General features: G+C 38.0%; 11 protein-coding genes across 14 annotated transcripts in view; 4 read left to right on the top strand and 7 right to left on the bottom strand.

The window, feature by feature from the left end:
* The window catches only part of LOC126791272 (uncharacterized), a 3971-nt gene extending 2798 nt beyond the window's left edge, over positions 1-1173 (top strand). For all 3 annotated transcript variants that reach the window (XM_050517702.1, XM_050517703.1, XM_050517704.1), the window contains exons 2-3: positions 1-146; positions 742-1173. The exon at positions 1-146 is cut by the window's left edge. In XM_050517702.1, coding sequence (XP_050373659.1) covers positions 1-146; positions 742-924 — 329 coding nt within the window. In that variant the 3' untranslated portion in view covers positions 925-1173. The remainder of the gene's footprint in view (positions 147-741) is intronic.
* Positions 1174-9908: 8735 nt separating this feature from the next.
* On the bottom strand, positions 9909-10790 carry LOC126791034 (uncharacterized). The gene has a single exon (XM_050517427.1). It carries the CDS (start codon positions 10788-10790, stop codon positions 9909-9911), a length of 882 nt encoding a protein of 293 aa, XP_050373384.1.
* An 8160-nt stretch (positions 10791-18950) lies between these two features.
* On the bottom strand, positions 18951-20733 carry LOC126791537 (60S acidic ribosomal protein P0-like). Its single transcript, XM_050517996.1, has 5 exons — positions 20479-20733; positions 20327-20395; positions 19700-19798; positions 19206-19598; positions 18951-19097 (listed from the first exon to the last, which is right to left on the bottom strand). The coding sequence occupies exons 1-5, from the start codon at positions 20731-20733 to the stop codon at positions 18951-18953; spliced, it is 963 nt and encodes a 320-aa protein (XP_050373953.1).
* A 9340-nt stretch (positions 20734-30073) lies between these two features.
* LOC126791251 (pentatricopeptide repeat-containing protein At1g80550, mitochondrial) lies at positions 30074-32288 on the top strand. Its single transcript, XM_050517672.1, has one exon. It carries the CDS (start codon positions 30171-30173, stop codon positions 31515-31517), a length of 1347 nt encoding a protein of 448 aa, XP_050373629.1. The 5' UTR covers positions 30074-30170; the 3' UTR covers positions 31518-32288.
* Positions 32289-33322: 1034 nt separating this feature from the next.
* Positions 33323-34230, top strand: LOC126791681 (protein PROTON GRADIENT REGULATION 5, chloroplastic). Its single transcript, XM_050518148.1, has 2 exons — positions 33323-33670; positions 33997-34230. The coding sequence occupies exons 1-2, from the start codon at positions 33392-33394 to the stop codon at positions 34099-34101; spliced, it is 384 nt and encodes a 127-aa protein (XP_050374105.1). The 5' UTR covers positions 33323-33391; the 3' UTR covers positions 34102-34230.
* A 343-nt stretch (positions 34231-34573) lies between these two features.
* On the bottom strand, positions 34574-37491 carry LOC126790856 (eukaryotic translation initiation factor). Its single transcript, XM_050517210.1, has 5 exons — positions 37244-37491; positions 36486-36654; positions 36040-36165; positions 35036-35101; positions 34574-34960 (listed from the first exon to the last, which is right to left on the bottom strand). Exons 1-5 carry the CDS (start codon positions 37462-37464, stop codon positions 34913-34915), a joined length of 630 nt encoding a protein of 209 aa, XP_050373167.1. The 5' UTR covers positions 37465-37491; the 3' UTR covers positions 34574-34912.
* Positions 37492-44554: 7063 nt separating this feature from the next.
* Positions 44555-47577, top strand: LOC126790256 (peroxygenase 2-like). The gene is made up of 6 exons (XM_050516428.1): positions 44555-44803; positions 45394-45543; positions 45660-45745; positions 46044-46138; positions 47125-47250; positions 47374-47577. The coding sequence occupies exons 1-6, from the start codon at positions 44689-44691 to the stop codon at positions 47531-47533; spliced, it is 732 nt and encodes a 243-aa protein (XP_050372385.1). The 5' UTR covers positions 44555-44688; the 3' UTR covers positions 47534-47577.
* Positions 47578-47756: 179 nt separating this feature from the next.
* Positions 47757-49326, bottom strand: LOC126790255 (acid phosphatase 1-like). 2 transcript variants are annotated; one of them, XM_050516427.1, is made up of 3 exons: positions 48409-49326; positions 48020-48229; positions 47757-47944 (listed from the first exon to the last, which is right to left on the bottom strand). In XM_050516427.1, the coding sequence occupies exons 1-3, from the start codon at positions 48792-48794 to the stop codon at positions 47767-47769; spliced, it is 774 nt and encodes a 257-aa protein (XP_050372384.1). In that variant the 5' UTR covers positions 48795-49326; the 3' UTR covers positions 47757-47766. The 2 variants fall into 2 exon arrangements, with proteins under 2 accessions (XP_050372384.1, XP_050372383.1); XM_050516426.1 differs by having other exon boundaries at positions 47757-48229.
* Positions 49111-49956, bottom strand: LOC126791033 (pentatricopeptide repeat-containing protein At1g56690, mitochondrial-like). Its single transcript, XM_050517426.1, has 3 exons — positions 49739-49956; positions 49369-49627; positions 49111-49275 (listed from the first exon to the last, which is right to left on the bottom strand). The coding sequence occupies exons 1-3, from the start codon at positions 49954-49956 to the stop codon at positions 49111-49113; spliced, it is 642 nt and encodes a 213-aa protein (XP_050373383.1).
* A 345-nt stretch (positions 49957-50301) lies between these two features.
* LOC126790315 (60S ribosomal protein L23) lies at positions 50302-52707 on the bottom strand. Its single transcript, XM_050516506.1, has 4 exons — positions 52598-52707; positions 52220-52504; positions 50690-50731; positions 50302-50582 (listed from the first exon to the last, which is right to left on the bottom strand). The coding sequence occupies exons 1-4, from the start codon at positions 52608-52610 to the stop codon at positions 50500-50502; spliced, it is 423 nt and encodes a 140-aa protein (XP_050372463.1). The 5' UTR covers positions 52611-52707; the 3' UTR covers positions 50302-50499.
* Positions 52708-53801: 1094 nt separating this feature from the next.
* Positions 53802-57830, bottom strand: LOC126791032 (uncharacterized). The gene is made up of 9 exons (XM_050517425.1): positions 57651-57830; positions 57344-57388; positions 56971-57189; positions 56519-56797; positions 54686-56350; positions 54329-54591; positions 54134-54200; positions 53997-54047; positions 53802-53906 (listed from the first exon to the last, which is right to left on the bottom strand). Exons 1-9 carry the CDS (start codon positions 57828-57830, stop codon positions 53802-53804), a joined length of 2874 nt encoding a protein of 957 aa, XP_050373382.1.
* Positions 57831-69517: the final 11687 nt, after the last annotated feature.

Here is a 69517-nt window from a genome sequence, read left to right as displayed (position 1 = left end):
GATGGAGATCTGGTGGATACTGTGACTGTGGTGGCTGGGACATGGGGTGCCCTCTCACAGTACTTAAAAGCAATTCAAGCAAAGAGGACATTTTGCCTCGATCAGATACTCAAGGGGAGTGCAAGCCGTTTGATTTAAATTTGCAGGTATACTAAACTCCCATGAATGCATCCGCTTTATTAAGTATAGAAAATGTTTAGGAGAAAATATTATGATTGGCTTAATTGATGTCTAAATTTTTGCATCCAATGTCTCTCCTGATGAGTTTTTGTCCTAATCCTTCTACTTTCTTGTGACTGCACAATCTGAAAACATAATTGTTACCGTACTTGGATGTGAGATAAATATTATAATATCGAGAAGGTTATAACTTATACATAATCTGCAGACTGATATTGTTTTGGACTTGTGTGATTAAGGTTATGCATTATTTGAAAAATGAATGTTTTGGACACACAATTGATCTTAACATCTGGAAAAGGTTTTAACTGTAAAAGTAATATTGTTGTTCTCTTTTAGGAGTTTAAGAAAATGTGGTGACTTGGAAAAGACAAGTGAAATGAGCTTTAGACTTTCTAGATGAATCGAAAATTGGTATTTAATATTTCTGTCACTACTGTGAAGCTGCTGTGTTTTAGTTGGTCCTGAAAATATTTCATAACTAATTTGTCACAAATATGTAAGTGTTTAGGTCTTTGCTCAGATGCTTATTTCTCTCTCTATCTCCTTTAAACTCTTCAGGGCTTCGAGCATGCCACTCCCACATTAAGGATGATGAATGTCCATGATGGTCTGTATTTTGTTCATTTTCAACCTACTCTATCAATTCTGCAATCTTTTTCAATTGCAGTAGCAATTATCCATACACAGACCCCTTCTCTCCAACCCAAATGTACAGAAGTTTCAACCAAAGTCCAGGGTTGATTTTTATGTACTCTATAACTCTACTGTATAGAGCAGTGAGTAATCCATACAATATCTGTATTTATACTTGGAATCAAGATGATTTCGCTTATGCTTTATGTTTTTGATATAGTGATATCAGATAGTTTTTTTTTATCGTAGGTTAGTTAGTACTGGTTGGGATTTTATAATCCTTTGATTCTTAGACCAGAAACCCTTGTAATTCGTTCCCTATCATGAATTTACAACAGTTTGATATAGTTAAATTGATACACTTGAGGTCAACAACACCTAATTGCTGATTTTACAATTTGGTGTATATCAATATGAACTGAAATTTTATACTTAGACCAAAGCTGCTATTATAATTTCAAGAGTGTCTTCTTTTCTCAACCTTTACTCCACTTGAGAAGTAGATTTTCAGCTTCTCAACCTGCTTGCTGCGATCACAGCATTCTGGTGCTTAGAGAGTAAATTCTGCTGCAATATCAACAGAAGTAAGTTTCCCCAGATCTTCTTTATGCCTTATTTTCATCAGGACATGTTTTGCTGATAATGTTTATATTTGACTTATTATATTTTGGATAGTTAGATGTATCATCAAATCAAACATAGTTGTTTAGTTGCAAATGATTGCAACAAGAGTATATCTGTGGTCTTTTACATAATCTCATAGGTGAGAAACATAGCTGTGTCATAAATATGGGGTGATAATCGTAAAATTGATCTGGCATGTGAGTGCGTACATGTTTAAGAATCTATACTGAATAAAAAATAATTGATTGATTAAAAAAATATGCATAGCTTATCTGAAATAATGAACACATACGATAGCTGATTGTATTTCTACATATAAGCAGGTAAACAATCCTTTAAAAAGAAGAAGAAGAAACTGGTAAACTATCTGGATTGCTTTATTATGTGACAATTACTAATCTTCTTTTAGGTTAGCTTTGCAATTCTGCATATCAATCGTGCGATGGATCTGTGTCTGTCCATCCACCATGTCTGTTTTTAGTTTGTCCTTCTATGCTCCAGATGCTAACACAAGTTTTTGCTATACAATGGTACTATAAGCTGGCACGATAAGCTGTAAGTGAGCATCCAACAGTATTGTTCTGTTAAATGATTTTTTTTCTTACAGAACCTTGTACTTCTGCGGCTATGGCCTTCCTCATGCTACCACTGGAGTACCATCTCCAGAAATTATATTATCCTGGAACTTCATCTTGTCTTGTAAATCCTTTCCTGGATCTTGAAATTCTTACCAACACTAATAATCAAGCTAGGATGGCAAGTTAGAAAGTATCATCCTTGTTTGTTGCAACCAGTCACGGCAAGTTTTATTGTGATCTCTCAGATTATCTTGCATTGAGTCCTTAAGTTCTTTAAGCCATACTTTAGATCTGTTTTGAATCGCTGTATGGGTCTATCATCTGGTCTACTGTTATAGGTTTGTATATTTCCATGTGTATAGGACTTGGGATGCGTTAGTCTCTCAGTGTTTCATACACTCGGCTATTTGTAGATTCTTTAGGGGATTGATTGTTCCGTCTTTCAGTTATTCGGCCATAGCTGATCTAAAATATAAATTCTTTCATCTTTTATTCAATGTTTTTAGCCTCACTGCCTATTCTCCTGCTTAACTATCTTGTCGAGAGCAATGGAATCACATGTGGCTCTACCAACTTTGAGGCACATCACCATCACCGAGCCTTCTATTCAAAAGAGGCCAATTTCACAGCACGCTTTTGGGGAAGAGAGTGATGTTATCCAGCCTGCCTGTACAAGAAGTATAGGGCCAACAGTTTCACATGGAGCAATTACAATCACATTGGTGTCTCCTTAGGCTTTAGCAACCCTAGTAATAACCAGCATTCAGATCCTTGACTACCTCACCAAGCGGCTCCTTGAGCATCTAAAAGATGATCTCTAGCAGCATCATCTGTTCTATGACAAGGGATCTAATTTATGTCGTTTGTTTGAATCACTAGATCACCCCCTCATATTTTGAGCTGTTAAAGCCAAAGGGATAAGAACAGAATGAGAGAAGGCAGAAAGATGGATCATGTGTACTTTTGAATAAAATGCAGCACAGAAGATTTAAAAAACTTGAAAAATAAGAAAGGATGATTTTCACTCCCCTAAAATAATTTATCCACTCAATTCTAAACTTTCTTTCGAGTTACATTGCTTGCTCAAAGAAAATTTCTGACAGGTCCATTGTGATTGGGTTCTTGGATCTATTTTCCTCCAATAGAATAGTTTACTTGCGTCAGAGTCATTTCGTCGAAAGCTTCTAAAGATGCATGAATTTGGAAGTTGAGGGCTACGACCACTGTGAACTCTTTACGTCTAGTTTGTCTCAACTTGCACTGTCAATCTGTTTTCATAAATCTGGTAATTTATGCAACACAATAGGCGACTCTGAGAACAATAATCCATACCATAGTTAAACCTTTCTTAGGAATATCCCAAATAGGCATATATATACCTCAAAACAAGTTGTGTTCCAGAATTTTGGACGGAAAAGCCTGTTTTCCTCCTTTTCTTTTACCCTTGCTTCCTAAAACAAGTTCTTCCTTCTCAGAGAATAAAACAAGCTCTTCCTTTACGTTTTGCATGTCTGTAATAGATAGTACTGTTTGAAATTTCCAGTCAAGATCACGAGCACTGCCGTGAACCAACCAAAAGGTTTATATTACTCGATCGACCAAGTATTTCAGTAGTGTTTGTTATTGATTAGAGTTGAGAAATCAAAGAATAAACCAATGCTAATATGGATATAGCTTCACTATTTCCCAGCCCCTCCCGCATGTTGTCCATGTCGAAATGGAACATTTTCTGAAGGAAAGATGTTGCAACATGGACCCTGGCCAGGGACTGTAACCATCCAAATGAGGGGTAGATGACTGTTCTTCATCAATCTGATTATTCATTCAAGATAAAATGTGAGTCTGAAATCAAAAATCCATATAGGAACCTTTCTTAAGAATCCCAAATTTAATCTCAGAACAATAGTCCAATTTTGCTGTCCTGAAGGCAGCTGAAGTAGTCTATCTGACGGGTATTAGAAACGGTTTGACTGTACATAGTTCAATACTGGTCCTTTCAGATAAGATAATGTGTTCAATCTTGGATTTTCAGAATCAAAAGTATGAGGACCTATTGAAAATGTGTTCAATTTGAAGTTGGATTTTCAGAAAGGAATACCAGTATGAAATTGAACAGAAAGTTTGAAGACCATTTTCAACTGAATCGGGGCTTATGAACACTGGTTCTGTCTAGCTTTTTCTCAGTACATCATAACATCGGTTGATGTTCAGTTCAGTAGCGTTGATTGTAAATTAAATTTAGGTATCAATGAATAGATATGCAGTTCTTTTGGAAGTGACTATTATTTTTTCCAGTTTTCCTTGAAATCGATCATTTGAGAAAGATATGTATCCTTCTAAATATGGTGTGCTAGTTTAGTTTTTGGAGTTAAACATCATGATACTGAGAGTTTGAGACATCTATTCTGTATATGGACTCGAGGCTTATGAAACACCAAACCAAAATATGATCTCATTCCCTCTTGCCTTTTTCTTATAAACACTGCCAACTACCATTTACCAAGCTCTAATCATGTATTGATTAAGCAACAGAAACTAGAAGGAAGATTGAATCGTCAATTTTACTCAATTGATTTGGTTGAGATTGACTGGTTATGAAAAACAGATCGAGGACTACCAATTTCACTCAATTACAGCTTCAAAAAATAGAGGATTGCATGATGTAGTAGAATCTCTAATACAGTAATACCCTTAAATGTCACAGCTCATTGGCCAACAGGCTTTGGAGGGTTTCAGTCGCATAGCACGTGGCTGCTTTCTAGTGACGTACATTGCACAGAACACCTGTTTAATTCTAAGTTTTGGTAAAACCCTAGATCACTACTTGGATTAGGAGTTGGGGTCTCATACACCAATTCGTATATAAAATCATAACGGCATATCCCTATCTATGGATCTCAACTGTACCAGAAAGCGAAAATCACCACCGGATTGTGTCGGTGTGAATCCAGCCGGGAATCACAGCCCGTGATTCCCTCCGTAAATCACGGAGTGATTAGTGGAGTAATTAGTGATTAGTGTGAATTAGTCTATATATACCATTGTAATCTGTATATGAAATCAATTATTTTAAGAGCAATAATCAATATCTTACCACTTGGTATCAGAGCCTCATGCTCTGTTCTTTTCCTTTTTTCTGTTTTTTCCGGCAGGTCGACCTCCGGCGCCTCTCCGCTGCTTCTGCTTGGCCGCTCCGCACTCGGACTCGCCGCTCGACATCGCCGTCGATCTTCCCTGGAGCTAATCGACCCGCTGTCCCTCCGAAGTTGCTCCGTTCTTCCGGCTCTGCCGCTGCTCCTCATCGACCCGCAGTCGCCCCTCCACCGCTGTCCCTCCGAGACGCCCTCCTCCGGTGGTCTCTCTCTGCCCGGATCTGACTCTCCTCGGTGCTCTCTCTGCTCCACCACCGTGACGTTGGTCCACTCCATCGACGAGACGATCCGCCGCTGTCCCTCCGCTCTCTCCTCTGTTTCACGAAGTTTCGGCGAAACACCCTAAGCATTTATCTACTCTCGATCCAACCCGGCCCGCTCTCGAACCGACCCGACCCGGTCCACCCGACCCGACCCGGTTCGGCCAGATTCTGTCAGTGCATATTCACCGTCAGTGCAAGTGCACCGGCGACAAATTGTTCTCATTTTTTGTGTTTTTTGCTGTCTAACTACATTGTTTCTTTTTCGATGGGTTCTGGACACGAAACTGAGGGTTCTCAGCTCCCTAAAGTTCCGACCTTCAAAGTATCTGTCAAAAGTTCTGACAGTGGTTCATTTGGGGGCACCAAACTCAACGGAACCAATTTTCGTAAATGGAAACGACTCATGGCTGCTCATCTTCGAGACATGCACAAGATAGGACATGTCACCGGCATCACTAAGGCTTCTAGTCCTGAGGATATTGTTGCCTACAACAAATGGGACGACGACGATGGTCTTGTCATGTCCATCTTGTGGAAACCTATGAATGATGAGATAGTTGATCTGGTGGAGGCATGTGCTACTGCGCAAGAAATACGGGAGACACTGACTGGCTTATATACTAATGACTCTGATTTCATACAGGTTCATGAGTTAATGTGCACAGCTTTGGCCATACATCAGGATGGGCAACTGGTGGCGCATTATTTCACCAAGCTAAAGAATATTTGGGCTGAGATTGATGTGAAACGTCCTTGCATGATAAAAAATCAAGAGGATATTGTTTGGCACCACAAGGAGAAGGAGCTTGAACGAGTTCACCATTTCCTGAAAGGTCTTGATGCCAAGCATACCAGTGCGAAAGGCGAATTGCTCCGAATAACCGAACCACCTAGCCTACTCGCCGCTTTCACCTATATCCGAAAGGATGAGTCTAAGCAGGAGAGTATTCTTCCGGCACCGGCTGTCATTTCCAGCCTTACTATTCATGCTCGATTTCCGGCACCACCCCTTCCGCAAGTAACTTCCGCTCCCCTTCATCGACAAGGACCACCACCAGGTTTCGGGAATCAACCTCGCCCTCCTTGCTCTTATTGCCATGATACTAACCATGCTCGTGCGACCTGTTGGAAATTATATCCGCATCTTAGGCCAAAGAGGCCTAATCATCGTCCCCAGGCAAGAGCAGCTCTTCACTTAGTTCTGGAACCCGATATCTATGGTGTGGTTGGGCATGATCATCATACTGCTGGCGGAGCACCTAGAACATCCATCGTTGGCCGTGGTCAAATTGGTATGGCCTTCAATATTTCTCACTCTGTTAGTTTTGATACTTGGATTATTGATTATGGTGCATCTGATCATATGACTTATGATAAATCTTACTTTACCGTATTGTCCCCTCCACCCGCACCCTCTGTTACTAATTCTAATGGTGAGACATTCCCCGTGTTAGGGTCAGGATCTGTTCGTATTACTCCCACCATAGAGCTTCACAACATACTCTATGTACCTGCTTTATCTCATCATTTGATATCTGTTCCCCAATTGAATGCTGACGCTCAGTGCTCTGTAACATTTTTTCCTATGTATGTGATATTTCAGGATCTTCTCACCGGACGGGTAATTGGTCAGGGGTATCTGAGGGGCCGGTTGTTTCATCTGGATCTGACATACGCAGGGGGAAAACCAGGGGGACAGTCTCAGACCGCTTTACTCTCTACTTCTGACAAGCTAAGTGAAGTTTGGTTATGACATCGTCGCTTAGGGCATCCATCTTTTAGTGTTATGAAAAAATCTATGCCTACTTTTTTTATTAGTGTGGACGAGTCTTCTTTATGTTGTGAGACCTGTGTTTTGGGTAAGAGTCATCGATCTACTTATTCCCCTAGTACTTCTACTAAAAGTTTTCTTCCTTTTGAACTAATTCATTCTGATGTTTGGGGACCCTCTAAAGAGTCTACTGTGTCAGGCATGAGATATTTTGTGTCATTTATTGATGATTGCACACGTCTTTCATGGATTGTTCTTCTTAAAACTAAAGATGAGGTTTTTCCAGCTTTTTGTGCCTTTCATACCTCTGTCCAAACACAATATAATGCCACCATTCGAGTTCTTTGTTCTGATAATGGAGGGGGGGGGAATATGTGAATCATCACTTTCAGGAGTTTTTTAACACACACGAGATTGTTCATCAAACAACGTGTCCTTACACACCTGAGTAAAATGGGGTTTCTGAAAGAAAAAATCATCATTTACTTGACATGGCGTTTACTATATCCTATACATGTCATATTTCACAAACACATGCTCAATACACAATTTCTCGTCATTGAAATGACATTTTCTAATGAATTAATAACAGTACATAACATAATGAACTATATATATATACTTATTACCATTTATACAGTATATATGTAGTCCACTATATTGTATACATGTTCGTAATTCATTATTAAATACCCTTGCAAAATATTGAATCACCGCGTGGGTAGATTCGTAAATACGTGAGATTTTACTCACCTTATTGACTTGAGCGTAATCTCACAATTCCCGAAGATAATTCCTCTCCTTGATTTAACGATCACCTTGAAAGGATAAGAAAAGAATTTAGAATCGTTTCGTAAACCTTTAAATGCCGAAACAGTAATAATCGGTTACTGTTCAGCAATTTTCGGTTTTACGAAGTACTGTTCACTATTACTATTCACGGTTACTGTACAAATATACAATTAATACGTATTTCTGTACGTATAAATACTATATACGTATTTCTGTACGTATAAATATTGTATACGTATTTCTGTACGTATAAATATTATATACGTATTTTTGTACGTATATATATTATATACGTATTTTTGTACGTATAAATATTATATACGTATTTTGTACGTATACGTACTATTTAAATGTAAATACAATCTCAGTAAATAAAATTTACTAATTACCTTTTACAAATTACTTTTTACATTTACTGAAAAGTAATTTATATTTACATTTACCGTTCGTAAATAAAATTTACATTTACATTTACCGTACACAGTAAATTACCAAAATGCCCTTCCGAAATCACTGTTCACGCCGCCGCACGTGGCGGCGCGTGGGGTACACGCGCCACCCGCCGGCAGGCCGCGCGTGACGCTCACTGTGGCAGCGCGTGAGGCACACGCGCCGAGCCCAGGGACGGCGCGTAGCACGCCACCGCCGCCCCATTTCTCTCCCTCATCCTTCTCTCCGTCCTTGCACGGCCTAAGGCCACCTCCTGACCACCTCACGTACTCCCACGCGCCGCCTAAGGCGGCGGTGCTCAACCTTCCTCCAACACCTCCGATCCTCCCCCAAAAACTTCTCAATCCATTCAAAATCATCACACAATCATCACAACCATGAATTGAGTGCAGCCTTACCTAGATCGGAGCTCAAAACGTATTGGAGACGGTCGATTCGTCGACGGGCTTCTCACAGGATCCTCAATTGTCGATCCGACTCCTTGGCGATGAAACGACGCACGGGGTGCTCAAGGGTGGTAGCTGAGGGTCTTGCGGTGTCCCAGGGAGCGACGGTGAGGTGCACGACGGCTCGGAGGCGGAGATCGCGGCGCGATGTCGAGGAAGGCTCGGGGCGAGAGGGAGGACTCTTGGCGGCGGAACAGAGCGGCGCGAGCTCAGGGTTTGGTGCGGAGGGCCGCTCGGTCCTTTTGGGCTAGGCGGTGTGGCCTATGGAGGGTCGGTCGGCGAGATCGCCGGTGAGGCTTGAGGGAGAGGGAGGGAATCGGGGAGAGGCGAGAGAGAAGAGAGAGAACGAGGGAAAAGAGAGAATGAGGCGCGGGGTAAGGGTTTCCAGAAATGGAAACCCTAACTCCAAAAATTTTCTATTTATACCCGTTTCTTAAATCGGAAACCAACTTCATTTGTTAATAACTTTTACGTTCGACATCCGATTCGTACGCGTCACATATCCACGAACTCGTATCGACGAGTTCTACAACTTTCGTGAAGAAAGTTTTCACAAAAAATCGACGGAATAAAAGTCGATAATTTCGTTCGGAAACGTAACGTTTTTCTTATTAAACGTTCCGAGAACGTTTCCGCTTCCGTTCCGTAAAGTTGCAAACTAACAAAATCAATTTAAATGAACTTCATAACTTTATAGAATTTACTTCAAATCAAATATTGTTTTGAAAAATTTGGGTTATTACATATATTTACTAAATAGCTAATTCCAGTCAGTACGTAGTTCCATGAAAGATCGATATACATATTCAAGAAAGTAAATAATTACCCTGAGACTGCAGCTATATAATAAACAGCAAGGCATCTATTTGCTATATCTGCTTTCAAAGAAACAATGCTCGAAATCAAATCAAAACAATGTAATCTATAAGGAAGGAGGTAAAGACTACCGACCTGAATAACCTGATCGAATCAGAATGAACTAACAAAAACAAATGCTAGTTAGATGATCACACATTTCATTCAAGCTCAATCTCTTGACTCGAACCACGCATCAACATAAATCGGTGCTCCGATTCCATCTCTTCCAACAATGGTCCACTCGCCTCGCCGCATTGCCAGTTCCAGTTCCTTGCCAACCACCCAAAGATCACAAAACTCAACACCATCACCCCAACGGCATGTCCTATAAACCCTAACCTCATCACAGCCAAACCCCTCAACCCATCCTCCTCAAGATCACACTTAAACTCAGCATTCTCAGACTCCTTGGGCCACGCCGACATCTTCTTACACCCTTTCAGTCCAAACGTGTCAGTGTACAACGACAACCCTAGCTGCAACATCCACGTTCCCTTAAAAACCAAACCAGACGACAAGATAAACTCTGCGAAAAACGACCGCGGCCGGAACGACAAGTACAAGCAGGAAAAGGCACATGTAAGAGTGAGTGCACCAAGCATGTCGTACATGGTGCCACCCAAGCCGGAGATACCTTTACCGATGACGGAATATTCAACGAAGAACGTGACTGCAGCCAGGACGAAGACGAAGGCCTGGTCTATGTGCATGGGGTAGTCTAGGTTTTCGCGGCAGATGATGAGGAGGAGGAGGAGCCAGAAGAGGAAGAGGGTGGCGGATTGCTGGAAGAAGGCGAAGCGGTAGGTGGGGTGGCCGGAGAAGGCGAGGAAGATGAAGATTTCGGAGAAGGAGGCGATGGGGAGGGCGATGATGAGGGAGTAGAGATCGAAGTTTTTCCATTTAGGGTCGCAAAAATACCAAGTTTTGGCGCGGAAAAGAGAAGGGTTTCTTAGGTAAAGGGAGGAGGAGCACAGCAGGCGGCGGAGGCCCACCGGAGAGAGAAGCACGAAAGCTGAGAAATGGGTTGCTAGTGATGCCATTGATCTTTTTTTTTTGGTCAACGGTGATGCCATTGATCGATCTACGTTTTGTTTACGTTATTTGCTCCTCCAAAGCTGGGAGATCGGGAAACATTATTATTTTTTTAAATCGGGAAACATTTGTTGTTTGAGTTTTGATTTTTTTAGAATTTCTATTCATACATCTAAAAATAGTAATTGGAAATTCTATTTTTTTTGTTAGTTTTGATTTTGAAAATAATTATTAATTTACATATTCTAACATACAAATATAAATAATTATTATTTATATTTATTGTTAGATAATTCCGATTTGGGATGATTTAATTAATTACTTTCTTTTTCATTAACATCAATAGTCTTAATGTGTCATGAAAACTGCATAAATTGTGTTATAAACTTCGATTTGAGCTAAAGAATAAAATCGTTCATTAGAGACTAGAATGTCATAAGATGTTACTTTTACTCCTTGGTAAGGCATATATATATATATATATATATATATATATATATATATATATAGTCCATATCCAGAGTGAAGGTTCACTCTGAAGTTTCAGAGTGAAGTTCCAATTTTGGCACATTTTTCGGTCAAAATTTTTCAGTATAAACGATTCAATATTTAGGTATGTTATTCAAGATCATCTCTACAAAATTTCATCTAATTCGGGCATCGTTAAGGTATTGAAATTAGATTAAATCAATGAATGAATTAAAACTGATCAACGTGAACCGTTCGTGTAAATCTCAATTTTGAAAGCTCAAATCATTGTCAAATTGGATGAAACTTTATAGAGATGATCTTGAATAGCATATCTAAATATTGAATCACTTATGGTGAAAAAATTTGACCGAAAAGTGTGCCAAAATTGGAACTTCACTCTGAAACTTTAGAGTGAACCTTCACTCTGGATAGGGACTGTATATATATATATATATATATATCAACAAAACTAAAATAATATTATCTGTTTGAGGATGAACAAAATGAGAATAATAACGACGTAATAGAACATAATGTAACAGTTATTGATTGATAATGTGGTCTATATATAGACATTATATAACCACAATCTCGTAGGATTCGGAGTTTTAATCTATTACATGTTGTAAAAATCAATGATATCTTGCATATATAATTTAATAAGCTGAATTATAAATAAATATAAATCAGAAATGAAGAACACGAAAATAAATTCAACAAAAATACCGAACGATTTGTGATGGAAGAACAAGTCGAGACGTGTGTGATACCACACTGTCCTTAAGACGTTTACGCCTCCTCTACCGGTGCAAGGATGCTTGGCGCTTGTCTCCCAGGATATAACGACTAAACAATTCTAGAAAGTTGCACTACTAACTAGAACCCTCAACGAACTCGAAAGGTACATTTATCTATCACCAGAGAAGAACTAAGAACTTTGAGAGTGGGAGAGAAATGTGTTTCGAATGGGATGATTTTACAGTGAAATGATGGTGGCTATTTATACTGTGAGGATTTGCAATCAGCAATAAATAAGATGGCGGTTATAGAAATCAAAAGATCATAACATATATGAGTTACATATGTTACAAACATTGATTTCAATTCTGTTATAATTCTCCATAACACACAATAACTCAGTTGTTACAAAAGAAGAATTTGAACAGTCAAGAGAATTTGAAAAGTCAAAACCGAATTTTCGGAAATGCAAAAAGAATCTGCGTTCCGACCCTCAATTCGATGTTGCATTCGTGTCCGCAGGTCGCACGGGCATACACGAGTTTCCCTTGCGACCTAGGATTTGCACCCCCCCTGCGCGTGCGCGAGAAGGTATAAGGGGGCTTACACACTTTACAATCCATACACAATGGATTCTATATAAAGTCTTTTCAACACTTCTCTTTTCCAATGTGGGACAACTACCTTTCCCTCATTCTAAGTAGCCATCTTTGAGTGACAATTTCTTATTCACCCACAAACCAAATTACACAAACAAACATATGATCTTGTAGCCCTCATTATGGAGAACTCAAATCTATGTTCACCTTTGATTAATTATAAGTTTAACTTAATTTAATTAATCAATTAAAATTTGGTTTTAAATGGTTTTCCCAACCATTTTTTCCAACATTACAGAGATGCGAATCTATCTCTAACAGGAAACCTAATAAGGCTACGACACACACGAGGATATAATATTAATTTTCCTGTAACATTCCCCCTTGTGTCGCATATCTAGGTTGCATGATGCACACATCGTTACCTCGGTAAAAACTTTGTTAAGCAAAATAAAAACATCTTGGGTAAAAACAAAAACTTGATCGAAAGGAAAAAGAGCACAACACACTGTCTACGCTACCAGTGTCGACTGCTACACTAAGGCGTACGTTGATGTTGCTGGAGCTGCTGAGGCGTTGGTGTGGATAGGATTTGCGTTGGTTCACTAAGTGTAGAACTAAACCTATGTCAATGGAACAATTCAAATCCAATGGCTATGCATAGGCGCATAGTTAATCACATCATAATAAAAGCGATAGTGTCTCAACAACACTTACATATATGAATCTATAGCTCATTGAGTCTCTTCATCATCTTTATTTAGACGGAATAGAGAATCAATAATTAACTTTCATATGAACACATATGGGTATGAGTTCTTGTAACCGATTGTACTACGTTCTCTCGAACGTCGCAATCTGATTACCTAAGTCTCCGTGATCTGGAGGCAATTCAAGTCCCTCAGGCACTCTCATATCTGCGTCAAGATCCCTTTACAGATATGCTATGACCACAATCATATGCTGCAAATCAGTTTTCATGGACACTACTATTGATCAAGTAGGGGAAAGCAATTATGTCCATAACGAGAGAATATGACTCATCGTAGTCAATACTAGGATAATGAGACAATCTTTGTGCCATAAGTCCTGCAAATATTGCATGACTTCATTTTTCTCATTACACTTATGAACAATGACTAACATAACAAGTCTAGTTCAGCATGTATTGATTCTTTCCACTTCAGTCAAGTTGCTCATCATTGATATTTTACAACGGAATAAGAGCATAAGCGAATATATCATCATTCATGGGAGATCAATCCATTAAACACACGCACGCACTTATATGATCAATTGAGAGATTTATTTTCTTCTCTAACATCAACAAAAAGAGTTTGTAGCGTCCCACATAAACTTAGTTGATAGACATGTTCAGATGATATCTCTTGATGATGGGCGAAATACTTGTGCCTACGCACCTCGCTTCTTTCTGTTTCGGTTCCAGAGAATAATGGTCGATGGTGCCATCGCCGACTTTCTTCCCACTGTCAGGGATGGTGCCAACGGTGCTAGGACCAGGTCATATGGAATTCTCTCATATTCTAAGAGTTCCAACCTTACCGGCACATCACATCATTTATGTGTGATCTCGTCACCTTCGCAATATCAGTAAAGTCATTGAGCATCGAATCTTTAACTTTCTGGAGGTCGATAATGCTTTGCACTTCTTGCTTACTCAGAGTAGTGCGGGATCTTAATAAGACATAGTGTCGTACCACGTCGATTCCTGGCGTTAAACCGGAATGGGAGCTATCCATATCTCCCCCTAACGACAGGAAGTATGTCTCATCAAAGTGACCGTATGCTAATATCGCATGATAGAGATCCACGGTTGTAAATTGAAAATAGCGGACAAGTGTTGGTGATTCATAAATCATAACCAACCAAAATACTTAATCGTTTCATGTAGACCCATTGGGATTACTACAAGAGAGGCACATAAACAACTTAACCAAATATGCATTACTGAAAAAACGTTGGGATCGTATCTAGTGACCATCTGGTACGCACTAAACGCTTGGTGAGTTGTGGGTCCGAAACGAATAAGTGTCATTGCATGCAACATTATTACATATCGCCATGCAAATATCGGTAGGTTAGTACACATAACCAAGTTCGAGCTTTGTTAGATCGTGTAGTGAATGAGCATGAGGAATAATATTTTCAACAACGATCCCAGTAGACATGCAAAATGAAATTATCAAAAGTTGTGGAGGTGAATTCAACTTTTGAGAGGATGTGAAGGGTGGTGAGCCCTTAGGATGATGATCATAGCTAAAAACTTAGTAAATGCAGCATTCTTTGCGGATAGCAAAGCGACGTGTGACCAATGCGTCGATGATCTTAACCTATACCATAAAAATACCGAGAAAATGTCTGCATTCAGTTGGATATGGTCCAGTAATGTCACCGTAAATACTTTATAAGAATAGAATGTTCTCGGTTGAAGCCTTAGCAAATGAAGGACTTCCCTGAAATGTACCAAGAGAACAAGCTTTGGAAAACGAGCGATGAGCATTAGAGATTGTCATGAAGACATTAGAAAACACGGGAGGTATCATAAGCTCCTGTGAATGAGGAGATGCCGCCACAAACGACATGAACACCGTGGAGCTGCCGAGAGGGGCAGGCTCAGCTGCACCGTGCATGGCGACACATCCGTGAGAAACAAAGGTTGTATAGGTTTCGAATAATCGAAACTATTCAAGATGTAACCGGAATTAGAAAGGTTGTGATGCATATGGTCACAAAATAATCGATGTATATCGGTGATTCTCAAGACCGCACCAAAAACAACGGTGCACTCAGGCAACCACACGAAATTGATTTCTTCCCTTTAAATAATAACGTGACTCCTCCAGGACTGTAACACGAAAAACGTCGACCAAGAGGGGAATCATATCCCTCTTTAGTCTCATCAGCGTTATAAGAAAGGCTGGAAAAGAGACATGAAAAAGGCTAATAGCGTTTGAATTACTTGTTGGTCTGTCAAATAGACCGCATATAATTAAATGGCTCTGCAAATCGATCTTCTTACAGAAAAGTTGCTTGATGAATTACTTTTTCTTGTTGATCTTCGTACTGATGGCATAAAAAGATGTAATCCGTTCCGAATGTATGCGAATGCGGAGCTTGTGTAATCCCAGTACAAAGAGTCGCGCGGTAGAATACATGAAAAAGATAAGAGTATGATTAAATACTTATTACCATGGATAAATCTACTGTAAATCAGTAATAGTAAGTAGGAGTTACTAATGTAAATGAACCATTTTACTCATGATAAAACACTTTTTACCTAGAGAGGTAGATTACCAATTTACCCCTCACAGTCCGTCTTCTCCCTTTTCCGAAATTGGGTCGAGTCATGAGGCCGAGTCGGTCTCTACAAATCCAGTTTGATTGGAGTACGGTAGCGCTGGGTCAGAATTTGATCTACGGCAGAAACGGCAAGAAGGGCGGCGACGATCTACAAGGCTACCGCATCGAGTGAAACGCAACGATGTCAGGTCTAAGAGAGACGTCGAAAAGACAACGTTGTCGGGTCCAGCGCTAGGGTGGCCTTAGATTGACAGAGCATCAGGGATGATCGATGAGGTGAGTATGGAGGCAGGCGAAAGCTGTGTGGCGGTGGCGTCAGGTCTTTAAAGGAAGAACCCAAGATCGTCAGAGGGGCAAAGTTGAGCAGTGGCGACGTTGGGTCGCATCGATGGTGGAGCTTGCAAGACGAATGTCGGAGAAGAAAACCGAGGTCGGAACAACATCGGAGTGTTGAGGCACGCGAAATAATGGCGCTGGTCGATCTTGACCGATGGTCTCTTAGACAACTGCGGGGCAGCACAACGGGGTCGACCTCTGTGGTCGGAGAAGAGGAGGGGTGCCCATAGTAGATTTGATGTCTGATTTTTCTTTTCTTTTTTGACAACTCTTCGTCGGATTTGCTCAAAATTTCCGGCGATACCGAGAAGAAAAGACTGCTGGTGATAAGGATTTTCAGGGCTTGGGTTTAATTTTTCTATTGGCGGCCTCGTCGCGCAGACACTTTAAAACAAAGTGCATGATAACGTGTTTAAGGAGGAACGAAATGAGAATAATAACGATGTATTAGAACATAATGTAATTGTTTGATGTCTGATTTTTCTTTTCTTTTTTGACAACTCTTCGTCGGATTTGCTCAAAATTTCCGGCGATACCGAGAAGAAAAGACTGCTGGTGATAAGGATTTTCAGGGCTTGGGTTTAATTTTTCTATTGGCGGCCTCGTCGCGCAGACACTTTAAAACAAAGTGCATGATAACGTGTTTAAGGAGGAACGAAATGAGAATAATAACGATGTATTAGAACATAATGTAATTGTTTATTAATTGATAATGGGGCCTATATATAAGCATTGCATAACCACAATCTCATAGGATTCAGAGTCCTAATCTATTACAGAGATACGAATCTATCTCTAACATGAAACCTAATAAAGTTAAGACACACACGAGGGTAGAATAATAATTATCTTGGAATATTATCACTTTTATTATGAATTTAGGGAATAGGTGAAAGAATAAATTAATTTAAGAAGATAGTTTGTGTGATTATAATGCATTTTTTTAGTTTTGTATAATAAATAAATTTGAAGTAGAGTAGGAAAGTAATTAATGGATAGTAGCTTCATTTGATATATCAAATCAAATTATGAGCATTTTGGAAAAACTAAGGAGGTCAAAATAATGTTTAAGTTATCTGTAAAAATAAATTAAATGTATATTAAGTAAGGAGGTCCAACTATCATTTTTTGAGGTATGAATATAAGCTTTTTTCTTTCTTATCAAATACAATAACTATTATGTTAGAACAATTTTCTTACGAATTTAACTCATGATCGCTTTATTGGCCAAAAAAAACTCATGATCGCTTTAAAGAGAGAATTATGCCACGAGATTAAATGATAACTTCGAAATTATTTTTACGACGAATTTTATATAGTTGCATCAGAAATTAATATAAATATAAAAAAAGTTTTTCATTTATAAGTTAAATTTTCAAAACAAGGGTTATGAGATTACAAGTTTTACTAAAAATACGCCATTCATCTAAAACTACAGAAATTCGGATCCTCTTTTTCGTTTAACTCCAACAGTGTTTATATATTTTGCTTCTTTTTTCAATCGATGAGAATCGTGCATTCACTTTTGATAAATATTCTCCTCCCTATCCTGTCTTTTTCTTTGAGCAATGAAAACTAAACTACTGACTGTTAGTATCTTCCAACATCTCACTATATGTACGTATAACATCATGAACATTTGTAGTAGTATCGGTGATCAGTTTCTCGATCAATTGATCTAATAGGTCTATCTCATGGCACATTGATATTTCCTGATTTCATACTACAGATATGTAATAATTATGCAATTGTTATTTATCGACCGAACATATCTTCACTGTGCATAAATGTAATCAAACAAAAAACCACAAGGCGGACAAAGCGGTCAATTTGGTTTTCAGATGAAATGGCCGGCCATCACTTTCATCAATTGTTTTGGTTCATTAGAAATGAAAGAGGAAGAATGCGATTTTAATGAATACACTTGCGGGAAAATAATTTGTATGAGTACAACGATCAACAATACTATAACGATCAACAATAATATGACTTGATGATGCGAGAATTCGTCCCTTAATTAAACAACTTAATTGGACTTGACAATTGAGCCTTATATATATTTTCAATCTGATCGAGTTCGATCATTCTCGTTTACCTCTATCCATTGTGAAGATATATGGTTGATCATACATTAGAAAGGTACGTGAACGAAAATGGTTAACAATTGCATCAAAAGTAGAATTCCATAACCTCGAAAGTACGTTGCTAAAAGGGAGTACGTTTTGCTCTTAAACGTCACACACACACACATATACTGTGGCATGTGAATTAATTGGAAGTTATCGTACATCTGTTATGCATTACGGCATGATGTAGTCATCATTGCATCGTGAGTGTGGTCTTAAAAATAATATAAAAAGTCAACTACACGATGTGTGCGTAGCATATACATCATACACAAATCCGGAAGTTGCAACCGTAAAAAACAGACGACGGGTTGCCGTCATGGCTGTTATCACTGTTATGTGAAGGATATTTAGAGGAATCATAAACAGTCGACGTGCATCTGAAAAACACAACGAACAAGAGAAAACCAGTCTGCCTCTGCATGCCATTTATGTGTAGGTTTGAACCCACCACATCAAGTACTAGCAGGGCATTGGACTACCAGAGGGGAACTCAAAGTTCTCAAAGGAACAAAATTTAAACTTTATTCTAAGGTCTTCTTAACCTACGAGGCTACGACTACGTAATGAAAACTACTTAATCGAACAAACCGAGACCCATGTCCTCATCTGTTTCCTCAGCAGGCTCTTCCTTCTTGGCTTCCTCCTTAGCAGCCGCAGCAGGGGCAGGGGCACCACCAGTAGTAGCTGCCGGGGCAGCCAAAGCAGCAAACTTGGAAGGATCCTGCATTTATGCGACGCGATAAGTAACATGCATGCATGAGAAAGGTACGTAATGAAATAGCAAGAACGCGCGCAATAGCTATTGGTAATGGGAGTAGAAATGTTTTACCTTTAGATACTCCTTGACCTTATCTGCCTGAGGGAAGGAAAACTCGGTAGCCACAGCAACTGCCAAGACGTTCTTGTAGGCATTGAGGAACATATGTGGTGCAGCTACAACTGTTGGGTAGGAAATGGCCAATGCCAATGCAGCGACATTGGAGACACTAGAAGCAAACTTCACAGCGAGATCATCCTCAGTAAGATTAAGCACATCTGGGTTGAAGACGGAACCGTTGTCATACACCATCTGGACGACAAGGCCATAAGAGAATGGCCTAATCGCGAGCTTAGCAAGAAGAGCAGCCTCCGAAGACCCAACCTTGTCACCCTTCTTAATAAGTTCGACAGGTGTTATGATCTCCACAGTTCCCTTGTTAATCTTCGTTGGAATGTTAAGCACCTGAAATGGGTAATGTGCTGGGTCAGAACTCCCAGTTAAGTCGTCTTCGACAACCAGTAAATAAAATTCAGTGATATCCTCAAGGTATCCAACAAATTAACCTGGAAGAAAGAGGTCTGTGATGGGTCGAGTCCCGTGTTGCCAGGAGGAACAACAACATCAACCGGAGCAACCAAACCCACACGAGCAGGGGCACCAACCTATACAATCATAGGAAGAAGCTATACGATTAAATTAATAGTTAAGGTGAAACTAAAACATATGAATTAACGAAGAACAATGTTTACACCTTCCAAACTAAACAGCATGTATCAAGGCATTTTGTAGAACAATGTTCATGAAATTTCATTACATGTACGTACATTATTGCATGAAATACATTGCTCGATCATAAAATCAGAGTGCCGCAAAAAAAGCGGGATGAATCAATCAAATAAAGAATCACGAGTCCACGATAATGAAAATATCATCTACTTATCTTAAACGTAAATTGTAAGTCAAGCACGTAATCAAAGGTTTAATCATCCAGAAACTCAATATTTACAAAACCACAAAGCATAAGTTCCTTTATGTATCCAAAAGCATAAGTTCCTTTATCGATCATCTCATCGATCATCGATCAGCGTAACACAATTCAAGAGCAACACACACTCAACAAATAGATAATTAGATTGTACGTATAAACAAATACTATAAGATATAAAATACAATCAATCGTGTAACCTCACCTTGTACTTAGCAACCTCTTCTTTCACTTCCTTCAAATCACCCTTAGTAAAGATCAAACCCACATTTCCCTAGACAACACAATACGCAAATGAATCAATTTGTTTTAACAATGAGTCCAGTAAAAGTAAAAAGAGAAGGCAAGAAAATTTACCACGAGGAGGGGAACGAGGTTAAGAATAGCATTGTTACCGGTCTTCTCAGCATGGATCTTGATGGACCTCTTCATCATGGTGTTCTTCCCCATAAGAACGATGGAGTGACCACGTAAACCCTGACGGATGTTCTGAAGCTGATTCGATCCGACATTGTCGGCGGCGACGATAAGAACCTGACCGTAGTCGTCGAGGTGCTTGCAGAGCTTGGCATCGTAGTTGATCTTCTTCTCGGCTTTTGAGAGCTTCCCCATTTTTTGTGACGTCTGACTGTGAGGGGTGAGTGAAAAAGATGAGAGTGAATGCTATGGCAGTTAAATTAAATATTCTACCATTTCAAGTTAGGGTTTTTATATTGAATTTACGATATTGCCTTTTGAGGGTTTGTTTGAACTTTGAACACTAATAATATACCCTTTGACCTGGTGCTAAGTTTATACGTGTGATTTAAGGGTTCGGCTGGTTTGAGCCGAGGGTATTATTAACGCTGTTGGCTAAATAAATGGTTTTTTATCATTATTATTATTATTATTATTATATGAGCTATTAATATTAATTAAGGGAATAGAGTTTATTGTACTGACTAACAGCTCTTTCCTTTTTTTGCCCCTTTTATATTAATAATCTTACAAAAATAATCACATAAGATAATAATATCCTCCTTCCTCCACTCTTCCCACAAATTAATTCTCTCGCAAATTCTCACAACGCTCTTAAAGAGAAATCGGAGCACTGGACAATGCAAACAAATAAAATAGCACGGAAAGAAAATAAGGAGAGCAAACGTTTCAAAGATTTCTCAAGGTACAATATTAGGATTATTAGCTTTAGTTTCTCCATAGTACGTACTACGTAGTTTCCTCTGATTGCATTAATTCTCCTTGGTATTTACTATATATAAAATGACAGTATCAATTCGACAATTTTGAAATCACTCAAAATCAGTTCATGGGATTGAAGTACTATTTGACATGTCAAATTTATTCTTTCATTCCAAATAATCAAATCGATCAATGGTTTCATCCTAAGCCTTTTAAGTCTCTAACCGTTATTTCCACACTTAAAATATATATGTTCATATCGGATGTGTCCTGACTCCAGAGAAGTGGTGCATCCCTGTATACAATATGAAAAGGAGAAATCTTTTTGTTCTTTGGAGGGTAGAATTAATGACATTTGTTTTACATGCATAGATTGTAAAAATATGCGTTTGCAGATTTAATCAATAGCATCTTCTAAAATCTTCATTTTACAGTTTTAATAATTTGTTTAAAAATTGCATTAGAGTTCATGAATTTAGGAAATAAGCTGATTCACCAAATACATTTATCATTATTTGAGAATTTAAGCTTATAATCTGAGTCATACTTGGGACCAAACATAGCCATAGTCTCATTAATGTAGTTAGTCATTTACCTTGCCCAATTGCCCTTTTTTTAAATTTGTAGGTTGTAGATGATATAGGGCTGAATTGGATATATTGCATGTTTTTTTTAATTAAATAATTCCCTCTGCCTTAGTTTTATATATTTCTTTGATTTATAACAAAAATTGACAGAGCCATGCGTACCAGGTTCAAAGCTGGAAGTTTCGAAATACATAAATAGCGAACAATAATTGACGATGAAGGCTTTAACTCTATGTGTTAAATGCCCTCTACTATAGGTCAATAACTGGAATTATGGATCATACTCATTAAAGATGGGTGCATTCCGTCTAGAGAAAATATAATCACATGCGCGAGCGCGGTGTTTGTACACGTGTATCAAGCCATGAAGGCTGGTACCCCTTATTCATCTCTCTCTCCGACCACCCAGTACATGCAACCCAGAGACAGGATTACTGTAGGAGGACAGGGAATACAATTCAGATTCATTCATTAGTCACATGACTACTCACTACATGTTTAACATGAGTATTAAGCACATTTACACGTGGTATTTAAGTGAGTTAATTTATTATACATCAATGTATATTATCTATTTTACGGTCTAACGGTTGATAATAAATATTATTTTTCTGACCTCACTCACAAAATAATATCGACCATCGAATATGAAATGTATAATATACATTCATGTATATTATAATTTTTCGCTTAAATATGGGTGTTGGTGATGTGACCAACCCCAAAATCTCACAAATTTGCAAATGTGACTTTTTAATTATAATAATACACAAATATTTTTGTAGTGACTAACGCTATGATGGTGATAGACACCAGATATCAAGCATCCAACTATTCATCCAATCTAGTATAGTGAACTATGAAATTTGTGTATCAAACGTCTTCAACAACATCCAACTTCTGGAATCAACACGATGTCAAACGTACAAGTATTCGAACGGAATCAACCTCTCGAAATTAAATTCAAAATCTGTGCTCAATAACTTCTGAAACTGTTAAGCTTGTTCAATTAATTATGACCAAACAGTTTAATGATGATGATGATGAACAAGAAGAATGCAAAACTAACCACTAGAATTCTGGCATGCGTCGACCTAGACAAGTATGGTTAGCCAAATCGTGGTTGAACGCAGAATTCACTGTGATTTAAAAAGAAAATTATTAAAAATATTAGGCTTATGGAATGCCATGATCAAATTTTGACAAATTTCGCAAATGTTCCTTTAGAATTATTGCCTAAACTGCCATACACGATGATTGAGGAAATCCATCACAAAATGCATAATAAAATTGTAAACCAAGCCTATTCTTATGCACAATTATTTCGCACAAACATAGCGCGTGGAAGTAGGCTAGAATGTTACAAAAAATATTATCTCTGGTGTAGTGTGTGGTAGTGGTCGGTTAGAAGCTATGTCGCAAATGTTCATTTAGAATTATTGCCTAAAACTGTCATACACGATGATTGAGGAAATCAATCACAAAATGGGGAAATTTATTATTGATACTAGATCACATTTGAATTAACTAAAAATTCACTTTTCATATTTCTTATACAAATTAGAACATAAGCTCAAGTCTAAAGAATAAGTAGAACAAAACTGATTAATTAATTAAGGCAAAAATATTCATAATACCTTTATTTTCGTGAAAATTACCAAATAACACTCATAGATCTAATAAATTTCTCTCTCCTCATTTTTTAGTTTTTTTTTTCGGAAAATTTAAGTTTTCCGGCCAAACCACCAGCAATTTGGAGGTGAGCTTATGTCATGGGCTTTCATTTAAATACCATATTGCATATGTTTTGAGAAATTTTGAAATTTTGAATTTTACTCACCAAAAACCACAGTAGCAGTTAGTTTCTCAGTCGACAGTATTAGCTAGATTTATAGTTGACAGTAGCATGTACATTCTAAGTCGACAGTAGCGGTTAGATTTATAGTTGACAGTAGCAGTTAGATTTATAGTTGACAGTAGCATGTATCTTCCAAAGTGACAGTAGCAGGTGTCTTCCAAGTCGACAGTAGCAGGTGTCTTCCAAGTCGATAGTAGTAGCTGGTTTTTAACTCGACAGTGGCAGTTAGTTTTTATAGTCGACAGTAGCAGTTAGTTTTTATAATCGACAGTAGTAGATAACATATTCATTGATGATAGCAAACACTATGGGTCAAAGAGGGGTAAAAAAGTAAAATATTTTATGACATATGGCGACTTGCCATCATTTGGTCCTTATTTGTAAATTTTGGTCATTATTTGCTCTATCAAATTAAGTAGTGAGATATTTGTAAACTAAATTATTATCTGGTACTTTTGAGTAATTTGTTATAATAAAATTGTAAACCAAGCCTATTCTTAAGCACGATTATTTCGCACAAGCATAGCGCGCGGAAGTAGGCTAGTATGATATAAAAATTATTATCTCCGGTTTACTGTGGAAGTGGTGGGTTAGAACTTAGAAGCTAAAGTCGTCGCTCTATGGAGGAACGTAAGTGAATATCATCATGCATCCACCCAATGATGGATCCAGGATTGGAGTTCGGGTGGGCTTGAGTTTTCTATCAAGTAAAAAAAAATAATGAAATCTTGGCAGTGCAAGAGACTTATATTAATTGGGAAAACATATACACTTGGGGAATCATTACCCATCAAATACAATATAACACTATCACGCTCATTCACATCATATTCTCATATAGGACGACGTAATCCCGAATCACGTTCAAGAGCATTGATCCTATTTGGCAGCTCTAAACGATGAGAATCATTCACTGGACAGATTTGAGGATCAAAATCAACCACTGGAATGACTAGAGACTCTAAAAGATGTGGCGCATCATCAAAGTTTGGAGAAACTATGGAAGAATTATAAATCATATTTGAACTTGAAGATGAAGCATTAGTAATTGAAAACCATGTAGTAATTTGTTTGAATCGCTTTGGTTTCGGCAATAAATCAGACATTTTATTAGAGAACACCTATAGATTGAGAAACAATGCATGTATTAAACAAAATATAGACAAACACAATAGCAATAATCATACCAATGCAGCAATATCAAATTAATTGTGATAGAACCTAAAAGACTAAAATTAGACTACTGTAAATCAATAAGATTATGAACTAAATTTAACAATAATCATCTAACAAAGCTTAGGGTTCATACAAGAAAAAAACATAATCAAATTCTCAATTCAGTATTTGAATGACGACATTCCCGACAAACAAAACATCAATGCACCATTTTTGATTCGTCTCACTCCATACTTGCCTCTATCTAGAAATTCTAGGCAAAAACCCAACAAAATTTGAAACAAACTATAACATAATTATATCAAATCAGAAAACTCAATTAATAGTTCTCCCCCAATTTGATTATACTTACAAACAAAGAAGAAGATGAAGGAATCAGAGTCTCAAAGAAGTAGAATTGATGATGGCATGATGTTGGGAGACTAACTCTAATCATCACAAATTCTAACAATTTAAACCCTAAACCCGAAACCTTTTATATATAATATATTTTATAATTATTGAACTTAAAATAAAAATAAATTAATAATAAATTTCAGAATTTTAGATTTGACTATAGTCTAATCATGGTAAATAAAAATGGCATATGTCATTAGTCTAGGTGGGCATTCATGAGTAGACAAATAATGGGTAGTTGATGAATTTGCTTCCTATTTACTATATACTATTTTTGAGTTGGTCGGTGCCCTGTAGTTAAGCACTGTTCCCAGCTCGCGCGACAATTACGGTTCTATCCTCGGTTTTATGGCAATTGCAGTCATGCCATTTGTGTCTGTATAAAAGTCGGAGATGGTGTACACGTGTCATAACTCTCACCTCCTAGCGAACGTCTCTTGATTCCTGAAGCTTCTAATCCCTTCTCCATCAGTCTCGGTTGGTTCCTCCTCCATCCAATCCATTGGAAATCTTTCTCAGATTTTGGCTTTTTGCTGGGGATCTAGAGACATAGATTGAGGTCACAGGGCGACAGAAGAAGTGATCTTCTTTTGGGTATGTTCAATGTTCACTTCTGCTAAGTTCTTGATTCTGAGTTTGCATTTGGTGGTTGGTTCGTTCCTTTTCTTTTCTCAAAGTTTCTTCTTGCTCTTTGGGTAGGTCTATTATGCAATTAGTGATTTTGGCGCATCATGGATTGATACGGAGCCTAAAAGTTATGCTATAAATGTCATTTCTTAATTTCTTAGTGGAAGGAATTAAGACTTCACCACTGGAGTTCAGGAAAACATTCCCTGATGCTAGAGAAGAATGACCAAGCACCCCAGAGCTTGATCGATACTACCATTAGTTATCTACTTATCTTTTATCAAATGAACCTCGGCTATTCATTTGTTGTTTTGGACTTTTGGTTTGTTTTTTGCTTTCCCACTTTGGCTTGCTAATATTTACCTTTATATGTTTTAGATCTGTTTGTTACAATTTGTTACTCTCATCACTCTAAAGCTTCATTCAATAAAATAGATATGCAATTTTCGTTTGGGTTTCTGGATGGTGATATGGAGTTTGGGTTTATGATATCTACATTTTGGTGATTGGTCTTCTTTCAGTTGGGACTTGGTTTATGGTATCTACATTTTGGTTTATTTCTATAAATTGTTGGAGTAGTCACCAAGTACGTTATACAGATATAATGGTTGAACCTGAATTTCATTCTTTTCAATTTATCTTATCATCGTTTATCTTCTGCAGATCTTATACCAGAATTGTGGGTATTAGTTGTTCTACTGTTCCTCATTTTGTAATTCTGCATTATCTCAGTTTTCTTTTCTTTACACAGGTTTGTTTGTTTTTTTAATTAAGTGATTCATTTTTGACTGGATTGCGTCTTGATTTAATTTAGCAAATTAGAATAGGAATTTGAATATTGATAATAATGTTATTCTGTAACTTCTTCAATTCTTTTGTTTTGCAGATTTGAATAGCAGTATGTTCTTACGCTATATTTGGGTATAGTCGGCTCTTACGTACAACTATTTTAGATTGAGCTATATGAGCAATTTATCGTTGCATTCTTCATTTCATTTATCAGTGTTTTCCATTATTTAGTATATCTATAATAAAAGTGCAACTATGTGATAATTATATTCAATTTTTCATTGAATAACATGTATACGAAATTAATCATTCATCAGGTTTCAGACTTAACTTTCTTTTTAAAGGTGAAATAGGCTGCATTCTTTCTCTAAATTTAAGTATAGCTTGCATTTTGTTTTTGGTTTTTACCCATCCAGGCTAATGAGTTCGCAGTGTGTTCAAAGCTCCCACTGAGAAGTTCAATGAGCTTCAGGACATATATGATGCAGTCACTTGCGGGGAAATTGACAATATGTGTAAATCAGAGGAATAAAGGGATGACATCCGACAAGTATGTTGTGGGGCACTTGATAAGGTTTTGGTCATTTGACCATTGAGAACTTGGAAAATTTATATTGGTCATTTTGCAGGAAGCTATAATGCGGCCAGACTACAACTCTAAAGCAATATTCACCGTGGTGTTTGTAGAAGGAAGCGAGTGTAGCGTCTTCAAGGAAGCGAGTGTGTCAAGATGCTACATGTGGCAAATCATATGGGCCGTAATTCAAGAACAATAAGGAGAACAGAGTAGGAGGTTCATGAAAGTCACTGTTGATGTATTAGATGATGAAGTTCTCCATTTTTCAGAAAGTCAACCCATTGCCAATTTGCCATTGCTGCCCAAAATAACTACATGAACGTCAAAGGAGATAGTTGAAAGACTTGGAATTCAATGGCCAAGAGAATAAGAGGAACTTAATTGCAGGTTAGTCAATCATGTTTTAAATAAATTAACGTATATATCGAGAATTCCAAATGTTGCGTATCAGTTAATTACAATAAAAGCAGAGAGAAATCAAACTAGATAGGTTGTTCCTTTCTCATTTTTATTGTGATTGCCTTACAAAACATAACTAATTTTGGTAGACTGGCATTTCCTACTAGCCTCACCTGATGTTGTAATGGGTTTTGTTCAGTTTTTAAGAATTTTGTAGTTCAGTGGTAGTGTGGCTGATAAAGATAGCTTATCTATGTTACAATGGAAAATAGAAGATATGCATAATAATTGTGCCTACTCAGATGAGCTGAGTTGGAATCCTTTCAAATAGAAACTTTTCAAGGGTCATTATAGATTCTTTTTTTTTTTATAATAAATTTGTTAACAAGTATCTGTCCTGAAGTTTATTAGTTTCAATCAACAAGGAGAGAGTGATTTGTAGTGTAGTTGTGGCTTTTTTGTTATTTGGTGTGCTATCTTTTGCATGTTCGTAAAGTGTTATCACTTCTACCATTAAATTAGTAACTCTATATCGGTATTTATTCATTACTTCTTTTCCACATCTAATCTACGTTATTGAATTCATTACTCCATTTCATTTCCCTAAGCTAATTCGTCTTGAATACTTCTCGGGTTGTTATAAAAAGTATAACAACATAATGAATGAGAAGTATTGAGGATGAGGTGAGAGGACTGAGGATAGAGCATGAGAGTAGAAAGGTAGAAGTGAAATTATTCTTTTAGCTTTTACAATGATGTAAATGATTGACTCTGCTAACAGAATTATGCAGAAGGTGTCATTTAGTTTAGCATAGGTATATGTGAAGCTTTGCTGTTTAATTTAGGACAGGTATATGTGATTTATTCAAGGTGCAAATTCTCTAGGGAAGGTTTCCAGATAGGGGTTAGGGCAAATGGAATGTGAAGAGCCGTGTAACTGTGGTATGTACTTAGAGGAGTATCAGATGAGTTGATCTACACATGAAAATACCTACTTGATTTCGGTATCATTTTTTTAAGCTTAGCAAATGGTTATATTCTACTCGATTGGATATCAACCTGTTTGTTTGTTGAAATCCAATCTTATCTCTCTTTTAGAATGATATATCGTTATTGCAAAATTAGCTTATCATGGATTGTTTATCAATAGATTTGAGTGTACTAATATGTCGGCAACCTTTTAGTGCGCTGAATATGACTGCTTTTTCAGCTTCCTTGATCAATTTTTTTTTCTATCTAGATAGTACGGGACAAGATACCAGCATCTGTATCCGTAGTGAGTGCCCTTCAAAAGTGGTAGTGGAAAGATCAAAAATATTAAAACTACCAAGTGCCCACATCTGTGTAAGTTGAAGGACAATGATTTTCATCAACTAATAATATCATGCAATGCCGCATTTGATTTGTGAAGAAACTTCGAAAGAAATATGAATGAGGTATAGCACAAAGTATAACTCATTTATGTACAAAATTTTATTTGTTATTGGAATCAAGATTTTAGCTTATTTAGAAATTTCATGAAAAAGGTTTTGTTTGTAGCTTTGCAATGAAACATATGTGGTGTGATATTGGGATGATTTGCTATTTACAGAACTTTCGTTGTTGGTAGCTACATAAGTCCTACAATTTTTTTTAAGAGTTAGAAGTTATACAAACATTAATTGAAATTTAAGAAAAAAAAACTACAAAACAGAACCTGATCTGAACAAATATATAAATCACCATTTGAATATTGTTAACAAAAGAAACTAATATTGACACAGTACACATTCGTTATGACTAAATATTTTTTTGCACTACATTTTCTATCGTTAAGGGTTCTATAATATAAAGTAGTTTGTTACAAGATGCGGAATTGCTGATAAAATTACTGTGAATCCCCCGTGCAAGGCACGGGTCAGGTAACTAGTGTTATCATAAGAGTGGAAGCTTTCTTTTAATCGAGATAAACAGTTAGGGTAGTGGTGAGAAGTTCAAGTTTAGTTCTTTTGTGGCGCATGTTCGATACTTGGTGGACGCAGGCGCGGAGCCAAGCCTTTGACTGGCTTTCCCATCTGAAACTCTCGGCCTCTCAGGGAGTCTCAGCCCTCTATGTCTTAGTCTCTCACTCTCTTTGATGCGCCATCTCCATTCTCCAACAAATTCAATTTAGACTTTAAACTCTAAATCTAAAAAAATTGTAAGAAAAATCATTGTTGAAAATTTAATTTAGAACTTATGTCATTAATCTAGTGAGATGAACATAAAGATAGTTAATTAAAGGTGATGGATAAATTTGTTTTCTGATAACCTAATAAAATTCTCTTTCTCATTTTCTCTTAAATTCTCTTTGAAGCTGCTCTTCTTCATCCTTCCGCAATTTCTTCCACTTTATATTTTTGAATAAAAAATCGTTGTATGGGCTTCGTCGTTTTAGCCGCTGTTCTTGCTCCCCGCCGCCATTGATCTATACGGTCGGATAATGCTTTCTTCCCGGACCTCTCAACGCCTCAGACCCTTTCTTCTCCCCCACCTATTCTCCTCACTCCCTCACTTTGCTCGCACCAAACCCACTTCACTTCCCAATCCCACAGACCCAAACCCAAAACCATCTTCACCAATTTACGACCACACCACTGTCCGTGACACCCTCTCTTCTTACGGCAATGATTGGAAGAAAGCCCTCGACTTTTTCAACTGGGTCTCAACTCAACCCCACTTCCAACACACCACCGAAACCTACAACAAACTTCTCGACATCCTCGGTAAGTACTTCGAGTTTGAGCTTTGTTGGGACTTAGTGCACAAAATGAAACACGACCCAGTTTGTGTTCCCGACCACACCACATTTCGTATAATGTTTAAGAGATTTGTGTCTGCACATCTTGTAAAAGAAGCTATAGATACTTATAATAAGTTGGATGAGTTTGGTTTGAAGGATGAGACTGGGTATTGTAATCTCATTGATGCTCTTTGTGAGAATAAGCATGTGATTGAGGCCCAAGAGTTGTGTTCTTGGAAGAGCAAAGAGTTGGGTTTCGACAGGAGTACTAAGTTGCATAATATGATTCTTCGGGGGTGGTTTAAAATGGGGTGGTGGGGAAAGTGTAGGGATTTTTGGGAAGAGATGGATAGGAGAGGTGTTTGTAAAGATGTGCATTCGTATTCGATATATATGGATATAATGTGCAAGAGTGGGAAGGCGTGGAAGGCGGTGAAGTTGTATAAGGAGATGAAGAGGAAAAGGATCAAGCTGGATGTGGTGGCGTATAATACGGTTATTATAGCTGTTGGTGTTTCTGAGGGTGTTGATTTTGCAATTCGGATCCTGAGGGAGATGAAGGAATTGGGATGTGATCCCAATGTTGCGACGTATAATACAATTATAAAGCTTTTGTGTGAGAATATAAGAGTGGGGGAGGCATTCTCAATGCTTCGAATAATGTCTAAGAACAGTTGTGGCCCGGATGTTATTACATACCAAATCCTTTTTAAGTATCTGGAGAAGCCAAATGAGATTCTTAGGCTGCTTGATAGGATGATTGATAGTGGGGTTCAGCCGAGGATGGACACTTACGTGATGATTATGAGGAAGTTTCGGAGATGGGGCTTCCTTAGACCGATGTTTATTGTGTGGCAGAAGATGGAAAAACTAGGGTGTAGTCCTAATGAGTCTGCTTACAATGCTTTGATAGATGCTCTGGTTGAAAAGGGTATGTTAGACATGGCCAGAAAGTACGATGAAGAGATGATAGGTAAGGGGCTTCCAACTAAGCCAAGGGTGGAGTTGGGGACGAAATTGGTGAGTAATGAATCTGGTGAAGGGTAATTGCAACGTATTTCGATGCTTATGTTGGTATCTGGAATATCTGCCATTTCCACCGGCATTTTTGCTTCGAAAAGTGAAGTGAAGCTAAGGAATACTATCTGAGTAGTGCATTCAGGGCTGAAAGATATGGATTCCAGGGGATACATAGATATTATGAGCATGTGCAACTGATAACTTGGTTACAATGATGGAAAAGTTTGGAGTATCTGCTGGTTTTTATTGACCTTTTCGGCAGTACCAATTTAGAGATCTGAACCAGCTGACAGAATGGTAAATTGTTGAAGCCTTTTCTGCATGGCAGAAGGGTCAGTTCTGGCAACAAATCCTCAATAATATGCTTCAACCGGTTCTGAAACAGAGGTATGCAAATTGAATGTAGCCCATATATTTGTCGACCTTCTTTTTGTTAATGGCTTGGGAAAGTTTCTTAATTTAATTTCCGGGGACATAATTGCTCTTCATTTTTGCCTCTAACTCTGACTGAATCTGGTGGACAGTCTTTGCGAGTTAGTCTGTTGATCGTTATATGACTATCACACCATTACCTCATAAGAAATTTCTTTAATCGAATCTTATGAGTAATGAATTTAGGTAGGGATTCATTTTTGCTTTACAGGTGACTGTTAGCTTGAAGATCGCTCATTCAGTCATGTGTTCGTACAGTTGAATCTTTACAATTGGCAGCCTAGATTAGATTCTATTTTCTTTTATTTGTTTTCTTCATATGCCATCTGATGCACCTGTGACTACTATTTTTGATGTAAATTGTTGAGTAATATCCAGACAATGCTATATATGACAGAAAAAGGTTTGCTTACAAAAAAATTAGAACAGCTAAGTTCAATTTTAAAGAAGAGTCGGTGGGAACAGTTTTGCTGACCAGAAACCTTCCCCTCCATGGTTTCTTACAGATTAAAATGCAAGCAACTAAAGACTTGTATTTGATATAATATTCTGAGGCCGTATGATATCCATTTAATGTTTGATGCCTCATATTTGCTAGATAATACTATTCTCAACCTCCTAATCGCTTTACATTTAACCCAAGTTCAGACCAATCGGCTCCCGTTGTGGTTTGAACTCAAACTTTGATTATGAAAGAAGATACTTTTGATCACTTGATCAGCTACATGCTTAAGCAAAACTATGATGCTGCAAAATGGTTAGTTGAAGCTAACCCTCATAGTAGATGGAAGAATTGGCAGAATGAGCTTGCCAAGTCAATGTCATGAGCTGCATGCCATTCATCAAACCAAGTTGAGACGATTTTGGTATTGTAGCCTCGAGCTAGCAAACTTGGAAACTTTGTTCGACAGTTTGATAGACAATGTCTTCCGAGCATTTTAATCGTGTTCGATTTCGACTTTCGGACACATTTCTTACAATGACACTTGCGATGTTTAGATCAAACACCGTCCTTAGGAAGCAAATTTGCAGCCGTTCTAGGAATTTTCCAATCACTTCAAACATTCAAGGCTGGAACATGAAGGGTTGGTAAGAACTTGGGAACCATAGAAGTCCCTTGCTTAATACGCGCCATTCAATTAGACTGAAAGTTTGGTCTCTTTTAGTTTCTCCAATAGAAATTGATATTCAGATGCTCTAAATAATTTGGGACCGTCCAGAAATAATATACACTTTTGTTGAAAAACCAAAACTAAAATCCAAAGACCAGTCTGTGTGGCTCCTAATGAACCTTGAACCTTCTCCCGCACTTGTAGCCATTTAAAAGCAGAGGCTATCAACGTTACAACCAAAATATCCCATCCCTTCAAATAAAAACCATTGAGGAACAACCATCACAAATTCTTGCAAAGCCTAAAGAAGAGCCTAGAGTTTGTTTTTTTCCCAGTGAAGCTTCTCTTGTTTGTTCAATGGCAACTTCCATTTCTGCAACTGGGTTCCAAGGAAACTTGAGCTCCTCTTTCCATGGCAGTTGGGGAAGTTCAATTGCGGGTGAAGACTATAGCATGCTAGCCAAGTCAGTAAAAACCCATGTGAGAGTTGCAAAGCCAAGCAGAGCACAGCCAATGATGAAGAACGTCAATGAAGGGAAGGGACTCTTTGCACCACTTGTAGTTGTTGCAAGAGACGTTATTGGGAAGAAGCGGTTCAATCAACTTAGGGGAAAGGCAATTGCTTTGCACTCTCAGGTAATATACTCTTGCCTAGTTGCCTTTGTTTGATTCTGCTGTGAACTAGCTTAACTATGTCATGATTAATGAAGCAAATATGTCACCACTATGAAGAAACTAAGTAAAAAACACCTTTAACTTCTTGAACGTTACACATTGCTCCAGATGCTATGAGCCTTACGAATTCGTCGCTCTTTTGCTGACACACCTTTGGGTTTACAATACACGGTTAAACTAAATGTGACGAGCATATGGATCCTTCGAACTTTAATCCCTCCTTTTGAACCAAGAGGAAGTATTTTTGTTATAGTTATTCAAATTTTGAGACACCTATTTTTCTGCAGGTAATTACCGAGTTCTGCAAATCCATAGGAGCTGATGCAAAACAAAGGCAAGGGCTGATTCGGCTGGCAAAGAAGAATGGGGAAAAGCTAGGATTTCTTGCATGATACGTTAGATGCAAGCCTACATTTTGTATTTCCAACATTAGAAATTTAATGTTAATAGTTTGAGGACTTCCAGATTTACATACTCGTCCTGCTGGGACACCCTGATGATCCGAATGTAAACTTTGATGATACCCACTCCATATATATGCACTTGTCATCATAATTCTTCAGCTTTTGTTTAATATTAATTCATCAAATCCATCAAATAACACTCGGGAAAACATTTCTTTTTTAAGCAACAGCTGTGTGGTGGTACCGCGTCACTTCGTTACCACAACACTTAGAAGGAATGAAATGTTGCGGACCTTGTGTACTAGTATGTAATCACAAGGCATTTTTTTTCACTCTTATCAAATGACTAGAGTCCGCATCAATTTTGTTCTTCAGAGCCTAAATATCGTAACAGTAACAATTTACAAGTTATTTTGGTCCTTTCAGCAAGACTAGCATCCAGACCAATATAAAAGCAGACTTCAAAGGTTCAAGGAATGAAAATATAAAATGGCTCATTGTCCGCACAGTGACGATATTCATCCATCTATAATATCTTGAAATAGCCACATGAATTTGAAGAATCTGATTTTCAAACTAAATAAAATCACAAATGCATTACAAACAAACTTGGTCAAAACAACGCAGCATGGAGGAGAACAAAATGATATTACATTAAGAGATCAAAAAGAGAAAATTGTGAGATGTATCCTCTAGCTTTTCTCAGTAAATGAGCAGCCTGCAGAAATATTGTGCCAGGGTCGACAAGCTTGGTAACAGAGAGCACCGGCCCATTCCACAAAACAAGTGAAAAAAATGATCACACATTGTATCGATGTTTCGCTGACCTTTCCTTTTTACTATCATCCTGAAATAAGAGAGTGACAAATAAGATTAATAGTTCCATGTCAATTAACAGTCCTGAACACTGAGTAAGACTTACATGGAAGTTGTAATTGATCTTATCAGTGACATCGATAATCTCCTTCCACTTCCTCCCGATGCTCATCTACAGGATAAGGTAAAAGACTCGGTCACTTTCCGGCATTTCAAATTTGCAACAAAACTTGCACACTGTAACCTAAAAGGAGAAATTCAGTTTCCTAGACCGTACTAGCCTATAAAACTAACAGGAAGCGGCAGACAAGAAGTGGGTCATCCATTCATGCCAAACACAAAATCTCTGAGGTACATTAAACTAGGGAAAGCAAAACTCCAGTCAAGCAGAAAGATAACCATGTAATCCATTAAGCAATTAACCTTTTTTTTTTTTGGTAAAAGAGACTAGCTCTAGAAACAATGAGAGAACTCCTACAAGCAAAAAGCTAAAGGCAAACTGAAATATCATATTTTTCTGTTTTCTATTTTTACAGGACCGAGTTCTAGAAACACTGAGAGAACTCCTCCAAGCAAAGAGCCATAGGGAAACAGAATTAAAATTGACCTCCTTCTTCTCCTATTAACCATTAAACCCGAGAACTAACGTTACAAGGTATATCAGAAACTGGAGCAGGACACTAAGCATAGTAAACAATCTGGACCCTCAACAATCAACTGACCAACCAATGGTTAATATTACATTTGATGTGTCCATTATTAGCATTTGTTAGAATATGGATGAAAAATTTATATTGCATGGTTACAATGAAAGTTTGCTATTCAGAATTCTAGACAGTACTAACAGAGAAATTGTCTCAACTCTGACAATCATTTCTTCCCAGGTTTATTGTTCTTCAGGGCAGGGAAAACCATGTAACCTTTAGTAAAATATTCGGAAAAAAAAAACAACAACAGCAACAACCATAAGCACCCAAAAGCAAGTCCAAAGTCATATAAATACAGTCGATGATTATACTTAGTATGCCAAGGTGTAACACAATATCATCATTAAGTAATATGGATAAACCAAACCAACTAAAGCATACAAATCGAAGTGTATTGTGTCACCTGGGCAGCCTCATTTGCAGCATTCCTAGTCCACAATGCAAGTTTGTCTTGCCTTGTGCGCACACTTGCTACCACTCCACAAATCTCATCACCCTCATCAAATTGCTCTCCAATCAGTGCCATCAACTACAAAATTAAGTAACAATCTGTTATCATTACTATAAAACATCCCCAGATGTAACGAGACCTAGTGCTTATTCCAACAAACACAAAAGCAAGAAATAGCTCGACACACGAAAGCAATTCTTGCAATTGTGTAGACCATGACTACATATAAAATAAAAAAACAATTTTCTCTTGCCACAAAGTTTGGAATTTTCTGGTAATCAAAACAGTTATGTACGCAAACCAACTTTGAAAGTATTCTGTCTGGTAACAAAGCATACTAGTGCTAAACAGTAGGGAACCTGAGACACTAGGTAAGAAAAATGAATAAAAAAACTCACAGTTTCTAGCCACATGGTATCAAGGTTGGCCTTCCTGCTGCTGGTGACAGTCCACTTTCCTCCATTAGCACATTCAGGATCCTCCCATTTCGGTTCAACCCCAGCCCTGAACATGTGGAACTCCGCATTCGCTGGAAACTTGCTCGGCTTGAATATCTGATCATACAAACTGCAAATCAAACAATAAAAAAAATCACATTAAAGTTCAGCCTTCAAACCAGATAGACTTGCATAGTTGCATACAACCAGATTCCTATATCGGCTCCAAAGCAAATCCAAAAACATCTCCTCTTAGCTCCTAGAGCTATTTGATATACTTTCTATCACTCGAACCTCTCTTTCTCTTCGTTCCCTCCAATCTCTCTCTTTGCTTAAAACGGAGACTAATGTCAACTGACCCTAAACTAAGAACACTAAAGAACTTGCCAGAATCCAAAAACACTCGATAAAATCGATAACTTACAACTACATGGCTGCATCACACTAAAAATTAAAGCATAATTCCACAATTTCAATACAAGAAACAAAAGAAAAGACTAAACTTTAGGTAAATTACACATCTTTTCATCAAACCAAACATTAATTAAGGGCCAATATCACCAATCAACAACAAGTTTAATTACATCACCAAGAACAGTAAAAAATCTAGATTTATCTAATTAAACCCTAGCTTTGGTTTAACAAAATCATATATATAATTTAAAAAAGAGAGAGAGCAAGATTTATAGACAAGATGAGAGATTGAGAGCTATACGCACCACCAGAACTCCTGGATGGTTTCAAAGGTGTAGGCTTTCTTGAGCGAAGAGCCCCAAGCAGCGCCGCTCTGCTTTGGCTTAGATTGGTTGTCGAACCAGAAGGTCCACTTTCTCTCGAGCTTGTGGGGCCCGGTGGTCTTGGTCTCGGGGGCCGCCGCGGCGGTGCTTTCCTCCACGTCGGATACCGGCGGCGGCGGGGTGGCTGCTACTTCCGTCGCCATTGTTCGACTGTTTGTGTGTGTCTGGGTTTTTAGGGGAAAAAGAAAAGGACCTTTTGGGTTTTGGAATCGGGTATTTATATCAAAACGGATGGAGCTTATTATTGGCTTTTACCCTGGTTTGACCCTTTTGGGATATGGGTCGGGTCGGGTCTGGCCCGGCATATGTAGTTGTCATTGGGATAAGAAATTTCTTTCCTTTTTTTTTAAAAGGTGTTGAAATTTGCAGTGTTTACATTCCACACTCTTTTGGTGCTCATTTGACTAAATTGCCTCTCTATTTATAATTTTATATCATCTGTCTCTTCCATGGAAAACTAGTCTCAGTGAAAGAAAGAAAGAGGGATTTTGCAATTACTCGAAGGACTTGCACACAACAACAGAGCAAAGCCTTTGATAAGGTAACTGACCATGTTGAAGATCACCAGCTCGACTCCATCACCGCCACCTCTGAGGCCGATTTGGAAGCCATGCGTAAAAGGGAGAAAGAATTGACTACCTTGAAGATCAATCCACGCGATTCGAGATAATTATGGATGAACTAGAGCTGGTCAAGTTGATCACTTGGTTGCTGAGAGGACCTTGAGGGAGCACAAAGGTGATGCAGTGATGTTGTTGCCGCCATTCGACACTTGCTTTAGTAGAAACACTACCATGTTGTTGCTTTTTAGGGGATATGAATATGTTGCAAGGATTTGAGTTCTTTTTTCCTGTTTTACAGTACTCAAACACGACGGCTTAGCTAGCTCCAACGCATTTCTGATTCCGATGAGAGCTATGGTTGATTGATTTGATTGTGGAGTAGTTTTTGGGGTGTAATGGAGGATTGGAGGAGTACTATAGATTATTAAGGAGGCTAATTATCGGCTTTGCTTGGATGCGAAAACTATGCTAGAGCACACATAACCTGCGAAAGTGGGTTTGCAGATCAACAAGGTGAGAGACTTTGCAAGCAAGTAAACTCAGACATTTGGTTTAAAACTTTTGTGTGAGACGTCGATGACATCATCGTTGACCAATGCTAGATGCAGCAAAGGTTGCGATAACGTCTTCTAGAGTAGACAACATGACATCAAATAATGGATTGTTGAGGGAGAACGCACTGGAGCAGACCGAGCAGGGCAATTAAGCTGCTGGTTGGGATAGCAAAGTGCTCAAATTGAACTATGTGAATTAGAGGTGGCAAACCAACCCGGCCAGCCCAGTCCATTTTATAAGGGTCAAAACTGTTTTGTGCCGTGATCGGACCGGCCAATTTACTTAAATATTAAGCTAGACCCGGCCCAAGCCCATGTTAAGCCATGCTGGGCCAAGAAGCGGGCCGATTCGGTCCATTAGCATTATAAGACACAATTAACATAAACAAATTTGGGTAATGAAAATATTTTTTTTCTATAACTATTTAGAATAGTAAAATAAATAAAATGCTACCACACATTTGATCATTTTAATTTTAAAACATTACATATGTCAAACTTTTTATAACTTTTTCATTACTACTTTGATGATATTTGTGACATAATGTAAAATAATGAAATAATCAAGCGATTTATATGTAGAAAATTTAATATTCAATTCTTATTATTATAATAGTTTAAATATTTATATAAAATTATGTATTTAATAGACCGGTCAAAGAATTTATCGGCCTGAGCCGGGCCCATAAGCTAAAATATCTAGGTCAAATCCGGCCTATTACTCTAACGGACTCGGGCCCGTGCCGAGCTCGGGCTTTTCGGCCCCTTTGCACCTCTAATGTGAATAATGTGATGGCTGAAACTACATCTACCTAGGGCCTTATTATGCTTCCTTAATTAGGACGACAATGTTGTTCGTTAGTCCTAACGGCAAGAGTCCTTTACTTCATAGACATTCATAGACAACATGTGTAGTAGTTCTTTTTTGTTTTTGTAAATTTCTTTGTGAGAATGTCAAAACTAAATTGAGAGCTGAAATTTGCACTCTCATTTTTACATTCTACACTCCCATTATGTTTTATTGACCAAACTACCCTCAAGACCATATCACGCTACACACGACACGACCCTCTTGATTTTCTCTCTTCCTTTCCAATTTGTGTTTAGTTTTCTTTTTCTCTCTAACTCTTTCTTCTCTCTAACTAATATGAAGAAGAAAGTAATCCCAAACGTTGCTACTGTTAGAGCATCTCGATAGCTCATTTAAAAACTCAAATAATCTTTATTACAGAGGAAAAATATCAATTTTTAGCTCCAACAGCTCCTTTAAACCTTTTTCTATAATAGAGAAAGTGGAAAGAGAGAGAGAGAGAGAAACAAAATGTCTAACTTTGTAGAATTTTCAAAATTTGTATAATTTTTCAAAAAAATCTCTAAAACTTTATTTATTACCAAAACAAATTCACTCTTATCTTAAAAAATAACAACAACATAAAATGATTTATCATTTCTTCTATGATCATGGTATAAATCATGACATTATGAGATTCAATTTGATTTTCATTTAGTTTTACACATTGTTTTTAATTTTGTTCAATAAAATAGAGGAGTTGTTGGAGTTGAGGTTTTTTTTTATAGAGATTTGGTGTTTTAATTTTCTATAATAGATAATTTTAAGAGGAGCTGTTGAAGATGCTCTTATGGGTTCGTGATCAGTAATCAAATTAGATAAACGCACTTTTAATGCAACCCCCAGGCTATCCGGGTTAGGGTTTCAAGATCTTTCACCAGAGAAATTGGAGGGAATTTTCTTAGGTGCCTCCATATATGTGACACCCCTATTTATTGATATCACAACAAATTTATTTTCATTATGGTAAATAGGGTGATGTTTTTTGTAACAAAAAAAGTTATGTTTTGGGTAATTCTAGTTCTATTAGTGTAATTACTTCAGTCATAACATTTTACAAGATATGAACAAATAGTTGTTAATGTGGTAAATTTGTTTAGTTATTTGTAAATATAAAAAAATATGTGTTGTAATTTCGTTCCCAATGTTGTAAATTTAGTTTAATAAATTTATAAGTTTGGTTTAATAAGGAGTAATTAAGGGTCTGCTATATCTCAAGGTATTGTAGACAACCCCAAATTGGAGGACGATTTTTTTTTGTAGAATTTTCTTATTTGTGCCTTACTTCGACAGTTCTTATTAATATCTTTTAAGACATCGACTTGACCGAAATTAATTTGGATTTGGATGAAACTTAGCAACAATGACTTATAATTTTATACACTATATTCTAAGATTATATGGAAGAGGCGTGAAAATATAACCGGAAAGTAAGTCACATAATGAATTGGGAAATTTTTAAAGAACTGTATACTAACTATTGGTCACTGATAACTTTAGTTTACAAACTTTGTAAACTAACATTTTAGTACATGAAGTATAAAACCTGACATCATTTCCGTATATCTTCGTTAAGCTTGAAAAAAAGGATAATTTAGTATTTTGACAATACAAACCTTATCCTTAGATATTTTAAAACGCAAGATGCAATGAAACCAGAGAGTGAAGTTTGAACCCAATTTTTCACTGTTGTTTTCACTTTTGCTGTGAAAATAGTGATTGAGTTTATACTGGCAGAGTGAGGAGCGGAAAAGTGATTTGGGCTATTGATAAAAGTATATTCAATAATCTCAGATCTTGGTTTTGTTTATATACAATCTTTTTTTTTTTTTGATTTCAAGTTCTCTGACATTTTCTTATATGGGACCCTAAGGCAAACCCAACAGATGACAACCCCTCAATGCTCCACAGTGGTACACCGTTGCATATCGAAGCAGATGTGCCAATCTAGAATCCGTGCATCAGGGTATCCCCACAGCCGAAGATAATACCTCCGGCGTGTGACTAATCCCTAACGAGACCCATGTGAAATGGTTTCAAACCGGAATTTCACCGGGTGCCTTGGCCACTGTAATGTCCTCAATGCCCTAACTCAGGGCCATATTGTGGTCCAGTTAGAAACAAAGAGGTGTGTAATGCCTCCGTCAACGATCGAACCCATGACCAATGCCACGTTTAAGCCTTGGTCAAAGAGTTGCGGAGGTCAGAAACCACTACACCACACCCCGCGGTTAAATATACAATCATTTTCATATTGTCAAGTTGTGTGTTTTTTTTTATCAAACAACAATACTATGTTGGGAAAATGATGGGAAGTGAATAAAATTAGGGTTAGACATTGTGGGTTGGTGTGAAGTGAATGAGCTGCAGGTTATTCAGGGAAAATGAAATTAGTAGGTGAAGAACGTTGTAACATTGAATGACCACACGAACTATTACTTAGAACACAGTTCAATTGATGCCCATGTGTTATTAGTTATTTCATTTTAATTTAGTAGCTAAGAATAAATTTTAATTCAATATTGCAGGAATGGATGTGTTGTCTATGGCCATTTTTCATGGCGGTAGGTTTTACAGTAATGAAGGTTTGAACAGAGACTATAGGGGTGGAGAGATGGTTTATGTGGATGAGGTTAATCCAGAGAAGCTTTCATTTATGCGAATGAGAAATTATAAAGAGACCTATTGCACCGCCACTGAACAGAAGGCAGCCATGTAGCCTATCATTAATTATGTTATTTTTATATATCAATTTCTATATTTCAAGTTAAATGCCTATTCAATTGTTTATTTGTTACATTCCTAGCCTTCTGCCATGTCACATGGAGGAAGTGTTGGGCATAGTTCTTCAGAGAGGACATACAATATTCCTGCAAGGAGGACTCGCCCAAGAAAATCATCTCGGCTTGCTGCAACATCTTCTAAAAGTACTCAAGAGTGTTGAGGTCACAAGGAGATAGGTGCAAGAGTGGCTGTGGAAGTATTGAATGGTTGTTAGTGTCTGAATTAGAACTTTGTTTCGGAACCTTGGTAAATTATGGCATGTAACCAACTGTTATGGTGGCATCTTTGTTGTTTTGTTAATTTTGTGCTAAAAGCCTAAAACATTGCAAATGCCATGCTTTTCTGTAACAGATGGATTTTTTTTTAATTTGAACCATATCATTTCCATCAGTATTTAACTAATTATGAGCACATTTCCTAGTTTGGTTCTTAATTAAGTTGTTTCCTTTGGTTTGAATAACTTGTTTGATTAGCTTCATTGGAATATGTTCAATTTCAAATTGGCGCATGAATATAATTGTGGAAGATGTGTCTGGGAATGCAACATGTGATTTTTAGAGGGAAATTTGTCAAATTTGGTGTCTATTTAGGAGGGAGACTGTAGTTTTAGAGGGAATTGATACAATGTGGTAGAAGAAAGGCGGAAAAGATGAATCAAATGATTTTCCCTTGAGATTATGCTAGAAAACGTCTATCTTAACGGACATGTTAACTACATATACAAGAATGATGTCGGGTTTCTTACTTTATGTACTAAAATGTTAGTTTACAAAGTTGGTATATGGAAGTTATCAGCGCGGAGAATAGTTTTTTTTATATCAAAGATATGAATTACATCAAGTTCGGGACATTAATTCAAAAGAAATGATAAGTCTTCTAGATTCCGCATTCGAAATCTTTGGTGACACTATGCAATAACCAAGGAGCTGAATGTAAACAGAAAAGAGGAAAAGGAGACGACAAAGCCGATCTAGCTAAATCATGTGCCACTTGATTAGCTGAGTGACACACAAAATTGTTGGTATATTGTTCTTACAATTTTTCCTAATGAATTTCATTATCTTTCGTTCTAGATATCTTTCATCCTAAATAGGAAACATATATATTGGAGTTATGGTATTTATAAAGTATGTTAAGTAGAGCTTCAGGGTGCAGGCAGAGGGTGTGCATGGCTGTAAGTAATGTTCTAAATATCCCGATATATCATCGATATATCCCCGATATTAAGAAAATGATACGATAAGTTGTTTATCGATCTATTATATCGGTCAATCCAAAAATCAAGTCAAATGACGATATATCTGGTTCTGGTGGCTATTCTTTCATTCTGCTCCCCATCTCCCGACTCCTCTTTATCATCCGAGTCATTGACCCGATATATCGGTGTTTTTAAATTTTTTTTAAACCACGTCGTTTTGAAAAAATAATTTAAAGAAAATGAAAAATTCGTCGATATCATTCGATGATGAGAGAGTTTATGATGAATGATTACCTCTATTTTTATTAATTACTACTATTTATATATTTTAATTTTCAAAACAATCAAATAGTTTTTGTTTATGAAGTTTATTTGGTACATTTTAAAATATAAGTTTTAATTTCTCAAGTTTATTGGTATATTTTGAAATATATGTTTATAAATATATTAAAGTTAATTAAAAATTAGCAAAAATGATAAATCTGATATATCTCGATATATTCCTGTTATATTCTTATTTTACAAAATCGATACGATGTCGATAACCGCTGTTTAGACCATTGACCGTAAGGCATGAGCTGCAGGTTGTTGTCGTTTCTTTACTTTGGTGGGGTTTGCAGTTTATCTCTTTATGGTCGTATGGTACCTGCAATGTCGTTTTGGTTTGTCTCTGAGCATTAAATGCAATTCGTGTGATGGGTTCCTACCACAACATTAGAGTGCCTTTTCCCAAAGCAATCTGATCTCTCTCCCTAAAAGTCTTGATTGTACAGTGATTAGTCTTGTAATTGTTGGTCTTTACAGCCCCTGTTTTCAGCCCCCTGTAGTTGTATTAAGTAATATAGATTGACGTTCAATCATTACAACTTCTGTTCATTCTATTTCATATTTATATCACCATAGAAGATACTCCAAATATCTTATTTTGTACGGATCAAAAGAACGAACTGTGTCAAACTCGCACGAGATGATGTGAGCTATATTAATGCGGACAAAATGTGAGACACGAGTTGAATGCAATTCCTGCAGAAGCCACAACTGGGCTCCAAATTCATGTGGTGCTTGTCAATGCCACGCCAAGTAGCTCTGTAGCTTATAAGTCATCTGGACTTTCTTTCCAATTTGTTTCGGAAAATTCTATGCTGCGCACGCGGCCCTAATTCACCGTTTATACACCTCACATACCCCACGTATATTTCAAGACACGCTCTATCCACCGTCTGATTCGGTATGTATGATATGAAGCGCTGCACCGTAACCAAATCTATTTGTTTCTGCATTAAAATCGGTGCCAGTTAATTCCAACCCCAACTGTTCTATATAGACCAAGTGCCCCTCAAAACATCCATCACATTCAAATATAGAGAGGTAGAAGAGAAATCTCATCGGAAAATAGAGGAAAAGGTCCATCATCAGAGATGGCTACTACTCATCTGATGGAGGACGAAGCACTAGCAACAGCAGCAAAACATGCACCAGTCACTTATGAGAGGAAAGTCAGGGGGGACTTGGAAACCACCCTTCCAAAACCATGTGAGTCTTTTAATCAATACAATTGCTCTCTTTCTAATAAGCTCGACTGTTCTAGATCTTCTGTTCATCTGTTAACACACAACTTGAAATAGTGAAATTTGAGACACAGCTTAGCTGCAGTTAATTAATTTGGCTTCTTAATGAATGCGAAAGAATTATATATTGAGAAACTTAATTCCAAGTATGTAGATTCATATTACTCAACAGATAAGTAATTCATGCATGCTGGTTTTAGAGCTCAAAAAGCAAGAGAATTCCATTTTTTTAGACCAGAAAAAAAAACAGACAATTTCATTCTTCTAACCAAGATCTAGTTGCTCATTGCATTGCACAACTTGCTACTTTATCAAGAGCTAGCTGGGAGTATTGCTCTTAATTTGTGCATTTTCTTGTGTTTATCGAAAAATTCTAGTGTGCTATTAAGAAAAATTTGTCCTGTCATATATAAGTCGTAACAATTATATATGCTATTGGAAACTTGAAGTGAGATATTCAATTTACTAGTTAGTAGTTAGTTACTGAATTTTGTTATCCACATTCGCTACACTAATTATAATGAACGTCTTTCTTGTTTGGTATTCTCGCATCAGATCTTCCCAGAGCCCTGGCTGCTCCAGACACAAACCATCCCGTGGGAACACCCGGACATCAGAGCCGCAACTTGAGTGTTCTTCAGCAGCATGTTGCGTTTTTTGACCAGGACGAAAATGGGATCATCTACCCTTGGGAAACTTTTGTTGGTAATTATCTGCATCATGTCTTCATCTCTTGTTCGTCGTTCAAAAAGCACCATTGATGTAGTCAATTTATATTGTGTATCATATAGTGTCTTCTATAATTAATTAATTATTACCAGGATTTCGAGCTCTTGGTTTTAACGCGATCGCATCTCTTATCCTGGCTGTTTTCATCAATGGAGCTCTGAGTTATGCTACTCTCCCTGTGGGTAATTTAATATGACATATTACAGATAGCTAGGATCAAATACTAATTAATAGCCATCGAGTCATTTTGCAACCTTGATATGTTTGATATGCCAGCAAGTCATTTACGTTATCACCTTAAGGAATAATAAGTATAGACTTTAGAGAACCCCAGCTGCTTGATCTCCCTAAGACTAATTTTAAATGTTTGATCCGGTGCTCCCTTTCAAGTAGTTTTAGATTTGGATATTCTAATAAGGTTTCAGAATCATGTTAAACTGTATATAAAGTTCGACTTATAAACAAATTGTTTTCAGGGGTGGTTTCCTTCTCCGTTCTTGCCCGTATACATTCTAAACATTCACAAGGCTAAGCATGGTAGTGATACTGGAACATATGACACAGAGGGAAGGTATGATACACATCTATTTATAGATTGTCCCTATGGTGCCTCACCTTCCATCTGATTAATGTTCAATATATATATATGTTCATGTGTAATGACACCAGTCCCTAACAGGCCATACGTACGTACACTCGGATGAAAATATTGATACATGAATTTAAATAAGAACAATAGAAGAATATATATATACAGTCCTCATCCAAAGTGAAACTTCACTATGAAATTACAGAGTGTAGTTCCAATTTTGACACACTTTTCGGTCAATTTTTTTCACCATAAGCGATTTAATATTTAGGTATGTTATTTAAGATCATCTCTATAAAGTTTCATCCAATTTGACAATGGTTTGAGTTTTCAAAATTGAGATTTACACGAACGGTTCACGTTTAACAGTTTTAATTCATTCATTGATTTAATCTAATTTCAATACCTTAACGATGTCCGAATTATGTGAAATTTTGTAGAGATGATCTTGAATAGCATACTTAAATATTGAAAAAATTTGACCGAAAAGTGTGCTAAAATTGGAACTTCACTCTAAAATTTCATAGTGAAGCTTCACTCTGGATAGGGACTTATATATAATATTTAGGTATGCTATTCAAGATCATCTCTATAAAATTTCACATAATTCGGACATCGTTAAGTTATTGAAATTAGATTAAATCAATGAATGAATTAAAATTGTTCAATGTGAACCGTTCGTGTAAATCTCAATTTTAAAAGCTCAAATCATTGTCAAATTAGATGAAACTTTGTAGAGATGATCTTAAATAACATACCTAAATATTGAATCGCTTATGGTGAAAAAATTTAACCGAAAAGTGTGCCAAAATTGGAATTTCACTCTAAAATTTCAGAGTGAAGCTTCACTCTGGATAGAGATTATATATATATATATATATTGCTGTCTCAAACAGCAATGATATTATTATTATTATTATTATTATTATTATTATTATTTATGACAGATGAGGTTATTAACTTTCCAGGTTTACACCGGCAAACATTGAGCAAATGTTTAGCAAATATGCTCGTACAGAACCTGACAAGTTCACCCCGAGAGAAATTTGGAACATGACTGAAGGAAATAGAGTTGTATTTGACTTCTTCGGATGGTAGCTCTTTCAGGCCTTCATTAAATATGTTTTCTTCATGTTACATTCCATATAGCGTTCGAGGAGTTCATAATTCTTCATGGTTCTTCACGTTACCATATGAGTGATTTTTATATTTCACAGGTTTGCAAGTAAGTTGGAATGGGGAATTTTGTACGTTCTAGCGAGGGATGAGGAGGGTTTTCTGTCTAAAGAAGCTGTGAGACGCTGCTTTGATGGAAGCTTATTCGAGTATATTGCTAAGAAGAACTACAGTGATGTTTCTGAAGCTAAGATGAGATAAAGAATCTGTTGTACCGAATTTTTGTATGTATTTGTGTTTTGAGATGTTAGGTGCTGTAATAAAGCAAGGATTGATCCTTCAGCACATCAGTCTGATGACTGTCAGTTCATGTTTCATAGAAATAGAAGTGCTTTATGATAATGCATATATGTTCAAAGATCGACGCACAGACACAGGAAGAATCAGAATTTGATGAATGCAAACAGGGGAAGGATTTAATCGAGGAAGATTCTTCAAGAGACATAGTATAATGGGTTAGGAAGTTTGAATGTCCTCTTAGCTCTTGGAAGTCCTTCAATGCTGCTATATTGGTCTCCCAATATTCCCCAAATTCTATATCCGTCGCCCATCAATTGTTTCCTCACATCTGCCTTGTAATCTTGCACTCCCTTCAGTTCATCATGAGGATCCCTGTACCCAATAGCAATCAAGCACAACTTTACTCTATATATTGCACCTTTACAATTGAATAGGAGAAGAACTGACCTTAAAATGAGACTTCTCCACCCAGAAAAACCAACATGTAGAAGGTTGGTTATTGTAGCTTCTCTGAGATGCTCCCTCCTTGAAGAAACCAGAATTATATGCAGCCCTCTGGCTTTGATCTCATTGAAGAGTTTGAGCGAGTGCTCCAAAGCAGGTGCCTTCCCTTGGCTCATCCAATCCTCCAAAGCAGTCAGGTTCATATTCTCACCCCTAATGCCAAACACCAGAAAATTGTTTACACAATCAGCAGCCTTAAGTCTAAGTCATACTACAAAGTACAAACAATATATGATATAATGTCTATCAACAATTCAGTTCACCAACAATAATGTATGTATACATTTACGTCTAATCTGACTGTTTTGGATCGAACATACAGGGCGGCTTACCCGAAATGGTGTCCCTTGTAGTAAGGCACAGTAGAGAGCAGTGTATCGTCAACGTCAAAAATCCATGCATCTCTGCCGTCTTTCTTCAAATTACAGCTAGTGCTTAGATACACAATGCACTCCTCAATAGCCCTTTCTGAATCCACCTTGTACTGACTCGAAGTAACATATTTCCCAACATATGCAATGCACTCTTCAGGCACCACCTGAAACTCTCTAATGTTGTGCAGCTCAACATTCATCCTCCAGCTCTCACAGTAATTCTTCAAGCTGATCTTCATCCCATTCTTGGTTCTCTGGTTTAAAATGTTCCACTCCGACTCTGCTACTGTTAGAGTCACATAGAAACACAAGAAACAAAAGAAGAGGCATAGATTTCTGCCCATTTTGGCAATAATAGTGGACTGATGGCGAAAGACACAAATAGATGAAGATTGATTGGGCTTATGTAGCTCTTTGCATATGGAAATTGAACCAAGAAAGTGAGGTCACATGGGGTTATGGAACAAGTTTGTCACCTTTGTTCTAACAATCACATGCTAATCAGGTTGGCAAATGTCTTCATTCTTTTTTTGTTCTTGCTCAATCAATGTTATTCTTTTGTTTCATCAATAGTCTGTCATACCATTCATTACAACTGGATTTCAATTTTTAGGTAGAAAAGACAAGAAATTCTAATGCTCATTATCAATAATCATTCATTCAATATTCGGTCTTACCCTTCTTGACAGTGGCCCTGACCATGTCACCAAAACTAGCAGATGCCAATCGATTCAGATCACCCTCTGATTCCGGTGACAGAATGATGTACAGGTTCTTATACCCTTGAATTTGGCCTGAAGTTGTTTCCTGCAGATCCTCCGCGTCCTAAACCACATCAAACCAAAATCACAACAAAGCACAGTTAACACTTCACACTGAAAAAATTTGTAGTTATCAAAGTATTTCTTTATTTGCTACATCCTTGTTGGTCATGTTTCGGAAAAGAGATAGAGCTTCAACTATTCCGCCATACTGACCATAGCCTGCAAGGATGCAATCACCGTGCTCCAACTTCCAACAAACACCATCATGGATGGCAATCTGAATAAAGATCTGCCTTGTTTCATCTATCTTTCCATTATTAGCACATGCAGATATCGTTGCTGTTTCTGCTGCAATGTTCTTGTGTGGCCTCCGGTTAAGCAACTTCCTAGCTTCATCCGGTCTTTCACAGAGACTGCAAGCAATCCATACCAAGCAACCACATTTCTACTCGGCATCTGCCCGAACAGCTCCTCCGCCTGCACCATCTTCCTATACTAAGTAAAAATGCACACAACATTCTCACCCACCTAATGCGGCTTCCATCGAGATTCTTCTATGCCAAAGCAAAATCCAAACACCAACCCGAACAAATACATCCAACACCATATTCCACGAAACCACATTCTTCTCAACCATCTTATCATCAACCTCAGCCCCAAACGCATCGCCCTGTTCCCGGCATACGCTGCAAGCATCAGAAACCAAATGTTTTGCCGGCTGATAAGTTTCTCCTAGCCTCATCAACCATTTCCCTCTTATTAACGCGCGTCAAGTTAAACAAGTATCTCGCCCTCTAAAGTTCAGGTGCTCCTTTCAGTCACCTGTATCCATTCGGCCTGACAAAATTATGAACTCGGGCTGCGTTTTAAGATGCTAAGATTTCACTACCAATGTTCAAATAGCTGCAGATGCATGATTTCCGTTGCGGCTCCTATTATTTACAGTTTTCTACTGTTTATATTCAATCAGTTAGTGCTAATAATTGGGCATCTTTAAAACTTAGAAACTTGCGAATTACACGAGGAAGAAAACACGAAGCAATTGAAGATCTTCCTTGGTTCAAATACGCACCAAACTAACAAAAGAAATCTTAATTTTAAGTCTGAACACTCCATTCATAAAACTAACCATGAGAATATCCATAGCAAAAGCATATTTTCAAGTTTACACAAAATATGAGACCCATTAAGCAAAACTCTGTCAAATTTAGGAGACGTCTATTATCAAACAAGAAAAAGGACAACACCAAGATCTGTCTTCTGGAGAGATGGAGTATAGTATCACTCAGACAATGGCATTAGCAGCACTAGCAATCCTCGGCCACAGATCAGCACACTCCTTCCCAATAGGACCAGTAATCGCAGACCCTAAAACAAACAGAAACAAATTAGATCGTGAAACTAATCTAGTCAAGTACATGAACAACAAACTCAAGGAGTAAAAAGATAGGTGCAAGTTAAATTATGAGCTGCACCTTTCATTTCTCCCTTGGGATTGACAATAACACCAGCATTATCTGCAATTGAAGAATAGAAACTAAATTAAGAAATGAAAGATCAAGTATAATTATAATATTACTCCATATATATCATCAGGCATATATACTATGCAGAACGCATAAATAGGCACGGACTGAACAGAACAATCAAACAAGAGGAGCAAACATTATAGTTGTTAGATTTTAAACAATCAAACAAGAGTACAGGAATTTATTCAAAACGTTCTTCAACTGCCTAGAAAATATGTTGAGACCAGATGTAACAGATGAGAGCGTGTAAAGCAAAATACACCTGTAACGATGGCCACTATCGGTTTTCCAGATTTGTAACTGTATCAACCAACAGATAATGTGGATACATGACTTAATCTGGTATCATCACAGCTAATATATTCTTTGGCAATTGGAATCAACACAACAAACAAGCATTTTACGGCATACAAATCTTCTTGATACAAGACACTATTGGCATTCTTATTCAGCACAATTTTAAGTGTTTAGGCCCACAATCCAAACTCATTCATTAGAAGACCTAAAGAATATGTAGGGACCAGATGTAACAGATGTGAGCATGTAAAGCATAATTACACCTGTAAACGTTGGGCACAATTAATTTTCCAGATTTGTAACCGTATCAACCACAAAAGAATGAGGATACTTGACTTAATCTGGTAATCCCATACCCTCTCAACCTAACTTAGACATTATACAGGCAGAATATACTCCCTCAAACAAGCAAACAAACGAAATGCTGATTGTACAATTGCACTGTATCATCAAATATAAAAAACACATATAGCATGCCTAAATCTTGTGTCCAAATGGAGCAGAGGCAAGCATAAAAGCACAAGTACTCCTGCAACGATGAACACTACTATTTCCCAGATGCGTAACTGCATCAACCACCAGACAAGGACGACACCTGACTTGCGTCTGGTTACACCACAATGGTCTCAGTGTCTAAACTAAACACAGCTAGCAAGCAACAAAAAAACAAAAACACAAATGTTGCAATCTAATACAGTATGTGAAGCCCAAATGGAGCAGATGCGAGCATAAAAGCCAGCACACCTGTAACGAAGGGCACTATAATCAATTTCCCAGATTTGTAACCGTATCAACCACAAGAAAAACGAGGATACTTGACTTAATCTGGTATTCTCACAAACTCATCAACCACAACACATAATTTGGTCATCATCTAATTCAACTACTAGGGCAAACCAACTCAAACAAAGACTCATCTAACTACACATGCAACTACATGTACCAAATCGCGAGGCGATATTCTATACATAAGACAACCATATACATACATACACCAATACAGATACATACACATTAAATTTTCAAACACTGCCGAACCAGCATTGGCTACAAACAGTTAACAATGCCTCATTAAGTCATAACACACCGTAATTACGCTACTAACATAACCACCTAAACTGTAATCAATTCATAATCAAACTCGGCATTTCATCGAAAACGAACAAGGTTGTAACTGACCTTCAAAGTACATGAAGACACCGTCCTTTCGGCGCCACGGCTTGCGCTGCCTGACGATGACGGCCGGCAGGACCTTCTTCCTCAAATCAGGCTTCCCCTTCTTGACGGTGGCCATGACCATGTCGCCGACGCAAGCGCTAGGCAGACGGTTCAGACGGCCCTTGATTCCCTTGACGGAGATGATGTACAGATTCTTCGCTCCGGTGTTGTCGGCGCAGTTCACCGTCGCCGCCACCGGTAGACCCAGCGACATCCGGAACTTGTTTCCGGCGGATCCTCCGCGTCCTACAAAACCAAATCCACATCAGAAACACATGAAAGGAAAACTTCGGATCAAATTAGGGTTGCAAAATTGAAGAGGAGAAAGAGAGAGCCGACCTCGCTTCGACATTTTGGGTGGCTGCGGCTCAAAACAAGAGACTGAGGAGCGGTTAGGGTTTTAGAGAGGCATTTATAGACGGCGAACTAGGGTTTTCAGCGAGGTCTCAGTTATTGAATTACGATTTTGTCCGATATGTTTTGTTGGATTTACGGATTTGGGACTGGGTTTGATGAATTTCGGGTTCGGGTATAATTGAAAGCCTGATGTTTTATTAGCGGCCCAAATCAAATGCTCTGCTGCTTCAACTTCTGTCATACTTGACTATACTGTAATCAGTTTCTATTTACTGCTCTGCGTTATCAGTTTCTCATTTAGCAAATTACTTTGCACTCTGTAACCAAAATAAATAAAAAATTTGCACTCTCTGTGGCCGAAAAATCAAAAAATTAATTGTCATGCGTCGTGAGTGAGTTTCGTGATCAAATCACATTGATTTGTGTTTAAACAAAAACGAGATTTTCATAACTAAGAGATACGTTTTAGTCTAGTTTACATCACAAATTGTGTTGTCACATGTTTTTTTTTTTGCACTTGACGATGAACGTGATACTGTGACTATGTGATCAGCCAATGTTGAAATCTCAACATGTAAGACTGATGAAGTGAATATGCTTAGCCACACTCATTGAACACTCGTGACTTGACATTATTTTTAGTTGTAGCAATCCCCAGCCTGAAATGAGGTCTGGTGCACTATTGCACACTAGTTATCAATATGGCAGAAATAGGCCCAAGAAAAATATGGTAGAAACAAGTTGATGATTTGAAAACTGGATTCTTTGTTTTTTGCGCTTCGGTTTTTGATATATTAGAAGGAACTAAATTTTTTTTGCACTAAACAGTTAAACTTATTGGAGAATTTGGCCATAAAACTGTTGTGGTTTCACATTTTAAGGTTGCATGATGCAAAATTGACAATGTAATATAAAACCCAATGCAATGACAAATAAATTCATATTGATATCACAAATTTTTTTGTATCCAGAATGAGATAGAAGGGCGACTTAAGAGCCGAACAAAACATAGATTTACTACATAGAAAGTTTGTCTTCTCTCAAAACACGATGTATGCCTTACAGGGAGTAGTCAAGTGCCTAGTTAACCATAAGCTCTTTGGAGTTTGGAGTTTGGCATATGAAATCAGTCAGACACTAATATTAATATACAGACTAATCGACTAGATGACAGTCTTAGAAGACATCATGCCTGAACTTCAAAGTCGCTGCCACGACAGAATTGGCTTCCACAAAGACAATGAAATGGTTTCACAGGATGATCACGGTCATCAAAGTCAATGCCATAGTCCTGCAACAGCACAGACATTGAAAGTTGGAGAAAAAATGCCATACAAACTCTGGTATCAAAAATTACTATGTTTTGGTAAATCCCTCTTACCCAAGTAAGCTCTTCCATAGCAGAAACATTCCTTGTTGTGAAAAGGGCAACCTGCAAAATGTTATAATAAAGCATATAAGAACTGAGTAACAACATAATTAATGAGTAACAGCACTACAGAAGAGAAGGAATCATACATGATAATAGTGACTGTCAGGAGTCTCCACTTTAACAGGGATCTGAACCAAGGAAGCATCAGAGCATCTGGGCCAAAATAGAATAGTTGCAACATTAAGCAAAACTTGAAACACAAAAAAGGAGATAATACAGAGATATATCAAAGCAACTTTCTCAATACAACACTAGAACACAAAACATTATGAATTCCAAACCTGTGGTTGATAAATCTTGCAACATTTCCATATACTGTAGCATCTAAGCAAAGTGCCTCTTCAACCTCCAAGACACCCTTTGAAGTCCAGTTTGCATCTAGTAGCACTGTGTATGTATGCTTCTTACCAGCACTTTGCATATTTCGCTCATATAGTTCTGTGCACGTTACTATCTCTCCAACATACTCGCAAACAAACGCCCCTCTTGGTAAGTCCTCCAGTGTCCGAAGACCCCACCCTTTCCCTTCAGGTGCCAAAAACACCTGCATTATGAATAACCCCGACCTTTAGCCTTTAAAAACTTACTGGAGATATGACAGAAATTTAAGCACTGAAATACTTGGAGAAGATACTAACCTGCAGCTTGACAGAAATGCCTTGTTGAATGATCCGATTCCCACATTTGTTGTTGCATCCACATTTCGACCAACATTCCTTAACAAATTTCTGTAACAAGTGGCCTTTGCATGCATTAGAACTCTTTTTCTTCCTAAAACTTTCAAGTGGGCACCTTTCACTACAGAAGTAGTGGTGTTGTTTACGTTCCTGGATCACAGACAAACATTCTTCCAGAAACGTTTCCTTGACTGATCCATTTGGTGCGTAAGCAAACCCACCCCTAGTTTGCATAGCACAGGCACAAGGTACCCGTGACACCAGACAATTCCCAAAACAACGTGAGCAGCAAGCCTGGTCAGATGTACAACGAAGTGCAAAATTCACTTTGGCATTTTTATAAACTACATTCTGTGGGATGTAAAAGAATTTCGACAGATCTTCAGCATTTCTTCCACCTTCCAAGGGAATTTTCATTTTTCCCTCACCTCTTGTTATGTCATCTACATAAACACATAACTTCACACCTTGTGAACTCTGGTGATTCTGAGCAGCCTCCACCTTATGTGACTTAGAGGATTGCAGGCCTGGGTGAAACCTTAATCTTTTTCCACTTTTTTCAAAAAGATTGTCAACATCCTTAATTGGGAAACCAATCAAACTATGAAGACCTCCAAATCTACAAGGATCAATTTGGGCAGGTATATGGGGCACAATCTTGATAAGATTCTGAAATACAAATACTTCATAAGGAAATCCTAGAGCACTGAAATTACCGCCTTGATGATCATCTTCTATTGCAAGACAAACTTGTGACTTTGACTGTTCTAACTGTGGCACCTCTCTGAACCTTGCATATTCATCTGTATTTGAATCAGTCCTTATAGCCATAAGGCATTCCTGAACGCAATATGATTTATTGCCACTCTCTTCCACCACTTCCATATTTGGGAAGTGCACATCAGAGTGTGGAAGATCTTGCGACTTTGACTGTTCTAGCTGTGGCACCTCTCTGGAACTTGCATCTGTATTTGAATCAGTTCCTGTAGCCAAAAGGCATTCCTGATTGCAATATGAGTTATCGCCACTCTCTTCCACCACTTCCATATTTGGAAAGTGCATATCAGAATGTGGAAAAGAGTTCAGAGTATTCACTTCTCCTTTTAAAAGAGATGAGGCAATATCAACCCTTGATGATTCAAAAACACAACCTCTGCTGTCCACAAGCAATGATTCTGCTTTTAGTAACTTTAAGCTGTCTTCATCATCATCCATCTCTGACATATCTGAAACACAAGCTATGCCGTCCACAGTTAATGGTTCCACATCCATTGCCTCCGATCTTTCTTTATCAACAATACAAACATCACTATCTGAAGAACTATCTAGACATATCACAATGGGACTTTTGACTGGTGGTGGAGGGCCAGAAACCAAGACGTCCTTTTTTTGGCGTCTCAACCGATTTTGTCTATGCAGTAGTGGAGTTTCTTCAGGTTCTTCAGAGTCATAATACTGAAAAGTATCATTCTGATGTGCCATTAGTGTTGAATGACTTGTTTCCGCGCAAGATTTGGCGAGAGAAGATGCCTGCTTCTTCTGTTGTCTTATGTATGTACTGTTTTGAAGTTCAACGACATCACTTTGACCATTTGATGGACATTTGATGTCATTATAAATTGCTCCCTGGTACAAAAATACATGTAATAGTAAAAGTTAAGCATGCAATTGAAATTGGAAGTGTACGATTTTCACACATCTCCTCTCCCTTGGAAGATGAGTGCATGCAATGAAACATCATCATATCTTAAAGACATAGAATTGGTATATAATCTACAAGCAAACAATCATCACCTTTAGATCACGAATCATAGCTTCTCCTTCCTGGCCTCTTAGGCGTGTTCTTTTTAAGAGTGGCTGAACTTCTTCAGAATCTGAAAACAGATCATCATCATCATCATCACTCTGATGAGCTCTTCTTGATGGAGGTACTTCCATGCATGATTTGGATACGGATGATTCTTGTTTTTTCTGTTGCCTTGTGTATAACCTCTTAGTTGGACGTTCAACAACTTCAGTACAGTTGGTAGTATTATCAGGTGAAGCTTCTTTTTTCTTTAACTTCAGTTTCTGCTGTAAAGAACCATGAACTAATAAGACATTTATTATATGCTTGTACAAGAAATTCAACAAACTCACGAGTCCTGCAGATCTTTACTCCTAAAAGCAGGACATAGAACGCCGGCCATGACCATAATTTAAAATCACAGTAAACAATTTAAGTAATGTACAGCAAGGATAATCACCTTTGATTCACGGATCAAAGCTTCCTTCTGGCATCTTAGACGAGTTCTTCTCAGTAACGGCTGAGATGTACCAGAATCACCATCATTCTGATGTACTCTACACGGTGAATTTGATGATGCATTTCCTTCCCCTTGTTCTCTGAATAATCTCTTTAGTGGAAGTTCTAAAGCTTCAGTTTTGACAGGTGCTGGAGCTTTTTTATGAGAAGATGTCGTTCCCTGAGACGAAATATCATGTAATATTGATTTAAACAAGCAAAACCAGACCAGATAACAGACTGTCATTTCAAAAATTATGTGCCATGGTAGATGAGAGCAGGACATGAACACCAAAACTATGATTTGAAATGGTAGGAGAGCAGGAGATAATAACCTTTGATTCAAGGATCAAAGTTTCATCTTCCTTGGGTTCCACTTTCTGTTGAAAAAAAACTCAAAAAGAGCCATATTAGTCATGAAAACAGGACAAGGAATGAGGTTACTAATAAACCATCACAATAAGCAAGAAATACAAAAGACGTTCAAAACAATAAGATGACATTCTCCTAGTTCTCTTCTATGATTATAGTAAAATAAACATAATTGAACGGACTCCACAGGAGATAGCATTTCCATAAACCAAAAAAAGTGAAAGAACACATAGAATAACACTTTAAATAAGAAAAGGCATAGTGGCATACCACTTCCTCTGGCATCAAAACATCAAAGAGTACTTTGTAATTCTCATCTTCGATTAGCTCCCAGTTGTTATCATACAATTTCAGAAGTCTCTTAAGTGCTGTCTTTGTTCTGGCAGGTGTAATGCCGAAAGTCTTCATCGCACCACAGGCATTTAGAGTTTTGCGATCTCTTGGCTTCATCTGTATCAAAATTCTCCTATAACTCAATATATCGATTTGCCTAAAAAAGATACTTAATAAAAAATAATGCAATCATTGTTGAGATCCAAGAACTAAGGGTCTAAATCCAAAATGTCTAAATATCATTTTCAGTTGAGTGCAGGCACTATAGCAGGGTCATTTTCACCAGAAAAGCCAGATAATTATATATAACTCAAATAACCAAAATATTATAAACAGTTTGTTCCTTGTTGTCTTGTAATTATGATTTATGAACTCCATAGCGAAGTGAGGAAAGGAACATGGAGGCTGAACTAATATCGGTGAGACCTTATCTCTGAGGCATCAGAAGATCTCTTGGCAAACTAAGTCTAATGTTCATGAAAAGTTTATCAGGAGAAAACAGGAATGCTACTAGTACTAGTTAATGATCGATGTTTGAGTATTCTAAATGTCAAAAGAATAAATGGAACCATCACTGGCCTACATATCCAACCCAAGAAAATGAAACTTAAGATTGACGTAACTTTAAAATTCAGATGAACAGCCACATTCTTCACATGATGAGACTGATACTTATATCAGAAACTGAAAGACTAAGTCTCAATACCAACATTTATGTTTGACTAACCCCGTTCTTTTGCTTAGAAAATCATGACATTAACACCAGAGAATAGTCAAGTTTGCAAATCCCATACAGAAACTTTTGCTGTATTCTGGCCGCGGATTCTCGAAGCACAGATATCAAACGTTTACAAAACACAGTGAAAGCCCAAAACGGTATGAAAATAAACAAACTGACAAAGAAATTAAACAAGTACGAGCCAAAGAATGGACTCATACACATCTAAATGGCCAATGTATAAAATACACAACTAAAATCACAAAGTACCAAACTCTAAGAAAACCAAGACAACTAGAATACATAAAGAAGGCTCCTCTTTCACATCTTTCTGTTAATTCTAAGAAACCCTGACATGGAATAATGAGATGTGCCAAGAAGGCCAAAGATATGCAGAACCAAAGTTAAAAAGATTGAAACTTTAATAATATTCTGGAGAAACAATAACCAACAAACAGATTTTGATTTTTTTTTCATATCACAAAAGCTAACATGATTGAACTTTCTTTCCTCTGGTTCACAAACAAGATGAGACCTTTACGGAAACATTAACAATTCCCACAGAGATGTAAAAAAAGCTAGCTCTTTTGAGAGCTAAGAAGACCAAAAACTACCCATAAGATATTTCCCACAAAGAAACAAGAAAAGCCAGTTCTTTTTTGCCCTGTTCTTTTTTATCTAACCCTTTTAAGACATAGAACAGAGAAACTAAGAGAATGCATAGCTACATTAGATGAACAATACCTTGCAGAACCTTCAAGGCCTTAAAAGACAGAAGAACGAGAAAGAGAAGGAGGCTATGGAGGTGTCTCTGAAGTGTGTTTGTTTTATATACTAGGACCTCTTCTTCACTTGGCCTTTGTCTTCTTAGTTTGATGATTTTATCTATTTCTTTTTTACATTTATGGGTGTACAATTTATCATCATTTATTCTTCATTCAATTTATCTCATTAAGAAATCTGAAAAAAAAAAAGTACCAAAGATAGAGTCTTGCCTGGCTTAGTTATAACACACGTTATATGCCTGTTGGGTGTTTAGGACCATTACTGGAAATGGGAAGGTTTCAGACTTTCTGTACATGAATTTCAAATTTTGAAAATAATATTGAGCTTATATCAGGAAAGGTCATGTTTTTGTTTTGCGCTCCATGGGCTTCGATTTTGGTTAAGCACGGATGAGGAAAAGAGATATAAATTGTTTTAGGGAGAAAGGGACAAGTGAATTGGCTGAAAGCTGGCGCTAGTGACGTGGTTAGCAAGGCAGTTCGATCAACCTTTTACCTTCTCGTTTTTCCCTCTTGGGTTTTGAGTTACGATCATTATACACAGTGATTCTGGCATTGGGACAAGTTATATGAAACTAATACGGAATGAGAGATCAAACTAAATGATTAAAAGCATGGTATCAGTCGAAGCCAAATATTTGCTTTTACGATTTGATTCATAGAAGTTAATTGTTACTACGTACTTACTACTTTGTTCTTAACTCAAAGTTAAAATTCCCACCATCCATGCATAAAACTCTTTTCAGTTTTCACGAAACATACAAGGTCTAAATGATCCTTCATCCTTATTTGGGATCAGATATGAATCATATGATAACTGAATGTTTTTTCTTTTTCGCTAGAGTAATCTTGTTCGATGAATTTAAAACATGAAGCATGAATATCAGGCTCACTCCCGGCCCCTCAGATGATTTAGTCAGATATATAGCCGGCCATGGACATGTAGTTTACCTAGAACTAACATTATAACGATTCTATACCACTACTAGTACGAGTTTTCATGGAATTATATATCTACAACTTTGACAACAGTCTTATGATGCTGTACTAGTACGAGTTTCCAAAAACATATATATTACGTACCTAGAAGTTTAGAGCTTAATTTGCCAACATTCTGAATCACTAGTACGAGCTTGCAAGTATAAATGTTGTTATTTAAGAATTTTCTATATATGGTTGTGAGTTTTTAAAGAAAACGGTAAGCATTGATCTTAAGTTATTAGACAATAGTTTGGGAAGTGTAATACTGTTTCTCAGATCTATATAGACAAAAGCACACAGAGACAAAAGTAACCAAGAAAATACTCACTTGTGACTCGTAGATGATGCAGTTCGATCTCAATGAGTTTTTCAAGCTTGCGGTGGTGATTGGGAGGACGGTAAGGGTACACGATAGCTAGTTCATGAGCGCGGAAGGCCAAGGATTTGGAGCAACCCAGAAGAGTAATAGAAAGCATTGCCTTGACGACGTAAATTATCTTGCAATCGAGTTGTACGTATAGATTGAAAGAGCTAAAGCAATGGGAGTTTAATTCTATCAACGTAGAACGGTTGAAAAAAGATGTGGTTTTCCTGCCCATAATCACTATCCACCCTCTGAGGAATCAATTCACTCTTCTGAGGTTGAAGAAGCGACGAGTATGAAATGAGGAAATAAGTTAGATGCATGACTTTGGAACTATGGGATTGGGAATATGTAACATTTGGCCGCTGGGTTTTGAGAGTTGCAAATGGCTTTAAAGCGTATGACGTCCATTGAAGCAAGGTTTTTTGTGATGAACCCTAATATTCGATCAGTTTAGAGCTCAGACCAATTTGGCGGTGCTCTTCGCTTTTTGGTGGAGTCGACATGACAACATCCATTATTGGACCTTATTAGATGATTTTGGGGAAGGGTACCTACGAATTTTGATTTTTCTCTCCCATTTTTCTTTTTAATTTCCCTATTTAAACTATTTTCAAAAAAAATGTCTAAATACATTTTGATTCGTAACTTCGTCATACGAATTCCGATTTAGGCGTGTCACATATCCACGAATTTGTATTGACGAACTCTACGGCTTTCATGAATGACGTTTTCTGAGATTCCTAACAGATTAAAAGTCAACTCTTGACCCCTCACGGTAACGTTTCTGAGTATAAAACGCTCGAACACTTTTGTTTTCTCCCCAGTACTATATAATTGGATCAACACCAATTTAAATATCTCCGAACAATAATTATAAAATTACGGGATATTACATCGCACTAGCTACATTCTACTAATTGTAGGTTCATACACTATCATGTAATCCTTCTAACCAACTATTACCAGTATGAATTATTTTGTCTAACAAATCGGAGTCGAATCATGCAAATTATTATCCCACTTTGAAATGGCTAACTAGAGGCAAATCTAGCTGACTGCATCCAGAAGAGGGGATTGCTACCAATTGTTCCCCAAAATGTTTAGTTTTACATAATTGGTTCATCATGTAACACATGCAATTCCACCGGCATAACACATATATAATCTTAGGATTAAAGATGAAAATGAATTGATCATCTATGTAAATAGATCATGTTAACACCTTCACTTGACGGGGCAATTTCCGGCGAGATCTCCCCTCGTTCTGACCATCTGGTTTGCCAGAGCTGACCTGGTAAGGCAGGGCACTGAGTCGGCAAGTTGAACCGCTCTACCTCTGGCTCAGGCGTCGTTGTTGCCACTACCAAACTAGCTCGCCAGAACAGTGAAAGTACATAGTACGGGCACATTCTCCCACATTGGGAGAAAAGAAGCAACACTTCCCCCGATACGACTATAAAAGCAGTCAGAAATCTCTTTAAAATGGTAACGTATTCCTAAGTCCTTAACCTACAAATTTGAGTTCCGCCCCAGAATTTAACTTAAGCTTCAGAGAGTTATAGGTCGGCGCACCGCTGGCCCGTGATCTTAACCCCGATTTTTGTGCAGGTTGTACGGACCACAGAGCTGGGAAACAAGCTGTGTGAACAAGAACCCCGGATTTTGTACCCGCAACAAATCAAATAGAGGACAATTAAAAAAAGTACATCATATTAACCTTATTAGTTTAGTTGGCAAAATATAAAATATATTAGTTTAGTTTGATGGCTGATGTCCAATTTAATTGAGTTTTGCACAGATGATGTTTCAGAGATATCATGGCTAAATAGATAGAATCAACTGAAGAAAAATTCAGTTGGAGAAAGTTGCTAGTATTATTATTTGCCCAAATATGCAGATGTATAGTAAACCAAATAGTACTGTATGCAAATATATATAAAAACCGAAAATGAAATTACTTGTAGATGATCTCAGTTCTCCAAGAGTCTTTTCAAGCTTGTGATCCTGATAGCGAGGAGGATAATGCTGTTCTGCTCACTGTGGAAGGCCAAGGATTGGGAATAACCCAGAAGAGAAGTGGCCAAGGATTGGGAATAACCCACTCATCAACAAATTGGTGACGTGGTATTGGCTTGACAATCTTATCATATAAATTGTACACTCCATGATCATGAGTTTCATGACCACTTGACTTATGTCGGCCTAAAACACGGCACGTGATTCACGGAGTGAATCCCAGAATGTTTTGTGGGTAGACTAGTATATATGTAGGTGATATGTGTATGAATAACAATCAAGTAATATAATCAAGAAATTCCAGTTGGTATCAGAGCAAGAAGGCTATGCATTTTTTCCCTTTTTTCTTCTTCTTCTGTTTTTCCCGGCCGGTCGTCCTCTCGTGCTCACCGCTGCCCTCTGGCGCCTCTTGACGTCGCCGTCCACCTTCCGCTGCTCCTCGCTCATTGACCTGCAGTCGCTGCCCTCCGCGCTCCGTCACCGCTGCTCACTCCGCTGCTCCGTCATCACTGCTCACACCGGCGCTCCATCATCGCTGCCCTCCGCAGTCGCCACCCGCTTCGCAGTCGACCCGACGTCACTGCTGTTCCTCCGACGCCGCTGATGTTCTCCGCTCATCGATCCGCAGCCGTTCCTTTTATTTCACTCAGATCCAGATTTAGCGCGACCCGGCCCAGCCCATATTCGGCCCGGCCCAGATTCGGCGTACCCGGCCCAGCCCAATTTCAACTCGACCCGACCCGGTCAACTCAACCCGACCCGGTCTGGCTAGCTTCAGTCAGTGTATACTCACCGACAGTGCAAGTGCACCGGCGACAGATTGTTTTTCTTGTGTTTTTTGCTGTCTAAACACTGATTTTTTACATTGTTTCCTTTTCAATTGGTTCTGGACACGAAGCAGAGGGTTCTTAGCTCCCTGATGTTCCGACCTTCGAAGTATCTGTCAAAGGTTCTGACAGTGGTTCATTTGGGGGCGTCAAACTCAACGGAACCAATTTCCGTAAATGGAAACGACTTATGACTGCTCATCTTCGAGGCATGCACAAGATGAGACATGTCATTGGGGTCACTAAGGCTCCTAGTCCTGAGGATATTGTTGCTTACAATAAATGGGACGACGATGATGGTCTTGTCATGTCCGTCTTGTGGAAAGCTATGAATGATGAGATAGTTGATCTAGTGGAGGCATGTGCCACTGCACAGGCAATATGGGAGACACTAGCCAGCTTATATACTAATGACTCTGATTTCATATAGGTTCATGAGATAATGTGCACAGCATTGGAAATACACCAGGATGGACAACCGGTGGTGTACTATTTCACCAAACTAAAGAATATATGGGCTGAGATTAATGTGAAACGTCCTTGCATGATCAAAAATCAAGTGGATATTATTTGGTACCAAAAAAAGAAGGAGCTTGAACGAGTTCACCATTTCCTCAAAGGTCTTGATGTAAAACATACCAGTGCGAAAGGTGAATTGCTCCGCATGACCGAACCACCTAGCCTACTCACCGCTTTCACCTATATCCGAAAGGATGAGTCTCAACAGGAGAATATTCTTCAGGCACCGGCTGTCATTTCCAATCTCACTGTTCATGCTCGATCTTCGGTACCACCCCTTCCACAAGCAACTTCCACTCCCATTCACTGACAAGGACCACCACCAGGCTTCGGAAATCAACCCCGTCCTCCTTGCTCTTATTGCCATGATACTAACCATGCTCGTGCGACCTGTTGGAAATTATATCCACACCTTAGGCCTAAGAGGCCTAATTATCGTCCCCAGGTAAAAGCAGGTCTTCAATTAGTTCTGGAACCCGATATCTATGGTGTGGTTGGGCACGATCATACTACTGGAGGAGCACCTACAACCTCCATCGTTGGCCGTGGTCAAATTGGTATGGCTTTCAATATTTCTCACTATGTTAGTTTTGATACATGGATTATTGATTATGGTGCATCTGATCATATGACTTATGACAAATCTTATTTTACCGTATTGTCCCCTCCACCCGTACCATATGTTACTAATGCTAATGGTGAGGCATTTCCCGTATTAGGGACAGGGTCCGTTCGTATTACTCACACCATAGAGCTTCACAATGTACTCTATGTACCTGCTTTATCTCATCATTTGATATCTGTTCCCCAATTGAACGCTGACGCTCAGTGCTCTGTGACCTTTTTTCCTATGTATGTGCTATTTCAGAATCTTCTCACCGGACGGGCAATTGGTCGGGGGTATCTGAGGGGCCGGTTGTTTCATCTGGATCTGACATACGCAGGGGAAAAACCAGGGGGACAGTCTCGGACCGCTTTACTCTCCACTTCTAACAAGCTAAGTGAAGTTTGGTTATGGCATCGTCGCTTAGGGCATCCATCTTTTAGTGTTATGAAAAAATAAATGCCTACTTTATTTATTAATGTGGACGAGTCTTGTTTATGTTGTGAGACATGTGTTTTGGGCAAGAGTCATCGATCTACTTATTCCCCTAGTACTTCTACTAAAAGTTTTCTTCCTTTTGAATTAATTCATTCTGATGTTTGGGGACCCTCTAAAGAGTCTACTGTGTTAGGAATGCGATATTTTGTGTCATTTATTGATGATTGCACACGTCTTTCATGGATTGTTCTTCTTAAAAATAAAGATGAGGTTTTTTCAGCTTTTCGTGTCTTCCATACCTTTGTTCAAACACAATATAATGTCACCATTCGAGTTCTTCGTTCTGATAATGGGGGGGGGAATATATTAATCATATCTTTCAAGAGTTCTTTAACACACACGAGATTGTTCATCAAACAACATGTCCTTACACACCTGAGCAAAATGGGGTTTCTGAAAGAAAAAATCGTCATTTACTTGATATGGCTCGGTGTATTCTTTTTAGTGCCCACATGCCTAAATAACTTTAGGGTGATGCTATCATTACTTATGCACACCTTATTAATCGTCTTCCATCTCGTGTCCTTCAGGGGAAAGTTCCCTATGAGGTGCTTGCATCTCATGTCTCATTATCCTCTTTTCATAATCTTCCTGCCCGTGTTTTCGGTTGTGTTGCTTTTGTTCATCTTTCACAATATCAGCGTTCTAAGTTGGATGTACGGGCAGTTAAATGTGTGTTTGTTGGGTAGGGAGGACATCAGAAAGAGTACATGTGCTATCATCTCCCTACTCGGAAGTACTATGTCACTATGGATGTTACCTTTTTTGAAGACATGAGTTATTTTCCCTCTTCTGATATTGCTCTTTAGGGGGAGAATTCATATTTTGAAGAGTTGTATCATGGAAAGGGGAGACAAGTGAGCTAGTCGATATGGTAACAGGTTCCGTTGAGATTACTAAGGTATCAGCCACACAGGCACCACCGGAGGTCGTCACTCAAGAGATTCAGGCACCAGAAGCTGACAACACAACTGGCCCTCATGTCTCCCGAACAGCTGTTTATACCCCTGACCAATGCTCTCCTGGTACAGAAGATCACTCATCTAAGGTTAGTCATTCTATTAGGGCTAATATTAGACAATATGTTTTGCCAAATAGGTCTACTCGAGGTCAACCAAAAAAAATATATGAACCTACCCTTCAGACTAAAGCCAAGTATCCGGTGGCAAATTTTATATCTATCAAAAGATTATCTAAGTCATATGAATTATTTGTGAATCAAATATCCACTGTATCAGTACCTAACAAAGTGCAGGATGCATTGGGAGATTCAAAATGGAGAAAAACAATGGAGGAAGAGATGAAAGCATTACAAAAGAACAATACTTGGGAGCTTGTACCTCCACCATATGGCAAGAAGACTGTAGGATGTCGTTGGGTGTTTACAGTGAAGCATAATCCAGATGGGTCAGTAAGCCAGTATGAAGCACGCCTAGTAGCGAAGGGGTTCACCCAGACATATGGCATAGACTATGATGAGACATTTGCACCTGTTGCAAAGATAAACACTATCCGGGTATTGCTTTCTGTCGCTGCTAACTTGAACTGACCACTTAGGCTGTTTGATGTCAAGAATGCATTCTTTCATGGAGAACTAACAGAGGAAGTATACATGGATCTTCCGCCTGGATATGTGGCCGTTTCTCCAAGTAACTCTGTATGCAGATTGAGAAAATCTTTGTATGGTCTTAAACAGTCACCTCATGCTTGGTTTGGAAGATTCTCACAATTCATGAGGAAAATTGGCTATATGCAGAGTAATTCAGACCACACATTATTTCTCAAACACCAACAAGGGAAGGTAACGGCCCTAATCATATATGTTGACGATATGGTAGTTACTGGTAATGATACTATTGTGGTGGACAGATTACAAAAGCAGCTAATCACAGAGTTTGAAATGAAGGATCTAGGTACACTCAAGTACTTCTTGGGCATTGAGGTAGCCTGGGGAAGTGATGGTATCTATTTGTGTCAGAAAAAGTACATCATTGATCTACTAACGGAGACAAGTATGTTAGATTGCACTCCAATTGATACTCCTATTGAGCATAACCATCGGTTAGCAGAGTACCCAGATCAAGTGCCCACTGACAAAACTCGTTATCAGAGGCTAGTTGGACGCCTGATTTATTTATCACATACCAGGCCAGATGTTGCGTATGCAGTAAGTGTAGTGTGTCAGTTTATGCATAACCCGAGTGTGGATCACATGGATGCTGTTGTGAGGATTTTGAGGTACTTGAAGTTAGCTCCAGGGAGAGGAGTAATGTTTTCTAATCACAACAATATCCTTGAGATTTGTGGCTTCATAGATGCAGACTGGGCTGAAAATATTACAGATCGGAGATCCACATCAGGGTACTTTACCTTTGTTGGAGGTAATCTTGTTACGTGGAGGAGTAAGAAAGAAAATGTGGTAGCTCGATCTAGTGCTGAAGCCGAATACAGAAGTATGGCTCAGGGAGTTTGCGAATTGTTATGGCTTAGAAATTTGCTACAAGATTTGGGTATTAAGCTTAAATGTGCTATGCAGCTGTACTGTGACAACTAGGAAGCTATTGATATTTCACATAATCCTGTGCAACATGATCGTACAAAACATGTGGAGGTTGATCGTCATTTTATAAAAGAGAAGCTAGATGCGAAGATCATTAGTTTTCCTTTTGTTTCTACAGAAGAGCAACTTGCCGATATGCTCACAAAATGAGTGTCTAAAAGGGTTTTTTATGATTCACTTAGCAAGTTGGGCATGGTTGATATGTATGCACAAACTTGAGAAGGAGTGTCAGCGTAAAACACGGCCCGTGATTCACGGAGTGAATCCCGGAATGTTTTATGGGTAGACTAGTATATATGTAGGTGATATGTGTATGAATAACAATCAAGCAATATAATCAAGAAATTCCAGTCCTTATCCCATTCATGTGCTTCAAAGTCATCTCTTAAGAATTATCATCTGTAAAGTAAATCTAGTTTTCTTGACATTCAGGAAACACTTGGGAGGATACCGAAATTGAATGATTGCCGCCCAGAAACAAAGCCCGATCATGCAAATATTCCACCCTCTCCCACTCTTTGCCGGTGGAACTCAGCCTAAAGATATGAATTGAAAGTGCTCGGTTTTGTATGGAACATCTTTTCCTTCAGTAGTCTTCACTATAAATTGCCAAACAAATAAAAGGTCTCCCTAGGACTCCACCAAATAATGATGTTCATCATATTTGGAAAAGGAATGACTTTATATATCTGCGACTGGTCTGCAAATTTAGGGTGAAGATCACGAACTTTCGAGCGAGAAGATTTCATCAAGTCCCAAACTCCGATCCAACTGAACCGCCGGATGTTAATGTATATAATTGGCCATTGTGGAACATAATATCACTAGATATAGTGATCAGACTCGTCACCTAGGTCAGTCCATGAACACCTGTCGTCCCCTACCTTACAAAATACAAGTTTTCCTCCCAAACCATGTGTCATCACAACAACAAATTAAGTCCCTGTTGCAAGACGGGTTACAAGAAGTGACAGCATTCCCCACCATAATGGTCTTCAGGCCAAAGGTTTTAACGTTGGCACCCTCCGCCGGCCTCTCAATGTTGGAGAATTTAGGGTTAGATCTACATCTGACAGAGTGAGGAATAGTCCAAAACGATGGGAGTTCAATCCTATGTTCAGGAAACGGATTAAAGAGATTCATGTTTCCTGTGTCAACCATACGCACCAGCCATCCATGTGATGAACCCACACACCAAGCATCCGGAAAATCTCGGAACACGTTTTTCAGAGTGAAGGTTTTGTTCTCTGCAAGGCTGAAGAAGCGGCGACTATGGATATCGTTCTTTTCATGGCTAGGTATCATGAGCAACGGGGTTTGTTGACTTTGATCCATGAGTTTATAGGATGGGGAAGAGATACGAGCTTTGACTGCTCGATCCCAAGAATCGCAAACGACTCTAAATCGAATAGTGTCTGCCGAGACAAGCTTTGTCGATCGTGAGGAACCTTAATAGTTCAGTTGGGAGCCCCGGAGCCGAGACCAATCAGTGGTAAGATATTGATTATTGCTCTTAAAATAATTGATTTCATATACAGATTACAATGGTATATATAGACTAATTCACACTAATCACTTTACGGAGAATTCACGCCGACACTCTACCTCAAATTGGTGCATACATATAAATCATGTCCAACTTGCTAAGTGAATCGTAAAATGCCTTTTTAGACACTCATTTTGTGAGCATATCGGCGAGTTGCTCTTCTGTAGAAATAAAAGGAAAACTAATGATCTTCGCGTCTAGTTTTTCTTTTATAAAGTGACAATCAACCTCCACATGTTTCGTACGATCATGTTGCACAGGATTATGTGAAATATCAATAGCTGCCTTGTTGTCACAGTACAGCTGCATAGCACATTTAGGCTTAATACCCAAATCTTGTAGCAAATTTCTAAGCCATAACAATTCGCACACTCCTTGAGACA

Source organism: Argentina anserina, chromosome 4 (genome assembly GCF_933775445.1).
Source record: "Argentina anserina chromosome 4, drPotAnse1.1, whole genome shotgun sequence".
Lineage (NCBI taxonomy): Eukaryota > Viridiplantae > Streptophyta > Magnoliopsida > Rosales > Rosaceae > Argentina > Argentina anserina.
Note: the sequence above shows the minus strand (reverse complement) of the source record. Positions and strands in the feature narration are given on the sequence as shown.

Excerpts from the sequence above, each read along its gene's own strand:
- LOC126791034 (XM_050517427.1), bottom strand. The coding sequence starts at position 10,790 with ATGGCATCACTAGCAACCCATTTCTCAGCTTTCGTGCTTCTCTCTCCG.
- LOC126791537 (XM_050517996.1), bottom strand. The coding sequence starts at position 20,733 with ATGGGGAAGCTCTCAAAAGCCGAGAAGAAGATCAACTACGATGCCAAG. Across the intron at positions 20,396-20,478 it reads ACCTCGTTCCCCTCCTCGTG|GGAAATGTGGGTTTGATCTT; the intron begins GTAAATTTTCTT and ends TGTGTTGTCTAG. Across the intron at positions 19,799-20,326 it reads AAGAGGTTGCTAAGTACAAG|GTTGGTGCCCCTGCTCGTGT; the intron begins GTGAGGTTACAC and ends ATGATTGTATAG.
- LOC126791251 (XM_050517672.1), top strand. The coding sequence starts at position 30,171 with ATGCTTTCTTCCCGGACCTCTCAACGCCTCAGACCCTTTCTTCTCCCC.
- LOC126791681 (XM_050518148.1), top strand. The coding sequence starts at position 33,392 with ATGGCAACTTCCATTTCTGCAACTGGGTTCCAAGGAAACTTGAGCTCC. Across the intron at positions 33,671-33,996 it reads CAATTGCTTTGCACTCTCAG|GTAATTACCGAGTTCTGCAA; the intron begins GTAATATACTCT and ends ATTTTTCTGCAG.
- LOC126790856 (XM_050517210.1), bottom strand. The coding sequence starts at position 37,464 with ATGGCGACGGAAGTAGCAGCCACCCCGCCGCCGCCGGTATCCGACGTG. Across the intron at positions 36,655-37,243 it reads ACCATCCAGGAGTTCTGGTG|TTTGTATGATCAGATATTCA; the intron begins GTGCGTATAGCT and ends TTTGATTTGCAG. Across the intron at positions 34,961-35,035 it reads AGATCAATTACAACTTCCAT|GATGATAGTAAAAAGGAAAG; the intron begins GTAAGTCTTACT and ends CTCTTATTTCAG.
- LOC126790256 (XM_050516428.1), top strand. The coding sequence starts at position 44,689 with ATGGCTACTACTCATCTGATGGAGGACGAAGCACTAGCAACAGCAGCA. Across the intron at positions 44,804-45,393 it reads AACCACCCTTCCAAAACCAT|ATCTTCCCAGAGCCCTGGCT; the intron begins GTGAGTCTTTTA and ends TTCTCGCATCAG. Across the intron at positions 46,139-47,124 it reads ACATATGACACAGAGGGAAG|GTTTACACCGGCAAACATTG; the intron begins GTATGATACACA and ends TTAACTTTCCAG.
- LOC126790255 (XM_050516426.1), bottom strand. The coding sequence starts at position 48,794 with ATGGGCAGAAATCTATGCCTCTTCTTTTGTTTCTTGTGTTTCTATGTG. Across the intron at positions 48,230-48,408 it reads TACAAGGGACACCATTTCGG|GGGTGAGAATATGAACCTGA; the intron begins GTAAGCCGCCCT and ends GTTTGGCATTAG.
- LOC126791033 (XM_050517426.1), bottom strand. The coding sequence starts at position 49,956 with ATGAGGCTAGGAGAAACTTATCAGCCGGCAAAACATTTGGTTTCTGAT. Across the intron at positions 49,628-49,738 it reads ATGGAAGCCGCATTAGGTGG|TCTCTGTGAAAGACCGGATG; the intron begins GTGAGAATGTTG and ends GATTGCTTGCAG. Across the intron at positions 49,276-49,368 it reads GAAACATGACCAACAAGGAT|GACGCGGAGGATCTGCAGGA; the intron begins GTAGCAAATAAA and ends GATGTGGTTTAG.
- LOC126790315 (XM_050516506.1), bottom strand. Across the intron at positions 50,732-52,219 it reads TGTCTTCATGTACTTTGAAG|ATAATGCTGGTGTTATTGTC; the intron begins GTCAGTTACAAC and ends CTTCAATTGCAG. Across the intron at positions 50,583-50,689 it reads TCCCAAGGGAGAAATGAAAG|GGTCTGCGATTACTGGTCCT; the intron begins GTGCAGCTCATA and ends TGTTTGTTTTAG.
- LOC126791032 (XM_050517425.1), bottom strand. The coding sequence starts at position 57,830 with ATGAAGCCAAGAGATCGCAAAACTCTAAATGCCTGTGGTGCGATGAAG. Across the intron at positions 56,351-56,518 it reads CTATGATTCGTGATCTAAAG|GGAGCAATTTATAATGACAT; the intron begins GTGATGATTGTT and ends TTTTTGTACCAG. Across the intron at positions 54,592-54,685 it reads GCATTTCTGTCAAGCTGCAG|GTGTTTTTGGCACCTGAAGG; the intron begins GTTAGTATCTTC and ends TTCATAATGCAG.